This window comes from Microcebus murinus, chromosome 26 (genome assembly GCF_040939455.1).
Source record: "Microcebus murinus isolate Inina chromosome 26, M.murinus_Inina_mat1.0, whole genome shotgun sequence".
In the NCBI taxonomy this organism is placed as follows: domain Eukaryota; kingdom Metazoa; phylum Chordata; class Mammalia; order Primates; family Cheirogaleidae; genus Microcebus; species Microcebus murinus.
In genome coordinates, this window is record NC_134129.1 from 15,705,686 (window position 1) to 15,777,774 (window position 72,089).

At 38.2% G+C, this 72,089-nt stretch overlaps 1 protein-coding gene across 2 annotated transcripts; it reads left to right on the forward strand.

The window, feature by feature from the left end:
* The first annotated feature begins 14,533 nt into the window (after positions 1-14,533).
* Positions 14,534-53,349, forward strand: CHIC2 (cysteine rich hydrophobic domain 2). Of its 2 annotated transcripts, XR_012915077.1 has the most exons (7): positions 14,534-15,018; positions 29,144-29,198; positions 29,339-29,494; positions 43,815-43,871; positions 44,038-44,097; positions 47,959-52,597; positions 52,748-53,349. XR_012915077.1 is itself a non-coding variant. In XM_012761770.3 (6 exons), exons 1-6 carry the CDS (start codon positions 14,900-14,902, stop codon positions 48,007-48,009), a joined length of 498 nt encoding a protein of 165 aa, XP_012617224.1. In that variant the 5' UTR covers positions 14,534-14,899; the 3' UTR covers positions 48,010-53,349. The 2 variants fall into 2 exon arrangements, 1 of the variants encoding a protein (XP_012617224.1); XM_012761770.3 differs by having other exon boundaries at positions 47,959-53,349.
* Positions 53,350-72,089: the final 18,740 nt, after the last annotated feature.

Sequence of the window (72,089 nt, forward strand, 5' to 3'; positions counted from 1 at the left end):
ATACAGGGGTGTGTACTGAATACTGTAATTAATTGGCCTCTTTTGGGTTACAGGAACACATGGATGCTGAATTACCTTTAGAAGATTGAGTACTTTGGGTAATGATACACAGGTGATCCCCAACTTACAGTGGTTTGACTTAACAATTTTTCAACTTTACATAGGTTTACCAAGGCACTGAAATGCATTTTCAACTTATGATGGGTTTATCAGGACGTTCCCCCATCATCTTAAGTCAAGGAGTATCTGCGTGGGGAAGTAAAGGAAAGTTGCTGGATCTGCCTCAGCAACTGCAAAGCCAGGCCTCAGGAAGAGCTGGGGCAATTGCTCCTCCGCATGCCCATTTTCCCAGAAGGGGCCTGCACAGTGTCTTAAGGATCCTCCCTCCCTTTGAGAACAAAGCTTGCTAATGTTCAGGTCAAGGCCCTTCATTAGAAAATAGTTCTTCCATGAATTCTTTTTTTTTTTTGAGACAGAGTCTCACTTTGTTGCCCAGGCTAGAGTGAGTGCCGTGGCGTCAGCCTAGCTCACAGCAACCTCCAACTCCTGGGCTCAAGCAATCCTCCTGCCTCAGCCTCCCAAGTAGCTGGGACTACAGGCATGCGCCACCATGCTTGGCTCATTTTTTCTATATATATTAGTTGGCCAATTAATTTCTTTCTATTTATCGTAGAGACGGGGTCTCGCTCTTGCTCAGGCTGGTTTTGAACTCCTGACCTTGAGCAATCCGCCCGCCTCGGCCTCTCAGTGTGCTAGGATTACAGGCGTGAGCCACCATGCCTGGCCCTTCTTCCATGAATTCAACAAAGATTTATTGAATGCTTTCCCTGTGTCAAGCCTACTTCAAGGTGCTAGGGAAAAGTAGTGAACAAAACAACGTTTTCTCCCAGTGGGCTTATGCTCTAACTATTCTTTATGTTAAGTTTTATTAATAATAAATGTAACTGGGCTGGTGTAAGAATAATGCTTATTCTCCAGATTTGAAACATCTGTTGTTTTTTTTTTAATTTTTAATATATCTTTAATTTTGTATTTTTCTTTTACATTGTGAACAAATGAAGCATCTGTTAATGCTTCAATTGCATACATAGTTTTTTGGGATTTTAAAAAAAGAAACAAGGTCTCACTTTGTTGCCCAGGCTGGTCTTGAACTCCTGGCCTCAAGCAATCCTCCCACCTTAGCCTCCCAATTAGCCGGGGCTGCAGGTGCATGCCACCTTGCCCAGCAACACTCAGTTTTTCATGCTATTTTCATGAAATTGACACTGTCTCTGGCGCCAAAGAAGAACATGTGATCTAGGATAAGCCAATCATTGCATGTTATCCCTTCCACAGTGATTGCCTCAGAAAAGGGTCTGTAACCTGAGAAGTTTCAATAAGAGAATATCTCAGACGTTTTGGGGGTGTGTTTCAAGAGCATTGATCCTCTCTTGAGCTCCAAAGAGTGTGGTGTGTCAGTGTGAGGGCTGGATGGTCTGCAGCCATTTTGCAGAGAAGAGGGAAGAATCCAACACAGATATAAATAGGGCCTTGTGGCTTGCAAAGAAACGGAGCAGGAGGCCTGCTCATATCGCCCCTTGCCTGCCCCACTTCTGGGTTTCAGCCGTCAGCGAAGCCAGTAAATGCCCTTATTTATTGAGACACTTTCAGTTGAGTTTTATTAATTGCAACTTAAAGCATAGTAATTGTAACTTTAAAAAACTTACCCTTCCCCCTTTTTTTTCTAGAAGCATTTTACAGGATTAGATTTTCTCAGAATAAATTCAATTAGGAAATAGTGATTTTGACGGTTGATGACTGTTAACCAGTGTCCCAGGGAGGATAAAATATGCATCAAGATCTGTCCTGTTTTTAAGAAATATATGTGTGTATATATATATATATATATATATTTTTTTTTTTTTTTTTTGAGACAGAGTGTCACTTTGTTGTCTGGATTAGAGTGCTGTAATGTCAGCCTCGCTCACAGCAACTTCAAACTCCTGGGCTCAAGGGATCCTCCTGCCTCAGCCTCCTGAGTGGCAGGGACTACAGGTGCTCACCACCATGCCCAGCTAATTTTTTGTTTCTATTTTTAGTTGCTTGGCTAATTTTTTCTATGTTTAGTAGAGATGGGATCTTACTCTTGTTCAGGCTGGTCTGGAACTCCTCCTGACTTCAAGTGATCCTCCTGCCTCAGCCTCCTAGAGTGCTAGGATTACGGGCAAGAGCCATTGTGCCAGGCCAAGAAATATTTTTGTATCTACTGTTACACAATCTAAGTGCAAAGAAGTTTTCTTAAATTTTAATCTTCAAAAATGGTATATGGTTTAAATTCTTGTTACAGTTTTTCGGTGAGCAATTAAAACACCTTTGAGATACTAGTAAAGAAAAAACAGGGAAAAAAGTTCACTATGATAATGGTTAAAGGAAAGAAATGATATATCTCAGGAGAAAGAAAATATAGAAAAGATTAAAAAAAACAAAAGGTAAGGATAAAAGTCAATTTTCTGGAAGGGGAAGTTTTAACACTAACCTGGAAAAAAGTATACAGTAAAATTTCTAAGATTGCGTAATTTAATGTCATGTAGGAAAATATAAGGATAATAGTTAATAACTCACAAGAGAGCTTTTGAGATTGAGTGGCAGAAAAAAATGAAAGGTAGGCTCAATACAAATATAATTCAAACTATATTAATAAGGTGGTTCCTATATTATTTTAACTATCCAGAAACAAAAGAGGAATTAAAAAGGATCGTAGAACTATTCCCTAAAGGCATGAGCCTGTTATAGCGACATGAAATCTGACTGGACTGCTCTGCTGAACACAGTGATCAAAATGTTGTTTTTGATTATCCTTGCCATGAGAACAGAAAATAATATCTGACCCTTTTGCAATGGGATTTATCAAAATAACATCTTATGTAGATATGATGGGCTATCTAAAGTTTGTAAACTCATTTCAGCAATCTGAAAAAAAAAAAAAAACCCTCTATTGGTGAGTGTTAATTACAGCATCATCAACATGTGAGAGACATTACCTCCATGGGTTGATTGGTATTACTCTTTGTTGATCTGAGTTTATCATCCCAAAAGGTTTTGATTTAGGATTCCATTGCCCAGTTACATCATTCCTAAAGCATCTCAAACCAGGCAGGACAGAATAGAACCACACGCTGATGGCACAGGGTGTAGACGGCTCCGGATGGTTTAGTAGCAGTCATGCTCCAATCATGAATAGTCAGCTGCTCAGAGATACTAACAGGACTGGTCACCTGCTCCCATGACATGCCCTTGAACTTCAGGTCCTCATTGTTGGCATGAGGGCTGCCATGGAAGCGAAGTTATAGGCACCTACCAGGACAACAGACAGAGTAGGATCTTCGGGTCAAGGAGGGGTCAATTCCAAGGTGAACGGCAGTCGCGACAGTCTTGCAATTGTATGTTGAGGAAGCATCGGTTTGTGAGGAAACCTCTCATAGGCTAATGACGTGCCAGTCCTCAGCAAAATAATCTGTCCATTCCCTAGATGACACATGCATTGTCATCTCAGTGGCCCTCTCTCATAGACAATGTGAGTTGTTCATTTGAATCTCAGAACACAATAAAGTTAAGTTGGCTCTTCTTTCCAGCTCAACGTTGAAATCTTCCATAGCCAGGCAACCCTGCCGCTCTGAATGAATGACTGCTCACATACCCCTTGCACTGCCCCAGGGCGTGGCTTTGCTCAGAATGGCAAGGAGAAAGACTGGAAGAGAGAAATGGTTGCAGGATCTTCTTGTATTTTTCCAAGGCTTTGTAGGTGCTCAGAACATGATCCCTGACGGTGAATTTTTTTCTGTGAAGAAGGCAGCTAGAAAGGAATATTGTCTTCATTCTCTAGATTAAGAGAATTGGAGAAAGATAATTTATAGTTGGTTGATTACAATGCAGCATAAAAACTCAAGTCTCCTATTTATCTAGAATTCTAGCCACCCTGATTAAAATAACAACTGACATTCATTGAGCACTTATTCTTTTCTTTTCTTTTTTTTTTTTTTTTTTTTGAGACAGAGTCTCACTTTGTTGCCCGGGCTAGAGCGAGTGCCGTGGCATCAGCCTAGCTCACAGCAACCTCAAACTCCTGGGCTCAAGCGATCCTCCTGCCTCAGCCTCCCAAGTAGCTGGGACTACAGGCATGTGCCACCATGCCGGCTAATTTTTTCTATACATATTTTGAGTTGGACAATTAATTTCTTTCTATTTTTAGTAGAGACGGGGTCTTGCTCTTGCTCAGGCTGGTTTCAAACTCCTGACCTTGAGCGATCCTCCCGCCTCGGCCTCCCAGAGAGCTAGGATTACAGGCATGAGCCACCATGCCAGGCCAGTACTTATCATTCTTTATATATGTTATCTCATTTAATCCTCCCAACAACTCAATGAATGAATGAGTGCTATAATTAGTTCTATTGCACAAACGAGGATAACAAGTGTTGTGTCAACCCAGTTTCCCCAGTTTCTTTTTTTAAAACTCATTAATTGTTTATTTACCAACAGAAACTATTCCGTAGCCTACTTGTTCATGTTTCATAGTTCACGAACACAGGGCAGTGACAAACTTCTATGGAACTCAATCCAAAGAAATTCTCTACATTCTGAAGTCACTTTGCACTCTGAAAGGCACCAGCCTTCTTCAACGCCTCAAAATATTTCATGGAATCATAATATGCCTTCTGCATATGCCTTCTTTCTTGGTTTAGCCAAAGCAAACCTATACAGAGCTTTGACCCCCAGGTATGATACAAGTACTTCAAAAATATGAAAATCACAGCTACCTGGCCAGAAAGCCGTCTGAGCTGCCATCAAAGCCATGGTGGTTATTGTCTTTAACACCAACATCTTTCCTGGCCAGTGGAGAAACGCCCAGTTGCTTAAATATCGTCCTGTGATTATTAAATGTTTGGGGAGACATACAAGCTTTTTCATAATCACTCAGCAAGTGCTCATTATGCTGAGTATAAATGATTAGCTTCATTTTCTAATTAAGTTTATATTGTCTGCTTTTTCTTTCTTATTTTTCTTCTTTTCCTTGTAGTGCAGACTGGTACCCACAAAAAGTCTTAGGTCTTATTTGTATCTCAGCCTTTTAGGAGCCCTTAGAGCTTGAACAAATCATTTCACTTCAGTTTCTTCTGCAGTTTATAGAGTGGGAACACTGGGTCATTGTGAGGGTCAGAGTGATGGTGCAGATGAATGTGTTTGGTGAAATGGCAAGCACTATGTAAACACTAATATAAACATTATTTCTACTTTTTTTCTTTGCTTCATTTTCCCTTCTTTTTCTTTTTTCTTCTTCTTCTTCTTCTTTTTTTTTTTTTTTGAGACAGAGTCTCGCTTTGTTGCTCCTTTATTTTTCTGAATAAAGAAATTGCATTCCCTTACAGGTTCATATCCAAACATCTTCTAAACTGTGTGATTACAACAACAAAAAAAGATAATAGTAAGATTTCTGAAGAATTTCACTTAAAACTGTTCGTTCCTCCAAGTTCAAGTTATTCTCCCAGCAACTAAGGTGCAGTTAATTTTCTGAACCTCTACATTACCTGTTACAGCTTCAGAGAACACATTGGGATCTTTAAATATATCAAGTGCAGCGTTACTAGATGGTCTCAAAGCCTAAAATTATTCATGCATCTCCTTGTGTGCTTAACGTCACTGGGAGCGACATGACACCTTGGAGATTGAAGCCCTAAAGTTAACTGACTTGACAAAATTTGCTTTTAAAAATTTTAATTCTTATTTATTTATTTATTTTTTTGAGACAGAGTTTCACTTTGTTGCCCGGGCTAGAGTGAGTGCCATGGCGTCAGCCTAGCTCACAGCAACCTCAAATTCCTGGGCTCAAGCAATCCTCCTGCCTCAGCCTCCTGAGTAGCTGGGACTACAGGCATGCGCCACCATGCCCGGCTAATTTTTTCTATATATATTAGTTGGCCAATTAATTTCTTTCTATTTATAGTAGAGACGGGGATCTTGCTCTTGCTCAGGCTGGTTTCGAACTCCTGACCTCGAGCAATCTGCCCGCCTTGGCCTCCCAGAGTGCTAGGATTACAGGCGTGAGCCACCGCGCCCGGGCCAGATGATGTATTGAATGACTCTCAGATTCCAGGCAACAGTCAAGGACTTGGAACAAAAATAGCTGAAACATAGTCCTAGATCTTAAAGAATCTATTAATAGTCTTTTATGTGGAAGAAAATAATAAAGTCTTTTTGTATACGTTCAACATGCTATAGACATTTTTTTTTTTTTTTTTGAGACAGAGTCTCGCTTTCTTGCCCAGGCTAGAGTGAGTGCCGTGGCGTCAGCCTAGCTCACAGCAACCTCAAACTCCTGGGCTCAAGCGATCTTCCTGCCTCAGCCTCCCGAGTAGCTGGGACTACAGGCATGCGCCACCATGCCTGGCTAATTTTTTCTATATATATTAGTTGGCCAATTAATTTCTTTCTATTTATAGTAGAGTAGATGGGGTCTCGCTCTTGCTCAGGCTGGTTTCGAACTCCTGACCTCTAGCAATCTGCCTGCCTCAGCCTCCCAGAGTGCTAGGATTACAAGGCGTGAGCCACTGTGCCCGGCCTGCTATAGACATTTAGTATACTTATTGGAGGTGTTCAATTAGAAATGAAAGCACCACATGGTGTAGACTAACGGATGCATTTGAAGGCCAGTGTGGACAGGGCTTCATTCTGGTTTTACAAGGCTATGATTCCAGGAGTAGTTTCTAGACCTTCATGAACTTAAAAGATGGTGATGAGAAGAACCCGCTACAACTTGTATTTCATATTTATAGTGTTCATTTAAATTAGATATTAATATTTAGATGTTAGAATTAAATATTATTAAGATGTAGATACTCTAGGGGAATCTAAGAGAATCCACAAGGATTTAATAGATTTATTATAAAAATAGTTGGGGACAGACTTTGAACTAGATATGTATATACCGTGTGAAATGAGCTGGAAAAAAATGAAAGCAGGATGACTTCGTACATGTAGCCATCTATTTAATATTCATTAAGCACTAATTATATGCCAGGCGTTGTTGTAGGCGTTAGGAAGATAGAAGTAAGGAGCTCAATATTTCTGTACTGGTATTGAATACCAGCATTGAGCATAGTGGTAAGATCATGGGGTAATGAAATGTACTGTTTAGGTTCAAGTCCTTGTTCCACTACCTCCTAGATTTGTGGCCTTGGGCTCAGTTCCCTGACTTCCTCATGCCTCAGTTTGCATAAAGTGTACAACAGAGATAAAAATGGTACCTCTATTATAGAGATGCTTATAAGGCTAAGTGGGTTTATATACACAAAGTGCTTATAACAGTGCCTGAAATACTCTATGTACTATACAGGTTGACTATCCCTAACACAAAACACCAAAATCCAAAATGCTCCAAAATCTGAATTTTTTTAAGCAATGACATGATGCTCCTTGGAACATCTTGGGTTTGGGATTTTCGGATTATGGATACTCAACCTGTATACGCATTTAGTTTTTTCTCCAAACATAATGGGTTCTGCCCTCAGGAATCTTCCAGTTTAGTTTAGATCAGGGATCCTCAAACTTCTTAAACAGGGGGCCAGTTCACTGTCCCTCAGACCGCTGGAGGGCCAGACTATAGTTTAAAAAAAAAACTATGAACAAATTCCTATGCATACTGCACATATCTTATTTTGAAGTAAAGAAACTAACAGGCAAAAATGCCCGCATGTGGCCCATGGGCCATAGTTTGAGGACGCCTGGTGTACACATTTCCTTAATGCTAGGGTACTAGAACAACAGTGCTATTTTCCATTACTTATACTCTGAGTACCCAAAACTCTAAGGTTGGGGCATATTCTGCAAATTTGAGGTCACATTGCCACTCTTGCATATTGGGGGTATGGTCAGCTTAACCCAATCACTGATACTGAGGATGGGGGGAATATTATTTATTAGGCCGGGCGTGGTGGCTCACCCCTGTAATCCTAGCTCTCTGGGAGGCCGAGGCGGGCAGATTGCTCGAGGTCAGGAGTTCGAAACCAGCCTGAGCAAGAGTGAGACCCAGTCTCTACTATAAATAGAAACAAATAATTGGCCAACTAATATATATATGTAAAATTAGCCGGGCATGGTGGCACATGCCTGTAGTCCCAGCTACTCAGGAGGCTGAGGCAGGAGGATCGCTTGAGCCCAGGAGTCTGAGGTTGCTATGAGCTAGGCTGACCCCATGGCTCTCACTCTAGCCTGGGCAACAAGCGAGACTCTGTCTCAAAAAAAAAAAAAAAAAAATCCATGGGTGGTGTTACAGAATGTGTGCAGTTTGCAGAAGGGGTGGAGGGGTAATGCATGCAGGGTAAGCTGGATCATTGACCTCCCAAGTTTCAAACACACATCTGATAGTGTCCCTGCCTGGCTTCACCTCCTTGTGTCCTTCACTTTTCTTTTTTTTTTTTTTTTTTTGAGACAGAGTCTCGCTTTGCTGCCCAGGCTAGAGTGAGAGCCATGGGGTCAGCCTAGCTCACAGCAACCTCCAACTCCTGGGCTCAAGCGATCCTCCTGCCTCAGCCTCCCGAGTAGCTGGGACTACAGGCATGCGCCACCATGCCCGGCTCATTTTTTCTATATATATCAGTTGGCCAATTAATTTCTTTCTATTTATCGTAGAGACGGGGTCTCGTTGTTGCTCAGGCTGGTTTCGAACTCCTGACCTCGAGTGATCCTCCCGCCTCGGCCTCCCAGAGTGCTAGGATTACAGGCATGAGCCACCATGCCCGGCCTGTCCTTCACTTTTTGCATGAATTTCAGACTCCGTGTGAAGTGCCATCAGGTTTCCACCAACCTCTTCCACCCCATCTCAAGTCCAGTGCTGCCTTCCTCACTATGATCCAGCCACACTGGCTTTGGTTTGGACCTTATTTGGGCCGTGCTATTTTCTACTTCAAGGTCTTTAAACATGCTATTCCCATTGTCTGGAGCTTTTTCCTCTCTTCTTTCTACTTCCCTACCATACCTTTGCTTAGCTCATTAGCTTACATATCATTTTCCCAAAGAAGAAATCCTGATTTCTCAGAGTGAGTTAGGTCTGCTTAGTACTCGCATGGACCCTGGTACACAGGACTAATCACAATACTTTTTTTTTTTTTTTTAAACAGAATCTCACTCTGTTGCCCGAGCTAGAGTGCCATGGCGTCAGACTAGCTCACAGCAACCTCAAACTCCTGGGCTCAAGCGATCCTCCTGCCTCAGCCTCCCGAGTAGCTGGGACTACAGACATGCGCCACCATGCCTGGCTAATTTCTATGTATATATTTTTTGTAGTTGTCCAGCTAAGTTCTTTCTATTTTTAGTAGAGACGTGGTCTCGCTCTTGCTCAGGCTGGTTTCGAACTCCTGACCTTGAGTGATCCTCCCGCCTTGGTCTCCCAGAGTGCTGGGATTACAGGTATGAGCCACCGCACCTGACCCATGATTCTAATAGTTATTTACTTTTATAATTATCTGTCCGTCTTCCCCAGTGGACTTTATGCTCGTGAAGGCAGGGACTGTGTTTTGTTTACTGTATGACTGCTACATCTCTGGTCCTGGCACGTGTGGTGCACGGGAATGATTCAGTGCACATTTGTTTTGTGAATGAATACGTGAGTAAGTGAGAGTTTATACAGTTTATACGCTGTCTTAGCTTGGGCTGCCGTATGATATACCATAGACTGTGTTGTAGTCTATTCATGCTGTTCTAACAAAATCTCATGAACTGTGTGGCTTATAAACAACGAACATTTATTTCTTACGGTTTTGGAAACTAGGAAGTTCAAGATCAAGGGGCTGGCAGATTTGGTGTCTGGGGAGAGCCGATTTCCTTATTCATAGGTGGCTGTTTTCTTGCTGTGTACTGACATAGTTAAAGGGGCAAACAAGCTTTCTGGAGCCTCTTTAATAAGGGCACTAACTCAATACGTGGGGATTCAGCCCTCATGACCTAATCACTTCTCAAAGGCCTCACCTCCTAATACCATCACCTGGGTGGTTAGGATTGCAACATACAAACTTTGTGGGGGCATAAACATTCAGTCCATTGTAAACTGGGTGGCTTAAACCCTAGAAATTTATTTCTCATAGTCCTAGAGACTAGGAAGTCCAAGATCAAGGTGTTGGCTGATTTGGTGTCTCGTGAGGGCCCTCTTTCTGGCTTACAGATGGCCGTCTTATTGCTCTATCCTTATGTGGGGGAAAGAGAGGCCGGGCGCGGTGGCTCACGCCTGTAATCCTAGCACTCTGGGAGGCTGAGGTGGGCGGATTGCTCGAGGTCAGGAGTTTGAAACCAGCCTGAGCAAGAGCGAGACCCCGTCTCTACTAACAATAGAAAGAAATTAATTGGCCAACTAATATATATAGAAAAAAATTAGCCGGCATGGTGGTGCATGCCTGTAGTCCCAGCTACTCGGGAGGCTGAGGTAGGAGGATTGCTTGAGTCCAGGAGTTGGAGGTTGCTGTGAGCTAGGCTGACCCCATGGCACTCACAGTAGCCTGGGAAACAAAGCAAAATTCTGTCTCAAAAAAAAAAAAAGAGAGAGAACCAGCTTTGTGGTAGCTCTTCTCATAAGGGCACTAATTCTGCCGTGAGGGCCACAGCCTCTTGACCTCATCTCAGACTAATCACCTCCCAATGGCTCCTTCTCCAAATACCATCACACTGAGGTTCATATGCATTTGGCAGGGGTTGGAGGGAGAGCATGAATCTGTCCATTGCACATGCATTATCTCATATGATCCTCGATAACCCCACCTAGTCCCAGGTAGCTGGGACTACAGGCATGCACCACCATACCTGGATATTTTCTATGTATATATATATATATTTGTAGTTGTCCAGCTAATTTCTTTCTATTTTTAGTAGAGACGGGGTCTCACTCTTGCTCAGGCTGGTTTCGAACTCCTGACCTCCAGTGATCCTCCCACCTCGGCCTCCCAGAATTGGTTCCATTTTAGGATGAAGAAAAGGAAGCTTAGGAAGTTGAACCTGCCTAAGGCCACTCAGCTAGGCAGTGACGAAACTTGGAGGCTTTTGATTCTAGGAATATTTGTGTTAAAAGCAACAGAAGACCTGCCACCTCCTGAGGCCCTGAGGCTTGATCCCGTTTGGTTTTGAGCCATTTGGTCTGCCAGTGAGCATGAAAGTGTAAAGGGGACGCAGATGGAACGGGGTCTATGGAGGGGGGGTGCAAGGGCACTGTGCAGGGTGTCGGGGAGCCCCTGAACACCAGGGAAGAAGATACTGAAAAGCGTGGGTCTCCCCCAGGGAGGAGCTTGGGGGAAGAGTTTGACAGAAACTAGACCCTGAAAGGTCGGGGTGGAGTTTGGAATTATGATGTCAACTGTCATAAGGGAAATATTTAACTCATCTTCCCTCATCCTCTTGGCCTTGTTCCCAGGTCCCACACCCTTTGGCTGGCTCTGACAGGTTTTTCAGAACAGGAAAAAAAAAAAAAAAAAAAGCAGCCCCCACCTGACACTCAGGCGGTGGGAGTTACAAAGGTGTCTCTGTTAAACAGATGTTAGAATAAGAACATTGCTCCCACAGAACCAGTGTGAAGGTAAGGGTGAGGTTCTCGCTGTCCTCCGGAGCCTAATTAACTCATGATGTTCTGGAGCCTAATTAACTCATGATGTTCTGGAAATAGCGCTAGTAACAAAATATCTCAATTCGGATAACATGTATGGAGCTCCTTCTCTGAAGCCAGAACTGTGTGGAAGGTGCTGGAGACTTGAGGAGCCGTGCGTGGCTTCCTCTGCCCTTGGGAAGTTGTCAGCTAAGTGATACCGTAGACACTTCGGTGCACCGGCCCTTTGTCTTGGCCACCGTTTCTGCATAAAAGTGAATTCTCAGCCAGGTGTGGGGACAAGCCCGGGACATGCTGACCTTCCTTTCTCTTGTTCCCTTTCCTGTCTTCCCGTTTGCAGAGAGTCCTTGAGCTGAGCCGAGTGCAGCCACTGGCCTCCTGGTTCCTGCCGAGAAGGAAATCCAGGAGCTTTGGCCACCCCGTGCCCTGAGTTAGAAGCATTCAGTAGTCATGTGGCCATGAGAAAGCTACATAGCATCTCTGAAACTAAGGAATAAAGTATGGCGGGGCGCGGTGGCTCACGCCTGTCATCCTAGCACTCTGGGAGGCCGAGGCAGGCAAATCGCTCAAGGTCAGGAGTTGAAACCAGCCTGAGCAAGAGCGAGACCCCGTCTCTACTATAAAATAGGAATTTATTGGCCAACTAAAAACATATATAGAAAAAATTAGCCAGGCATGGTGGCGCATGCCTGTAGTCCCAGCTACTTGGGAGGCTGAGGCAGGAGGATCGCTTGAGCCCAGGAGTTTGAGGTTGCTGTGAGCTAGGCTGACACCACGGCACTCACTCTAGCCTGGGCAACAAAGTGAGACTCTGTCTCAAAAAAAAAAAAAAGGGAATAAAATATACCCTCCTTGCTTAACTCACAGGCTCTTGGGTCAACATTAAATAATATATTATGCACGTGCTTCAAAAACCGTAAACCATTACATAATGCAAAAAATTATAGCGATCCTCATAGAGGTCATGAGCTGGATGGATAGAGGTCATGAGCTGGATGGATCGCCTACTATCACTCCATATTTTTGTGTGCCGGGCCCATTCTAAGCACTTTGAAGACGCTGATCTGTTTAATCTGCTGAGCAGCCCAGTGGGGTAGGTACTATTATCATCCTCCTTGTGCACACGAGGAACAGAGGCGAAGTCTCTTGTCCAAGGTATTTGCATAGCAGGTGGCAGGGCCGAGATTCAAAGCCAGGCAGTGAGGTTCCAGAACCCACTGTTGACCACCAGACCAAACCACCTCCTGTGTGCCCTGTTAGCACCGTCTGTATACCCCCATGTGAGCACCTGGCAGGGAGTTACAATCGCTTGCTTTGATGATCGATACGCTGTTGGGAGGCAGGGACTGTACCTCATTCTCTCTCTCTGTGTCCCTCTCTCTCTCACATGCACACACACACGTGCCCAGTGCCTGCCTCATAGTTGGGGCTCAGTGAATATTTGTTGAATGAGTAAAGGTCCTCTGGGGAAGTGTGTAGTAAATCTTAAACATCTGCTGTGTTTTCCTTCATCTTTCCTTGGTTAACCACGCTCCTTCCCCTCCACTAATTCCGGCGGGGCCTTGTTTGGCATGTCTCACCGTCCCCACTGGCCTCCTTTGCACTCTCTCCACCCCAGCAACGACCCAGCTGACGTGAACTGCGCGGACGTGAGCACTGGACTTGGAGGACGGTCTGGCTGGCCCTGGGTCCAGCAGGACTGTCCCACTTCCCCCTACAGGACTCGCCTCAGGACCCCATCCCTGTCCCTGTACCGTTCGTAGGCCTGGGTACCGTTTTGACTATGAAACCCAAAGTGACCCCAAGTGACCTTTAGGCCTTTACTAGGTAGGTAAGCAGAATTTATTAGCCTTTTCCCTTCCTTCCCTTCCATTTCCTTCCCTCCCTCCCTTCCTTTATTTCTTCCTTCCTTTTCTTTGTGGGAGGAACATAGTAAGAAAGGAAAAGGGGCCGGGTGCGGTGGCTCACGCCTGTCATCCTAGCACTCTGGGAGGCCGAGGCAGGCGGACTGCTCGAGGTCAGGAGTTCGAGACCAGCCTGAGCAAGAGCGAGACCCCATCTCTACTATAAATAGAAACAAATTAATTGGCCAACTAATATATATAGAAAAAATTAGCTGGGCATGGTGGTGCATGCCTGTAGTCCCAGCTACTCGGGAGGCTGAGGCAGGAGGATCGCTTGAGCCCAGGAGTCTGAGGTTGCTGTGAGCCAGGCTGACGCCACGGCACTCACTCTAGCCTGGGCGACAAAGCGAGACTCTGTCTCAAAACAAAAAGAAAGGAAAAGGGACACCTAAGGTTTTAAGGGAAGAAAAGAGACTCCGTTTGGTGGGCAATATGGAATCCAGAGAATTTATCAGTTTTGTTTCCATAGCAGGACTACAGTGAGATTTCTTGTAAGCAAAAAAATAAAAATAAAAATAAAAATAAAAAGCCCGGGCCGCTGGCGTCACACGGAGGACTGTCCTCAGGGGCGGAGGGACTCGGTGGTGACCGAGACGGCGCCCCGCAGCCAGGCCGCGCGGCCCCGCGTCTCCTCACGCGTCAGGCCGGCGAGAGGCCAGATTCCCATGTCCGATAGACCGGCATCACGCGCACCGGCGACTTTCCGTCCCCACCAGGGGTTCTGTTTTCAGTGGCTTGTTCCGGTCAGAGACGACTTCTGGGGAACTAACCGGACGTCCCCGCTGGGCGCCCCGAGTCCCGCTCTCGGCGTCGGGGTCACGACCCCTCAGCGCGCCGAGCCGAGCCGAGCCGCGCGCGCTGGAGGGCGGGAGCGCGCGCCGCCGGCCGGTGGGGAGCGGAGGAGCGACGGCCGCCCGGGAGCGCGCGAGGCCGCACGTGCGCGTGCCCGCCCGCCCGCTCGCTCTCTCGCTCCCCCAGCCCGCGCGCCCGCGCGCCCACGCGCCCACGCTCGCGCCCGCGCGCACTCCTGGGAAGTCTCGCGAGGCCGCGGCCGGCTGCTCCCGCTGCGGGTGGCTCCGGCTGTTGCTGTGGTTGCCGGAGTTGCCGCGGCGGCGGGCGGCGGCGGCGGCGCTGGCGGAGGTGTCGGCCCCCGGGCGGATGTTGACATTGTGTTGTTGTTACTGCTGGTGGTAATGGCGGCGGCGGCGGCGGCCCCCCGGACCCCGTCGCGTCTGTAGCCGGGGCGGAGGCAGCCGCGAGCGGACTCGGCGGCCTCGGAGCCGGCGGCGCCGCGACTCCCTCAGCCCCGCCGCCCCGCCGGCCCGGCCCCGCGCCGGCCCGCAGCCAGGCCCGTGTGCGCACGGGGAGCCGGGGCCGCAGGATGGCGGACTTCGACGAGATCTACGAGGAGGAGGAGGACGAGGAGCGGGCCCTGGAGGAGCAGCTGCTCAAGTACTCGCCGGACCCGGTGGTGGTCCGCGGCTCCGGGCACGTCACCGTGTAAGGCCCGGCCGAGGGCGGGCGCGGGCGCGGGGGCGCGGGGGCGCGGGGCTGGCTCCTCGGGGGTCCGCGGTCCCTGGCGGCTGCCTGGCGTCGGGGGCCTCGGGGAAGAGTGGGCGACCAGGAAGTGCGAACTTGCGTTATTTTCGTTTGTTTAGGTCCCCGAGGTGGGGGCAGACCCTGCCCTTCCTCCTCCACACGCCCCTTTTGGCAGGCCCTGCAGGCCCGGGCGAGGGGACGGGTCCCCGCGGGGCAGGCTTCCCTTGGGGTCCGCTCTCCGGGCCACCGCCCCTTCAGCTTCGGGGTGGAAGTGCGTGCATTTCTGAGGGGCCCCCCTCTTGTTTTGTCGCCCGGTTATACCCTTGTGGTTCTCTGTGCTTTTGAGCCTGGTGACATATGGCCCAGAGGCCAGATCTGGGCCCGGTGAGACCCCAGTGACAGTCGATCCTGAGGTTCACTGTCGTGTGTGTGTGTGTGTGTGTGTGTGTGTGTGTGTGTGTGTGTTATGTCACCCGGACCCACAGGTCTTCTCACTTTTTGAACAGAGTTAATTTCCGTGGGACTAATGCAAGTTCCTGTAATTGTCTATGATAAAAAAAACATGCAGATGGACATTCATTTGAGATATGCAAAAGATATGTGTACAACTTTTTTTTTTTTTTAAATCAACGTGAGGGACACAAACTCTGCTCAGGTTGCTGTAGACCTAAGTTCTTCCTTGGGGCATGGACTCTAGGATGGCCTCTTGATTTGGTAAGGGTTCCAGTAAGTCTGGCTGGCAACATTAAAGGTCCAATATTATTCAAACAACAAGCAACGAGAGCTTTTCTGAAAGGTCATGACTAATAAAGGAATGCGAAGACTTGAACCAAATTGTGAGCTGTCCGGAAGCAGGAAGTTTTGTAATGTTTCTCTGAGAAGTCCAGAGTTTTGATACTGTTTCAGTTTAGATCGGCTGTTCAAGTCACAGATTAAACTTCCAGACTTGTCGAATATCTTTGCACTTTTCAGTAAAATAAAAGCAAGTCCGAGTATCTGGAACAATTTGCATTATGTTTTGGTATAGGGTGAGTGGGCTGTGCTGTGAATAACTTAGTGAAACTGTAAGACTTCTTATTATAAGATTGTCAGCAGAATCCTTTCATTTTTCAGTACATAATATGACCAGACGTGTTGTTGTTTGGGTATGCTTATGTAATACTTTGATTTCTTTAGCACCTGTTAGTTTATATTCAGGTGACTTAAACAGGGTAAAAACACTGCATCATTGCCACCACAGCACCATGCCAAGACAATGGAATTTATCACCACAATGAGAGTTTCTAAATGTTTTATCATCATTAGTTTCATGAAGAAATATAACTGAATATCAGATATTAAATTTTTAACACATATCACAGAACTTTTTTAGTCTCATAACCCACCATTCAATTTTTAGTTTGACTTTCCATTGTTTTAAGCCTAAGAAGTATGTGGGTGCTTAGAGAAGGGATTTCCAAACTTTTTCAGTGCTATCTACCTTTCCCACTACTTTCCTCATGTCAAAAAAAAAGCTGGCAACATTTTGTTATTTAAAAAGGTGCAGCTATAGTTGTAATGTTTATTCGGTTTACAGAGAAGAAAAGCTAAGCATTTGGTTGGGTAAACAGAAAATATAATAGGCAAAGTGCACAGAACCAAATAGGTGATCAGTGAATTTGATTGTAGTTGGCTACTTAGAGTGGGAAAGAATTATTAGTGGTTTTCTATCATAGGTGCCTATTAGAATCACCTGGGGAGCTTTTTAAAAAAAAAAATACCCCGTGACCCTGCCCACTCGAGGCCTAAGTGAAGGTCAAGCACTGAGTGATAGCCAAGGTCAAGTATCCAGGCATAGATAGATTTAAAAAACAACAAAACAAAACCTGCAGGTGATTCTAATATGTAGCGAGGGTTGAAAACCACTCTATTCCAGGAGATAAAAAAGGGACTATCTGCCACTAGTAAATAGTATTCATGTCTGGGCTGGAAGTTAATATTTCTGTGATCTTCCTCCACAACTTCTCTTTCCTTCCAGGAGAGATTATCTATCTCAGCCACTTCTTGGATAAATTATTTATCTATGCCCCTTCAGTTCAGATGGGGATAGTTATTATCCCTACCTTTTGAGATTATTAAGGATTAAATGAGATAATAAATACAAAGAATTCATCACAGTTTGTGGCAGTGTGCTTAATACATATTAGGCTTTATTAATTGTTCTCCTCAGATACAGTTTTCCACTTTAAGGAACATAGGTGTAAAATATAGTACTAAGAAATCAAAACTGCCATTTTCAAACCTAACAATGATGCACTTCAGTCTTATTTTTCCATTTCTAGACAACTTGTATGTGTTTAAGTTACTATGTGAAGTATTTTGATGAGAATAAGGATCTTTCTGTATTAAACACTTTGGCCTGTTTTGTGGTGACATAGGTAATGACAGGTGACATAGGTGACACAGTAATACAAAACTTTATTTTACATGACTCTGTCATGCAAAATTCTTAGGCATAGTATGCCCATGGATAGCCCAGTTAACACCTGTAAAGGTTTTTGGACTCAGTACTTATGTGTTACTATAAGTGTTCAGTTTTTCCTGCCTTTAAATGAGAAGAACTATTAAAACAATTGTAGTAAGTAAGACTGGCTAAACTTATCACTTCCCCCTTCCTTTTTTTTTTTTGACTAAGAAATTGATCAAAGTAGTCTTCCCTTACAATTTGCCAGTAAATGATAGTATAAACTGAATCATTTATAATCCAGATCAGTCTATCTGATATAGACTATCTATAGTCTATCAGTCTATAGATCTATCCATAGGTTTTTCACAGATTTAACCTTTGAGTAGGCCTTTGCAGTTGAAGATTTCTGCTCTTTTTTTTCTACCTTAATACGTTACAGTATTACTCCTACTTTTTTTGAGAAAAAAATCATTCTCAAGTGCCATGATTGGCATATCCTTGTGATGTGAGAAAGTAAGTTACCTCAATATTTTCTAGGTTAATTTTGTGGCATAGTCAGATTTTGGAGACATAGCATGCAAAATGCTTAATTTCCCTAAATCAAGTCTGCATTAATGTGGTCTTTAACACAAACATTTTTATATTAACCTCAGATCAGACTTACACTTTGTACTTTTCTCATGGTCAGTATTCTTTCTTGACATTCTTCTGGCTAAGTATTAATATTCTCTTTCATTGTTAGATTTGCATGTAGCAATATGGAGAAATCTTGTACAGAAGCATATTTTGAGGAAAGTGGTATTGGAAGGAAGGGAGGGAAGTGACAAATTTATATTATTGCATAATATTTATATACACGTAACTTAAAAGGCTTGAGCTTACAATTCAGTTAAAAGTGGATTTCCTTTTTTTGGTGGTGACTTCGCATATAATGAAGATGAGGAAAAAAGTGACTAATTAGGTAGTGTCAGCCAGATTTGTTAATATTTTTAAATTATGGCATTCTTTCTCCCTTAGAATAAATTTGTGCGAGTTGGTTTAGGCCAGTATTTCCTACCTAATCTGTCATTATAACTGACATTATTTGTTCCCATCTTACTTAATGTCCCTCCTATATCAGAATCAAACTTGGAGCTTTGCTATAGTATGCATAATCTTGACTTCTAATTTAAGTCCTGTCATAGAGCCAAGTTATTTTGCTGAGGTTTGTTTCTAATGTTATTCTTTTCTAATTTCTAATTTTCTAAATTACTGTCTCTTCATGTACTGTTTCCTGAGGTGTAATTTTTTTTTACTATCTCCACAAATAATTCCTCATCCTTTAACACAAGTTTTTATCAGTGGCTGTGGGACACCAATCTCTGCTTGTTTTTTTTTTTTTCTGCTTGTTTTTTATCTGAGATACGCTGTAGAAAATTGAAGAGTTAGAAATGTGAAACTTGAAAAAGCTTGGAAATTACTTTGGGGTACAATATAATTTTTGCCTAGGAGACATCATAAGAACACCTTAATTTTTATTGACTTTTCAAATGGTAGAGTTAATAAAAATTTGTCTGTCTTGAAATAATGTATCTCAAGATTGCTACTGGATTCTATGGTTAGCAGTAAGACCCAAACTTGATTTATCCAAATTACAGAATCCCTTCAATTAAGCAAGTTTTTTTTTTTTTTTTTTTTTTGAGACAGAGTCTCGCTTTGTTGTCCAGGCTAGAGTGAGTGCCGTGGCTTCAGCCTAGCTCACAGCAACCTCCAACTCCTGGGCTTGAGTGATCCTTCTGCCTCAGCCTCCCGAGTAGCTGGGACTACAGGCATGCGCCACCATGCCCGGCTAATTTTTTATATATATATCAGTTGGCCAATTAATTTCTTTCTATTTATAGTAGAGACGGGGTCTCGCTCTTGCTCAGGCTGGTTTTGAACTCCTGACCTTGAGCAATCCGCCCGCCTCGGCCTCCCAAGAGCTAGGATTACAGGCGTGAGCCACAGCGCCCGGCCAATTAAGCAAGTTTTTAAAACTCCATAATTCCTACCTCTTTTCCCCACCCAGCATAATATGTAAGAAATATTCCATTTTTAGAGATTTAACCTTTTTTTTTTTTTTTTTTTGAGACAAAGTCTCACTCTGTTGCTTGGGCTAGAGTGCTGTGGCATCAGCCTAGCTCACAGCAACCTCCAACTCCTGGGCTCAAGTGATCATCCTGCCTCAGCCTCCCGAGTAGCTGGGACTACAGGCATGCACCACGATGCCTGGCTCATTTTTTCTATATATTTTTAGGTGGCCAATGAATTTCTTACTTTTTTTTTTAAGTAGAAATGGGGTCTCACTCTTGCTCAGGCTGGTTTCGAACTCCTGACCTTGAGTGATGCACCCACCTCAGCCTCCCAGAGTGCTAGGGTTACAGGCGTGAACCACCGCGCCCGGCCGGAATCTTTTAAATCTCTTTCCTAGCTATGTCTGACTGCTATAAAGTTGTTAGCATTTCATTCTCAATAACATTAAGTTTTAAATGTAACATGTAGTAACAAATGCTCTTAAGTATCCTTACTCTAGTATCTTTTGTGTAAGATTTTTTGGTAATTTTTGACCCCACCAGAAGCTTTAGGAGAAGAGTCTAGGAATTTTTAGTTTTAACAAGAGCTTACTTGATTTTCATATCAGATATATTTGCAAAGTAATGGATGATAAACGTGGGAAAAGTGTGGTCTTGATGTTAAACAGATTGGTTTCAATTCTCAGATACTTCCTGATTGTAACCGTAAGCAAATTAACCTTTCTGGACTTCAGTTTTTTCATCTGCAAATCTGATAATATCTACCATAGAGGTTAGGTGTAAAATCAGAAACAATTTAATGACCTGGACCCTTAATTGGCATTCAACAAATTATTATTTATCTCATATTTTAATGTTTATCCCTGCATGCACATTATTTGGTTAATCTTTAGAAATCAATCTAAAATGTGATATACACTTTTCAGCTTTAAGACAAGATCCTGAGCATTAATCAGAATTATCTAACTGACTAGATCAATCATTTAATCAAAAGCAGATATTACCAGGTTGGTACATAGTGATGTCTTAGAGACCTTTGGTATGTTGGGTTTGAGAACTTCTCTACAATATACTTCTTTGAATTTCACATGTGTGGGCTGTTACTTTCTGTTGACCTTTTTCTCTCATTGTAGTTGATCAGCTATATTTGGAAATGAAACAACCAACCTTATTAGAACTATGTATAAAGTAAGGGAAGTTCATTCTGTGTTGAATGGAGTTGATTGAATTTTATTGTTTGCTCAGAATACTTTTTGCTTAATCTTTGACTATCAGCTGTCTTATTGAGGTTTACTGGATTTACTTGATAAGTAAATTAGCAAGTATTTATTAAATGCTCATTTTATACCAGATATTATGCAAGTCTCTGGGTATTATAGAGTTGTGAATGAAAAACATGTAGTTCTTGCCTTTGTAGAGTTTACAACTAATAGAAAAATTATATCTGAGAAAATTTTGGTGAAGGAGACTGATAGGGTGCTGTGATTAAAAGTAATGTGATTATGGATAACCTCTGTGAGGAAGGCAATGTTTAGGAAGGCTGAAGAGCACCCCAGATCTGGAGAACAGCAGACTCTTACCAAGATTTGGCTTGCCTAAGGAACTGAAAGGATGCTTGCTGTGTATTATGGCTGGAATGTAGTGAATAAAGGGGATGGTGCCTTGAAATGGGGTTGGAGGGCTCAGTAGGGGCCAGAAAGGATTGTAAAGGGGTTAGAGTGAAATTGAGGAGGTGATCAAAGCAGTCTAGGTAAGACCTGATAGGGTGTTGGTCTTTAGATAAAAGAGTTATTACAGTTCTGGATGTAAACCATCAAATTTCACAACTTTTCCTATGAGATATGGAACAACAGAGCAATGGCCCCTTTTGCTATCTGGTTCCCCAGTTGTTGTGTTTGTATGCTTTTTTGTTTCGGCTTGGTGGAGGGTGAGGTCAGATAGCTGTGATTGCCCTTACTGTTGACTAGGGACCATCTTGATGACATACTTGCACTTTCTGTTTTGCTATTAGAGGGCAGCTAGTTTGCCAAGACAGCAACATGTGTCAGAAGTGGAGAGGGCTTTCTAAAACAAGATCTTAGATTTTGAAGACCTTCTTCAGAAAGTGACACCCTTTAGCTACAATATATGTGGTGTTTGACAGCCCTCGTTAGATGGTTCATTAGATTTGAGGAAAATCTAATGTGCATTTAAAACTGAATTGGATCCACGAGAGCCAAAATGTTCTCACAAGGTCCCTGAAATATAGTATTTTTTTTCTTAAGCTTTTTTTCTGTTCTGCCATCTAGTAAATGAAGGTTACTTTTGGTAGAGTTGGTTGGACTTTGGGGTAACCAAGCTTTGTCTTTTTGATTGATAATAAGTGAGTATACTGTATATGTACCAGAGCTTCCTGCAAGAGCTCCTTGTTTTGTTCTCTTTGATCTTGCATTGCAGGTGTGATGGAACCCTTGGTTAGTTCAGTGGAGGAGTTCTGTGTACCCAGCCTTCTTTCTCTGCCTTTTCTAAACTATTCAATTACACATCTTACTTCAAATTGATATTTATTGGTAGTCTATATTATACACCAACTCAACCATATATTTTTCTTAAATGAACAGTATTTAGCATCATTGTGTTGCTCATAAGCTTTATATAAGTGTGAAGAATATTGTATTAATAAAATATGAATAAATTAGATATGTGCAAATCATTTTTCTCCTTAGGCTGGTACAGATAATTTAAAGTAGTTGAGTTAGATCAGTTGAATCCCTGTATCATTAAAAGTTAGTTAATACAGCTAGTAGCAGTGGCATGTGTCTATGGTCCCAGCTACTTGGGAGGCTGAGGTGGCAGGATGGCTTGAGCCCAGGAGTTTGAGGCTGCAGTATGTTAGGACCTTGCAAACTGCAGTCCAGCCCGGGTGATAGAGTGAGACCCTGTCTCTAAAAAATAAAAATAAATAAATTTTAGTTACTATCATGAATTTAGTAAGTATACATTTATATAACTTTCACTGGTTAATAACACATGTAATTGTTAATAATTAAAGATTGGTAAAATGCTAGTGTTAGACTATTAGAAGACTATGTATAGGGGTGAGGTTTATGATAAGAGGGGATTTTATACATGATTTAAACAATTAAGTCTTTGATTTCACTAGTTTCATGAAGGAGATTATACTTTCACAGAGCTATATGAACTCTAACATTGTTCAGAATGTGGTCACAGAATTAACAGTTTTAGACTTATTCGGGGACACATATATATGTCTCCAGCTCCACGGATTCTGTATCTTGTGGGTAGACGGAGTATACTTTGAGCTACATTTATATTCAGACATATATTGAGGCAACCAGATAAATTTAAAGCATGATTTACATACATAAAGTCTGTTAATTTCTTCCATAATTATGACTACATCTCCAAAAATAGCTAAAAATCTGATTCCATTGAGCTCAGAGTTCAGCATTAGGAAGTAAGTACTGTCTTCATTTGCCATCTGCATAATCCATGTGTTCAGTTTGAGTCTGAAAATTCTAGTTCATATGTTCATGGGTCTTGTCATATCTATAGGGAAATAAAATTTTCTGAATCTGGATTTATACAGGTTGAGTATCTCGGAATCCAAAATATCCAAAACGTAATTCATAATCTTTCTCTCAAATCAGTGTCTGCCGCAGCCTTCCCATTCTCAGTTGATGGCAGATCCAGCATCCTAATTGTTTAGCGCAAACATTTTTGGTGCATCCTTGATTTCCCTCTTTCTCTTTCACTGCATCCATTCTGTCAAGAAATCCATTGGCTCTATCTTTGAGATCTGACCACTTTTTGCTACCTCCACTACTAGTGTGAATTGCCGGTCTTCTTTCTGCATTACACTTAATACTGTTCTCTGTTTCCCCTTTGCCTCTCCCCCTTTACGGTCTCTTGGTGCATCTGCCATAATGATCCTTTTAAAACATAAATCAGATCGTGTCTGTTTTCTGTATTAAGCCTCCCAAAGGCGGGATCCCCATCTTCTTCAGCATCCTTGTAATGGCCTAGAAGACCCTCCCTGATCAGGCCCATGGTTACTTGTTTGATGATCTCTCATAGTTTCTGCTTCCTATTAGGTTGCTTCAGCTTATTCTTGACTTCCAATTATTTATGGTTTCACTATATCTAGGCTTCAATTTAAGCCCTTTCTCTGTCTTTCAGCTCTTATCCATGTCTCCAATTAGTGTTTTATATTGAGATACCTCAAGAGAGATCTGATTGAGTTACTGTTGTCTAAGTTGGGCAGGACTATTGGGCTCTGCCATCCCATATGCTGCCAGCCCAGGGATTAGCCATTCTTAAAGCAGATGTCTGTTTGTGGTTTAATTAGCCAGGGTGTAGGGAGCTCATAGTTAGGCATTCAGAGTAACAGGCTACTCTCTCTAGTATACATGGTTTTGAGCTGTGTCGCATCTTTTCAGATTATGTATTATAATTAATTGAATATAATTATAAGATATTTCTATTTTAAAAGTTTTGCTGCTAAAAACAGCACTGCTACTCAGAAGTTATGAAAGTAAACATTGAATAAATTTTTGGGCTAAGGGTAAAACAAGTTGAAATAGCCAGATTTTTGCAGTTCTGTATTTATAAGGCAATATTCACCATGAGTTCAAAACATATTTTAATTCAAATTGACAGTGCAGTAGTGAATTCTAAGAGATGTTAATATGGAGAGATACAAGGAACATAGAAGAGTTAAAAGTTGAAGTAAAAAGGACTTGGGGTTATATGGTGTTGAGCCATGGAAAAGATCGAAATGCATTCAAGAAAACTGTTGGTTAGTGAATCTAAACCTCTCTTTTTACCTACAATAAAATACCTAGTTAAAACCAAATAAAAGATTCAAATAGAAAAAAATTATGATTGTATTGTATATCATAGAATGCTTTTAAAGTATTTACTTAGCAACAACTATACATTACTGAAAAATAGTCCTATTTTAAAAAACAAATGAAATAAAATGTCTTTAATATGTCTTGTCCAAAGTAATGCTGAAGAATACTTGATTTCATTAACATATCTGTGCCAGTGTAACTATTTCCTTCTGATGAATTTTTAGAAGTAGAATTGCTGGGTCAAAGGGTAGGAAAAAATTTTAAGACTCCTTTTATATACTATATGAATGTACTCTTGAAGATTCTATCAATTTATAAGATTTTTTTCTTTGCAGTTGAGACCATGGTATAAGTACAGTTTTGAATTTTCTTTTTTACTTAGCAATATACATACTTTCCATGTTATTAATTTTTAATAGTTGTCTAATATTCTATATTGAGATATCATAATTTATTTAACCATTCCTAGTCTGTTGTGAATAAGTATTTATTTTTGTGAATAAAGTTTCGGTGAACTTATTTGGGCACAAATTTTTATCCATATTACAGGTTATTTTTTAGGTTGCATTACATTTCTAAAAGAAAAATCACTGTGACAAAGGAATAATTTTTTTTTTTTTTTTTTTGAGACAGTCTCACTTTGTTGTCCAGGCTAGAGTGAGTGCTGTGGCATCAGCCTAGCTCACAGCAACCTCCAACTCCTGGGCACAAGCAATCCTGCTACCTCAGCCTCCCAAGTAGCTGGGACTACAGGCACGCACCACCATGCCAGGCTAACTTTTTCTATATATATATTACTTGGCCAATTAATTTCTTTCTATTTATAGTAGAGACAGGGTCTCACTCTTGCTCAGGCTGTTTTTGAACTCCTGACCTTGAGCGATCCTCCAGCCTCGGCCTCCCAGAGTGCTAGGATTACAGGCGTGAGCCACCGCGCCCGGCCAGGTATAAATATTTTTAATGCTAAATTGATTTCTGGAATGATTGTAACAGTTTATAGTTCCACTGACAGCACATGATATTTTTCATTTTAAGACTTTATTGTTAATGTAAAATATTTTTAAAATATAATTTTATTTATTAGTCTTGATAGATTACTGAATTAAGATGCCACCCACCTTGAATCACACATCTTTTAAAATTATTAGGTGCTACTTCCAGCTTTTTGGATGAGTAGAATGTTTGGTTATTAGAGTCCGAGGGAGTTCAGCTTCCTATCCAATGCAGGAATCTTTGCAATTCTTTCAAGCACATCAAATTATTTTATGGGATGAAATTTGGCCTTTGTACTTTGTCTTAGAATAAAGTAAATTATTTTTGCTGTATTTGAAAACTTTTGTATAAACTTGTTAGGTGCATAATAGATGAAATGAATAATTATAATTCTGTCAATTTAAACTAAAACATATCCCATTTTTATTCTAACAGTCCATGTGTCCCACCAAATTTTAAAAAAATTAAAAAGCCAGAACTAAGGTAGTATCAAAACTTAGCAGTTTACATCAAATCAAAATCATTAAAAGTAATTATTTTGCAGTTATATTAACAAACATGAAATGTGGCTTTTCTTACCTAGTTAATAAAATAAAATGGTCTTGCTAAAACTTTACTGGTTGGATTGCTTTGGTTGGCTTAGATTTAAAAAGAAAAAGGGCTTTGGCAGGGTTGAAAGATGTAGCAAAGGAGGTATTTGCTGTGGCCTGTGCCAAGTAAGACATGCTGATGTTCAAGCTCTTTGCTAAGAGAATGCTGTGTGAAAGAGGACTTCCTGAAAAGAGCTGTTATCCACTACTCTTTTGAGAGCAGTCTCATCAGTAAAGAAGTGTGGATATAAGCGCCTGGATTGTGATAGTCTGGATAATGAATGGGAGGTAAGGTAAAGATAGTGAATGTAAAGAACTCTTTCAGGACGTTGGTTGAGGAAGGAAAAGAGATAGATACTATGATACATTGAGGGAGAAGAAGGATTCTCAGGCTGGATAGACTTGTGAAGGGTTGTAGGCTGTGTGAAAGGAGCCTAGACAGAGGGAGGAATGCGGTAGATTGCAGAGGAGACTAGGAAGATGGAATCAGGAGCAAATGGTTAGCTTTGGCAGCTTTCCCCATTGAGAAAGATGATAAAGATACTGAAGACATAAGTAAATCTTTAAAAAGGGTGGGAGGGTAAAGCAGCTTATAGTCAATGATATTTTTTTCTCTTGTTGGAGTTACTGTGGTTATCTGCAAAATGAGAGTGGTGAGGACAAAGTTGAGCACGTAAAGAGAGGAGCAACAACTACTGAGCACAGAAGAAGGGAACTGATTAGGAATGAATAAAGATTGCTATAAGAATATTTACTGAAGTAAGAAGTAATATATTTATAATAGTTGTGTGATATTTCTCCAGTATCTCTAGGCAATGTGAAGAAGGTGAGGAAAGTAAACAGTTTAATTGAGCCTGAGCTGACAAGGAACACTCTAGAGATGATAAAGGGCGTGTGTTGGAGTACGGTCAAAATAATTGACTAGGTAGTTCTGGCAGTTAAAGAAGGAAATGGAAGGAGTTGCAAAGGGGTGGGAAGCAGTAAGTTATAACCAGAGAACCACCACCACCACCAAAAAAAAGTTTGGTAAGGATGGGAGAAATGCAATGTTTGATGGTAGTGGTAGGAGGAGAATTTTACAGTTCAAAATTTCAGAGAGAATACAGTGATGACAATATCCAGTGTATATCACATTGAATGGGTTGCTAAATTAGATGGAGGTGAAGTTCCTCAGAATATATAAGGTCAGGAATGAGCTAGAGTTGAGGATTTCTAGGAAAGAGTGGCATTGCAACAGGGTTTTGGTTAAAGTAAAGATATTTACAGTTATGTGATGCTTAACCAAGGTTCTGAGAAATGCACCCTTAGGTGATTTCCTCGTTTTGCGTACATCAAAGAGTGCACTTACACAAAACTATACACCTACTGCACACCTAGGCTACAGACCTGCACAGCATGTTACTATACTGAATACTGGAGACAGTGGTAAATATTTGTGTATCTGTACATATCTAAACATGAAAAGGTATAGTAAAAACAGAGTAGTATAATCTTATTAGATCATTGTCACTGTTGTTGACCAAAATGTCAATATATGGCACATATGTTTATTGTTTTTTTTTTTAAAGAGAAGATATAAAGAGGTTTACTGGTAGTAGCAGCTACAAATTAGGAGTTCCAAAGGAAGGTTTGGAAAGGGAAGGAACTATCAGGAAAGGGAAAGTCTGGTTTGAATTGGGTGAAGATAAGAATGCAGAGTAATAGATTGGAGTGGTTTACTCTTTGAGTTATGGCTATAGATTGTAGCAGTGGGGAGCTACGGAAATGGAAATATGTGGGATATGAGTAAAACAAGCCTATTTTATTTCAAGATTCTGCTCAGATTTAGGTATAAAGTTGGAGTTCCTTCTTCAGAGCTTTACCCAGTATTACATGAACTTTCAAAATTATCCTAAATTAGGCCAGGCGCAGTGGCTCACGCCTTTAATCCTAGCACTCTGGGAGGCAGACAGATTGCTCAAGGTCAGGAGTTCGAAACCAGCCTGAGCAAGAGTGAGACCCCTGTCTCTACTAAATATAGAAAGAAATTAATTGCCCAACTGAAAATATAGAAAAAATTGTCTTCGCATGGTGGCGCATGCCTGTGGTCCCAGCTACTCGGGAGGCTGAGGCAGGAGGATCGCTTGAGCCCAGGAGTTTGAGGTTGCTGTAAGCTAGGCTGACGCCATGGCACTCTAGTCCTGGCAACCGAATGAGACCCTGTCTCAAAAAAAAAAAAAATTATCTTAAATTATATAAAAGCAAAATTGATCATGAACATGATTTCTTTTAAAAAAAGAAAAGCTGTAAAAGCTTGCTTATTGTTGGATCTCCTGAAGTGTTATATAGAAGGTACACAATGTTTGCAATTTGAATGAATTCTCTTTTCTCCAAATACTAGTAGACTTCTAATAGGTAAGAACAAAATAGGTTCTTAAGTTTATTATGTCTTAAGTTTATTATGTCTTTTTATCTTCTTGTCATATTTGCCAATCTTTGAAAATAGTTTAAATCTTTTATCAGTTCTTAAGCTAAGGAATATTTTAACCATGATTCAAGAAAAGGTCTTTTAGGTAATAGGAATAGAAGTAGATATAGCAGATGTCTACATTTTCTTCTCATACCATCTAACGCACTGACAATGAAGTAGCTATTGAGTGAAACCTAGGACAGTTTTGGTAGCACTTTGTCAATCTCCACTTTCCACTCTTCCTTTCTCTCTTTCTCCTTCATCTTTACTTCTCATTGCTTGTGTATATACCAAGATCACCTGCTGAAATTCACAGCCATTGCATATCTTCACCAGTAACATTCAAAGCTAGAAAAAATTACTAGACTGTCTATTAAAATAATATACTTTAAAGTTTTTAATGTATAAGTCATAGTTCAAATTAAGTGAACCATTTATTCTTTTGTTTATATATTGCTGGTTAATCAACATTTAGCCTCTTATTATACAAAAGTTTTGATTTAACTGCTGTAATAATTGCTTGCTACCTTTCATAAATTTGCTTATTATAATGATTTTGTGTCTCAGACTTTATATGTCTCGAAATTGCTCTCTTTATGAATCTTCATGCTGTTCATATTTATTTGACCTTTAAGTTAAATGGTCTAAACATTTTATAGCAATGACATGTCATAACATTCTTATTTTTTTTTTTTTAATAGATTTGGGCTGAGCAACAAATTCGAATCAGAATTCCCTTCTTCATTAACTGGAAAAGTGAGTGAATTATTTATATACTGTTTATATGTCTCAAAACTAAAGTTTTTTCCTAGTAAATTAGAAAAAAAAATGTATGCTAACTGAGACATGTTTATTGACATTAATATTGCAATCTTATTATTAAAATTTTTCTTTAGGTAGCACCTGAAGAATTTAAAGCCAGCATCAACAGAGTTAATAGTTGTCTTAAGAAGAACCTTCCTGTCAACGTGCGTTGGCTACTTTGTGGCTGCCTTTGTTGTTGCTGCACACTGGGTTGCAGTATGTGGCCGGTCATTTGCCTCAGTAAAAGAGTAAGTTGACTGATATATTTTAATTTAAATTTAGAAGTAGACAAGCAAGTCTTGCATTTATCTAATTTTTATTTTTTTATATTGAATAAATCATACTACCCTGAATACTTATATAAAAAAATAAAATGATCCAGTAGAGGAGCGATTAAGTAAAATTGTTGTATATCCAAATGCTGTTATATTAAATAGCCATCTAAAATTGTATTTATAATTTTAGGAGCAGAGAGTAGAATACAGCATGGTCTATATGTTGCAGTGACAGTGACATAGTATAATGGTCAAAGATGCTGGGTTCAGCTCTACCACCTATCTTTGTGACCTTAGACATGTTTCCTAACCTCCTTAAACCCTCATTGAAACAACTGTAAAATATTCATCTACACTTGAATAGGATTGTTGTAAGGATAAAATGAAATAGTGCTTGGAAAGCTCTAAGCTGAATAGCTCAAAGGAAGTGGTTAATATGAATTGATTAGTGGCACTATTACTAATAAGTAAGATAGTACCCATAGAAGAAATAAAGTAGTTTCAATGATTATTTCTAGTTGGTAAAGATTATGGGGAATTCTGTTTTTCTTTGTCTTTTGTATTTTGTAAGTTCTTTGTAATGAGTAATGATTCTTTAATCAGAAGAAAAACTAAAGACTCAATTTTGACTGCTTATAGTAAAAAATTCCCAAGATGTTGGTAGAGATGGCAAATTATTAGTATAGATTGCATTATATTTGTGTTAAAGTTTTTAAAAGATGGCATTCATATGTATAAAAATGATAAACTGTTAAGTCGAAATTGAATGAATGGTTTCCTATGGCTATATAATTCATTTTGTCACCAAATAATGGTAAGAAATATGGGAAAGCAAATTCTACAGCTTGTGCCTTGATATCTGCAGCTCAGTGTTTAAATCTTCTTGATATTTTTCACTGATTTGGATAACTAGATTTCTGCTTTGCTTTTGAAACCCACCCCCAGTTTAGTACCCTCTTTCTATGACCTGATCTTGTTCCTGCAACCTTGTTTTTAATTATCCTGTTATCCCTGTTTTTTTAGAACTTCCAGATTGCCTTTCCCTTTTTTAAACTGCCTTATTTTTGAAAATTAATATGCATCGAAATTCATTTTTTAGTGTGTAGTTCTATGATTTTTAATAAATGCATAGTTATATGTATAACCACCACCTCAGTCAAGATATATAACAGTTTTCTCCAAAAATTTTTTTGTCTGGTCCCTTTGTAATCAAATCCTCTTCAACTCTTAAACCCTGGCAACCACTGATCTGTTGTCTATCCCTACAATTTTGTCTTTTCTAGGACATTATATTAATGGAATTATACAGCATATATAGCCTTTTGAGTCTGGAATCTTCCATTTAGCGTAGTGCATTTGAGGTTCATCAATTTTCCTCATGTATTAATAGTTTATTCCTTTTTATGCTAAGTAGTTAAGTAGTATTCTGTTGTATGAATGTATCACAGTTTATCCATTTACCAGTTGGAGGACATTGGGTTGTTTCCAGTTTTGGTGATATTGAATAAAGCTTGCTATAAACATTTATATACATATTTTTGGGTAAACATATGTTTTCATTTAGAGGTGGGATTGCTGGGTTATATGGTAAGTATATGCTTAATTTTATAAGAAACTTCCAAACTGTTCTCCAATGTGGGCAAACCATTTTGCATTCCAACCAGTAATGCAAGAGAGGGCCCAGGATTTGGTATTATTAGTTTAGAAATTTTAGTCATTCTAATAGTTATGTAGTAGCATTTCATTGTGGTTTTAATTTGTATTACCCTTTTGACTAATGATATTGAGCATCTTTTCATGTGCTTATTTGCCATTGCACATCTTTTTTGTTAAAAGTGTTGGTTGAGTATTTTGCCCATTTAAAAATAATCTCTTGTTGAGTTTTGAGGATTATTTACATAATTCTTAGTATAAGTCCCCTGTTAGATATGTGCAAATATATTTTTCCAGTCTGTAGTTTGTCTTTTCATTTTCTCACCGATATCTAGTTGGCAGAGCAAAAAGATTTTGCTTCTGATGAAATTTAATTTATCACTTTTATAAAAACTGGATTGTGCTTTTAGTGTATTTAAGAATTTGCCTAAACCAGGGTCACAAAGATTTTTTCTTACCATCTCTTCTGCATTTTACTTTTAGGTCTATGCTCTATTTTGAGTTAATTGTTGTATAGGTGTGAGGTATAGGTCAAAGTTTTGTTCTTGTTGGTTTGTCTTTTGTATATGACTTTCCAGGTTTTCCAGCACCATTTGTTGAAAAAACTATCCTTTCTCCATTGAATTACTGTTACATTGACATTTATTGTCAAAAATCAGTTGACAGTATTTGGGTGGGTCTGTTTCTGTACTCTTCTGTTGATCTGTATGTCTGTCTTGATCTTAATATCACAACATCTTGTTTACTATAGCTTTATAGTAGGTCTTGAAATCAGGTGGAGTGAGTCTTCCAAATTTATTCTTCTTTTTCAAGATTGTTTTGGCTATTTTAATTCCTTTGCCTTTATATATAAATAATTTCAGAATCAGCTTGTCAATATCTACAAAAATGCTGGGCTTTTGATTGGGATTGCATTCGATTTATAGATCAGTTTGGGAAGAGTTGACATTTTAACAATATTAAGTCTTCCAAACCATAAACATGACATACCTCTCATTTATTTAGGTCTATGTTTTTTTAATTAGTATTCTGTACTTTTCTATGTAGCATATAGATTCCGATCATATTCTGTTAGCTTTATACATAAGTATTTCTTTGTGTTTGGTGTTACTGTAAATCGTATTGTTTTTAAAATTTTGATTTTCAAGTGTTCATTCTAGTACATAAAAATGCAGTTGATTTTTTTTGTGCATTATGTCCTTTGACCTTGCCAAACACTTACTAAATTCCAGAATTTTTTGTAGATACCATGGCTTTTGTTTTTACATAGATAACTATGTTATCTGAAAATAGTGACAGTTTTACTTTCAATTTGTATACTTTTTGTTTCTTTTTCACTGGGTAGGACTTCCAGTAAAATGTTGAATAGAAGTGGTAAGAGTGGATTCCTTGCTTTATTCTTGATTTTCTCTATTTTTCTGTTTTCACTTTCATTGATTTTTTTTTTTATAAACTCGTAGTGGAAAAGTAGAAAATATATATAGTTTAATCAACCTGGTGGAAGCTAGCAAAGAAGAAAAAAGTAGTGGATAAGCTATATATAAATAAACAATACAATGTCAGATACTTTCATTGATTTTTATTATTTCTTTTTCTTGCTTTGGATTTAATTGACTCTTCCTTTTTAGTTTCTTAAAGTGAAAGCCATTGATTTGACCTTTTATTCCTGGTATAAGCATTTAATGCTAACCATTTCCCTCTAAAGCACTGCTTTGACTGCATCCTTTCTACAAATTTTATATAGTATTGGAGGGTTTTTTGTTTTTTTAAGACAGGGTCTTGCTCTGTTGCCCACTCAGGCTAGAGTGCAGTGGTGTCATCACAGCTCACTGCAACCTTGGACTCCTGGGCTCAAGCGATCCTCCCTAGTAGCTGGGACTATAGGTGTGTACCACCAAGCCCAGCTAATTTTTCTATTTTTGTAGAGACGGACGGGGTCTCACTCTTGCTCTGGTTGGTCTTGAACTCCTGAGCTCAAGCAGTCCTCCTGCCTTAGCCTCCCAGAGTGCTGTTTATATGCCAACTACTTAACCTTTTTAGTTTGCCTCCTTTTTAAAAGCGCTTTATGCTCTCGTATAAGATGACCAGAATTGTGTGGCTTTCTAAAAGTGCTTTCTATATGGATCTGTTGTAAATATGTTTCTGTTTCCTTTGTGCATTTATTTATATTTAGTCCTATGTCAGGGAATCATTCACTTAGGAATAGGGAAGCAGCCTGCAACATGTGGAGGCTAGGACTTGCAGTTTGGTGCTGGAACCAACTGGTCTGTAATGTGACGTGTCACACTACTCTTTAAACCTTTCCTTGTACTGTTGTTTTAAGAATTAGAGTAAGTTCATGTAGAGTACTTAATATAGTGTTTTGCCTATAGAAGGTGCTTAGTAAAGGCTGTTGCTATTATTATTATTTCGGTGTTGTTATTCTCAGTGACTGTCTTGTTAACTACTGTATCCCTGGTGCCTCTCACAGGGCCTACCATCTGTTAAACACTTGGTGTTCAATAAATATTTGTTGAAGTAATGTATTCTTCAGGTCTTTAAAATTCTTGAGTTAGTAAGATCGTAACACTTCAGAAGATACAGTCCTTACTAGTCAAAACAAGATTCCTTGGTAAACAGAAGCATCTTGCCGTTTACAGTACGACATTTTTCTGTAGGAGCAGTGTGATAAAATGTAAAGGACAGTGAAAACCAGTGTTTGAAGCTGGGTGATCTTGAGAGTCACCTAAAACCTCTCTGCACCTGAGGGGTTTCCCCTCCTTCCCTTTCCTTTTCTTTTAATCTGAGAAAAGGACTGGCTACTCTTCTCTCAGGTACTTTTTCCAGCTTTAAAAAAACTATAATTTTTGAAAATTGAGCTCTGTAGGTCTACAAGTTATCTCTGTTTCCAAGCTTTAAAAATAAATTCTCAGTGTTGACTTTTATTTCAAATATAAAGAATTTAACATTTTGGTAAATATTTTCACATAGATTTCTTAGGTTTTTTTCTTTCTCTGCATTTTTTAAGATAATTGCTATTTAGTTTTTGAAACTTTAGCTAAAAGGACCTATATTTTTCTTTTTAAAAGTGTTTTGTATGCATACAAATAAATAGTAATTCAGTTTTACTATATTTCTTTTACTTGAAGTTCTAGTTTACTTGAGTTTACTTCTGAATATCTTTTGTCTCAACTTCAAGTTGTGTTACCCAGTAATTATGAGTTACTCCAGTTAGAGTGCAGTAGGGGTTGAGAATCTAAATGGGAGAGGGAAATAGTAGAGTTTTGTTTCGTTCTTTTTTAAATGAGAATGCATCCTTGAAAGACTTAAATTCAAGGGAAGGTGAACCTGGGGAAATCATAAACAAAAAGCTAAAAATACTTGTATTTGAGAGGAATTTGGATTATACTTATACTGATAATATTAAAAGTTACCAGAACTTTCAGAACTGATTGACTCTGTGTTTGGGATTTGAGCATGTGTAATCAGTAATTCTGAATCATAAAATGAAAGGCGTTGAACATCTAGTTGAAGAATTAGATAAAAATACCTCTAACATATTGCAGATAATAAAACAAAACAAATTTGAAAGCATATTGAAATTTTAGTGAAGGTGGAATCCTGAAAAGTTCCTAGTGAACAGGGGATGATGAACGAGATATATTCTTATTACTGCTATTATGATTGATTGAAGATGTAGAAAATCAATGCTAATTTTTTTTAGAATGTTATCCAGTTTGCTTTGTTTTGGTAAATATAAGGGCTTTCATATGGTTAATAATGATCTTAATCTTCATTACCCTTTTTTCTTCACTTTCATATGCTCTTATTATAGAAGTTTTTCAGGAACATGATGTTTGTTGTGGGGGAAATGTTTATACTGCTTTAATATATAGTGATAGACTTCTAATACAAAATACCATTTACGGATTTCTGTCAGGTAAACCTAGAGAAACAAATGTGAATTTTATATTTTTGTATTTAAATCAGAAAAATCTTAGTTTTTATATTTAAGAAAACCTTTCATATCATATTAGATGACTTTTAGACCTACTTCAATGTAATTTAGGATAGTAACAGTTTATAATACCAGTTTACTCCAGATTGCTAAATTCCTGATATTTACATAACTTAAAATATTTTGCTAGAAAATATAACATCTGTATTGATATGCAATGAAATAACAGTCTATAAGGAACAGATGAAGAGAAAGATAATAATTACTGTATACCTGCTATATTAGCAAGGCTTATTATATACATTCTCTTTTAATTCAGTCTTCATAATAATCCTATTTAGTAAATATCATGGTAACATCTCATAATTATTGAGTGCTTAATATGTACCAGGAATTGAATTAATGAATTTATTTGTACTATGTACTTCCCCAAATTCCAGTAGTAGATATTCAAATTATTCCTATTTTAAGGATGAGGAAACTGTAACTCTGAAGTCAAGTAATGTGTTTGAGGTCTCCCACTTTACAAAACTAAGCCATAACTAGAATCCCAATCTCACAGCTTCAAATCTCATGCCTTCCCCACTAATTCTATAGAGATATAGAATCAAGCTATTTTTTGTTATCATAATTTGATTTTACACCTAGCAGGAGGGGATGCTAGAGCTTTGGAAGGAACTTAAAATATTTCACAAGTTAGGAAATTCAGGGCCACAAGAGGTTATAATTTACTTAAATGTATCCAGTTTATTTGGTAAATTTAACAATATCCAGGCATTGTTCTATCCACTTTTGCGATGCTTTCTTTAGTTTTTCAGTAGATTTATCTTTATAAATATTTTTCAGTCTAATATTTGAATAAATTTGTATTTCTTGAAGATACAAACTCACAGTAAAGAGACTGTAAAGCAGGTAAAGTGGGTGCAGGAGGAAAGTACATTTTAATTAGATTTTATACAAAGTTACAGTTGGATGACTAGGAGTTGATGTATTGCTGTTGCCTCTGTTCTACTTTATAAAAACAAATGAAAATCAACATACTTGTCTTCAAAAAATTATTAGGTTCCCACTCCCTGGCAAATAAATGCACACGATTTCTGATACAGTTCTTTTTTTCTAATATTATATCCTTCCTTGAAACTTGTATATTTATACTTAGATTAGAATGTCATATAATGAGCTGATGCAATGTAGGCAGGACAGGAATTCTTTTTTTTTGAGACAGAGTCTCACTCTGTTGCCCAGGCTAGAGTGGCGTGGTGTCAGCCTAGCTCACAGCAACCTCAAACTCCTGGGCTCAAGCGATCCTCCTGCCTCAGCCTCCCCAGTAGCTGGGACTACGGCATGCACCACCATGCCCGACTAATTTTTTTTTTTAGTAGTTCAGCTAATTTCTATTTTTTTTAGTGGAGACGGGATCTCACTCTTGCTCAGGGTGGTCTCGAACTCCTGAGCTCAAACGATCCACCTGGAGCCACCTGCCTCAGCCTCCCAGAGTGTTAGGTAGGATACAGGCATGAGCCACCGCACCTGGCCAAGGAATTCTGACTAAAAGAAAAATTGTGTTTTCTGAATCTAACCGTAGTTGTTCAGTTTGTTGTTTCTTGTTCCCTTTTAACTATCTCTCCTGTTATAAAATGTAGGCTAAAGAAATATATTCAATTTTTTGAAATCTTTAGTTGCTTTGCAAAAGGGATCTCATATAAAAGAATTTTTTGTAACTGAAAGAACACATTTACTGCTTGTTCATTTTAAAGAATGCTTTGGTTTTGAAACTTGGAAAACAGATTCTTATATATAAATTACCACCATTGGTGTGAATATTGCTGCCAATTTGTTTTTAATTAGAATAAAAATATATTACTAGATTTTCATTATAAGAATCCTTAAAATGTATAGGTTTTTTTTTTTTTTTTGGAGACGGGATACTTATGTCTCTCAAGCTAGAGTGTAGTGGCATCATAGTTCACTACAACCTCAAACCTCCTGGGGTCAAGCTGTCCTTCTGCCTCATACTTCTGAGTAGCTGGGACTACAGGGACATACCACCAAGCTCAGCTAATTAAAAAAAATTTTTTTTGTAAAAATGGAATCTTGCCTGTTGCTCAGGCTGGTCTCAAACTCCTGGCCTCCAGTGATCCTCCCATGCTGGCCTCCCAAAGTGCTGGGAGTATAGGCATGAGCTACCTTTCTTGGAACAGAACATAGTATTATTGATGTGGTGATTTGTAGAATGATTTGCATATCATCTTCTGTGATCTGAGTTTTTAATACCAGACATTATATCTTTCAATTCTAGGTTGTCCATGTGATGGTTTTGTAGATTACAGTTCTCTTTTAAACTCTGTCTTTTCATCCACCTTTTTACTCTATTTTGAACTTGCCTAGTTGGTTAATCACGGTTTGCTGGCCTGGTTAGGGCTTAGATAATTTGAATGTCATAGATATGTTATTCATCTCAAGATAATGTCCATAAAATACCTGTAAAATAGTTCTTATTTACAAAAATTCTTTTTTACAAAATCATGAATGGTCTTGAAATTAAGGACAAATATATATAAAATATAATTGAAATGAAAACATTAAAAGATTTTAAAGAAGGGAGAAAGGTAGATTCAGTTATACAGCTGTATTAGATAAGAGCAAGGCATAAAAGTAAAAAAGAGAAGTAGACAGATTCAAAAATATTTAAAAGGCAAACAAAAACTATCAGAATTTGGTGTGCTAGGATATAAAAAAGGTGGGGGGGGCGGAGGAGGTGTATAAAAAATTATTACTCTCAGTTTCTTGGCCATGTATAGTAGGCCATTCCTTATTTGTCTCAAGATCATATCTGTAAAATATTTGTAAAGTATCTGTAAAAAGTTTTTTACAAAAATTCTTTACAATTTTATGCTATGTAATAGGATGGAAAGAACTTGAGGTTAAAGGCCTGATTTCAAATCTTAGCCCCACCACTTCCTAGTGTAGCTTTAAGTTTCTTGACCTCTGTTAGCCTTCATTTTCATATGCAAAATGGAAGTAATACAGCTGCCTTTTAGGCTTGTTGTGCAGACTTTCTATGCTGGTAACAAAAGGAAGACACCTTGCCTGGGGTTAGACCCAAAGTGAGAATCAACAAAATGCCTGTTCCTTATCCCTCCTTGTTTTGTCAATTATCTATTATAATTAGTCAGCAGGTGATTTTTTTTTTTTAACCTCCTTTTTATCAGTTGGTCCTGAGCACTGATTTTTCCCTTTGTAATTATGTAATTATAAAAAACCCCAAATAGTAGTACCTTTTATTTTAGTGAAATTCATTTGTCTCATGAACAGTTTTTCTAATTTTCTGTTGTCAATTGAAACTCAGTTTTAGTTTTTAGAGATGTTATCAGTATTTTATCAAATATTATCCAAGGTTAGTATGTAATAACATCCTTTAAATTGTGTGCAACATTTTATATATTTGAATGTATCTTTCTTTTTTCCTGGAGAGAGAGAATCCATAGCTTTCATTATTCATAGTTAGTGTAACCTACACAAGTTAACAACCACTCACTAGCCTAGATCATAAACATAAATTCTGTTTAAGATTAGCACTTAAAAGTCACTGCTCAGTACTAAGATGATAATTTTTGATACACAAAATGTTAGCAGTTGTTTAGCTTATCTCCTCTAAAAATATTACTTTTAACAATTAGTACATGATACATCAGTGGATGTTTTAGTATATTATTTAAAAGTTAATTTTCACATAAAAATTTTAAAAGGAGCTTTAACATATAGAAAGGGAATTTGTTTAAAAATCCTTTTGAGGAATCATATTCTTATTTGTCTTTTTGGTAAATCCAGGTTTTTCATGTATGTATCATAGTATTGAGATATGGTCATTTAATTTTCTGCACGTCACTGGAATATAATATTTAATATTAATGCAGAAAAAACAAAGTGTTTTCCTCTTAAGTTTTTCCTGTGGTAAAATAATTCATTTAAAATTATATATGGCTTTCATCTAATAATGTAACTAAAAACATTGTTTCACTTATTTTAATAATTTCAATTTGCACAAATGTCTAAAAATATATATTCTTATTTGAAAATTACTTAAGATTATGAATACATTCAAAATGTTATTCTAGTTAAAGCTTTATGCCTTATAAATTTAGGAGTTTAAAATTAAAAATTTGTTTTAAATAAATTGAACATTGGAGATTTTACTTTGAACATTCTGTGATACGAATAAATCCAAATTTTAATTGTAGGCTTAAATAACTGAACTTTTATAAATAGTTATTAGTGAGATAATCTACTTACACATTTGGTACCATGTCTTAGCGTCTTTGTGTTCTAAAGACTAAAAAAAAATAGTACTGTTTGGGAAAAATTCAGAGAAATTTTGTTATAGTTTCCACATTTAATATTTTTTATTTGGCTATAAGTACTCTAAAAGTCATCAGATTTCCATTGGTTTCATTAGTGACATCTAGAATACCACTTCTTTGACAAACTACTTTTTTCAAACTATTGATTGTGAATAAATGAGTCATTGGTAATGAGTATACTATTAAGTAATAGTGGTAACAAAGTAGGAGAGTAATACATTCAAGATTTTCTAAATGGTTCCTTGCTGCTCTAAATGACTTAATTCTGTCTAATGGCACATAATTTGTTTATAGGGAATAATAATTTCTTTCTTAGGAAGTTATGGAATTTAAGAAAGATTACAAAAATAATAATCCAAATTTGAATTGTCAGGAAATCCTAATTTTATATTATAGTAATAGAAATAGGAGCCAAAATTTCTATGGTTATGTTACTGCTGCTTATGTTAAACTTGTCTATTTTTTATTTAGTAATTGAAATATTTTTTGAATCTCTTATTAATTTCGACTTTAACATAGCTGAATGGCTGTGTTAGAACTACTTCACCAAACTAATATAACTACCAAGGTGTTGAAATGAAGAAATGTGGGGTTTTTTTTGTTTTTGTTTTTTAAAAGTCATTTAAAGTGAGCTCTGAGAGGGACATGGGTGGGAGTCCAGATGCTTGGAGCTGTCTGCTTCCACACCAGGTTAGTGACATGACATCATTCTCACAAAAAAGTTGTTTTTCTTGCATGGTGTGAGTTGATGGTCTTGGTCCTTTTAATTAAAGATAAGAATCCATGATAAAATTAAGTTTCTTGTTGACCATCGTAAGCAGGAGGACTGAGGATTCGTTGGTAAAGAACCACTAACCTGTCCTGTCACCCCCAGGGCGTGAGCAGTGAAAGGATTAAGGCCCACTGTAGGGAAACTTATACTGGAGCCCGCACTGCCCTTTCCCCTGTTCTTTCAGCTAAACAGAAGATTTCTAGTTCCCATGACTGTCAATCTGGTGCTTTTCACAAGCACTAAATTCTTTTAAGAAAATTAAGATGACTTATTTTTAGAAACTGACTTAGAATACTGAAAGATGATGTTTTGTTGGGACTGTGTTTCATGTTGACAGATCCTATACATACCATGTTTTTCTGATGCGTATTCATTTGCTTTAAGTTATTTTAAATTTGGAGGTCAATATAAATATTTAAAAATCAAGAACAGGTTTTTGTGTGATTAGGTTTGCTTGTCCAGTTAGTAAGTATAGAGTTTGGCAGTATTGAGCCTTTTATTTCATTAGTAATAGCTACCTGACAGCCTTGTGGACATAAGCTCTTATTTCTTGATGACTGCGGTTATAAGATGCCTTATTTTCATGTTTAAAAGCTTTTGAAGAGCTTTTGTAAATGCTGGAGTGTCATATATTTTTTCAGTATCTGTCAAATTGGTATTGTGTTTAATCTTGAAAATATATTTTGATTTTGTAACTAAAAATAATTGCAGAGTATTAAACTTTCTTACTAGTCAAAGCTTTTTTTCCTATTTGAGCTTTTGTTGTTACTAACAAATAATTTGTGGCACAGTTTCTTTTCTTTCCTTTTTTTTTTTTTAAAGTGACTGTTAGAATCTATATACTTGTCACCTTACTGTGCTAGAAATGTTCCACTCAAATCAAGGGTTCCTTTCTGGTTTTGTATGTTCTCACCTGCTCCTCACTGTAAATCATTGAGATGTCAAGTGCAATGATTAATTAAGCTGCACGTGCAAGTGCTTTTTTTTTTTTCACCTGTCAAGCAGGAAAGCAGTCTTATAGCAAGATTAGATGGTGCTAATTCACAGCTTTTACTTCAGACTGCCAAGTGTGTAGAAATATTTTATATTTAGATGCTTATTGAGAATATGACATACCAGAATTTGTCTGGTTTAGAATTCTTAAATATTGTAAGATACAATTATTATTCCAAACACTATCATTAAACTTCTAATTAGAGGCAAAGAATAAATTCAGAAATTCCTACATAAATATTTTGGAATTTAAGGTTCATATTTTGTAATTATCTTTTATTCAAATACTGGTAGTTGATTTCAGTTACTTTAAGTAGTTTTAAGTTTTTAAATTGATTGTGTATATATATGCATGTGTTGTATATATATCATAATGAAATCTATTCTTATAGCACTGGTTTAGATTTCTGATGAGATGATAGTGGCAACTACATTATTTTCTTTGAGTAATATTTGTAGAATGTAGTGTTGAGCTTTTGGGTACTATTTTTATACATTAATATAAAACTACAGACTTGGAAAGCTTGTTCCCCACCCCCCAGTTCTTTCATCGTCCCTCTCCCCCTTAAACCATCAGTAAAAGTAAAACCTCAAATTGTATAGTAATCTTAATCTATTATTAAAAGGTCCTAGAAAGGAAGATTACAAGGTAGATTCAGGTTTTGAATCGGTTTTGCCATTGGTTTAGCAGCGGGTGGGCAGGCAGATGCCTGCTCAGAGTAGAACCTATTGCCATTTTTCACCATTGATAGAGTAGCCTTTCAGAGTCAATGAGCTCTGTCAATGTGAGCTTGTCAAGGCTACAACTTCATAGACCTGAGAGGCGGTTTGAGAGGTCAGCCCTTTTCAGGTTCGCTGTGATGCAAATGAACTTTAATGCTTAAACAACTATTGGAATTTTTATGTCTGCTCCTTGTTCTTTTTTCTTCACAAAGTCATTGACGAGACATTCAGTGCTTTTTAAATTGGAAGTTGCATTGTGCTAAAGACCTAGTACAGATTTACGGAGGGCTGAAAGCAGTTAGATCATGTTCTTTTCATGGTGCGATTAGAATCAAATCGATTTCCCTGCAGCCTTCAGCATTCAGATGGCAATTTTAACAAAGCTTGGGGGCTAGACAAGGGACAAAACGACTGAACTGAATGTTAATTACACTCTGCAGCCTTATTTTCTTTTGATTTGGGGCTGACTGGCAACTAAATTAACAAAAAGTGTGACCATAACTGCTGCCCTATTTTCATTTAAAAGGAGAGCTGCCTCTAAAAGGCTATCTTTACAAAGAAACAAGTGAGGTCTGCTGATCATTGTTAACAAGGGCACTTTTTTTCTTTAAAATTCTTGCCAAAAAGACTGTTCAAAAAAAGTAATGTAATAAATTAGTCATTGGCGTATTATTGCCCAGAGAAGTAGTTGATTTTCTGATTTTTATGACATAGCTTGGAAAATGTAAGACAATAGTGGTGATTCATTGGTGTTATGAATTATATCTGGCACTTATGTAACTGCTGTGTGTTTTTAGCATGTTCAACATGCTAAAAGGTAACTAGCTTACAATAGATACTGTAAATATTAACATTTTATTATGTAACATTAAACTATTCAAAACCAGCTTGATCCTAACAATTTTTCACCTAGTTTATTCTTGCTTGACATGCACATTTTCATATATTTGATTATTAATACTCATAGTTTTGCCACATTAATAGCAGTAGATGCTTTTTTCCTTTCCTCTCAAGAAAAGTGCAGCTGCACCAAGTTGCAGTTGATCCTCGTGGCCACACTGTCATTTTTGCACCTGCAGCTGTGTCAGTCTCATCCTAACACCTGGCATCATGAATTATCCTCTCCTTTATTCATACTCCCAAACATGGAGCATTTCATGCTGCATAGCGTATCTTGCACCAGTCAAGTGAAGTAAATTTCTCAGTTGATTCCTGAAACAGTAGTATTAAGAGTTTGATTTTACTGTCAGATGGTACTTTTATGTTGGTTTAAATAAAGTTTTGGCTCTGTTTGGAAAACCTATCTGTGCAGTAATCAATAAGCTGGCTCTTAAATGTGGCCATTATTTGTAAGTATGATGTGAAAATTTGATTTTTTTTTAACTCATTGGTTTTTTTTTTCCTTTTATTAACTTTCAATTATTTTATTTTGAATTAACCTAAAGGCCATTTGCATTTTGTTAAACTAATATTTAAATTACTTTTGTTTTAAAATATGCATTAAGGAACTATCATTACTATTTAAGTGTTACAAAGATATTTTTGAAGGAAGTAGGGATTTAAATTTGTATCATGTGGTAGATGACATTAGCCTTTTCAGAGTTTGATAGTTATGTGTCAGAGGCTAGTAAAAAAAAGATACATGTACTAAAAAACGAAGCCATATCTTTATTAAAAAAGAGTACTACTTCTGTTCAGGTTACTGTTCAATGCTTAGAACATTGATAATGATTCAGACTGTCCTACACTCAGTCACTGTCTTATACCTCTCCTCTCTTCACACAAAAAGCAGCTGCAAAACAAAGTTTTTGTAAAACCAGTCAAGAGTAAACTTTTTTCTCATTTGTCTTCCAGACACGAAGATCGATTGAGAAGTTATTAGAATGGGAAAACAATAGGTTATACCACAAGGTGAGTACCACAGGGAGCAGCTTCGTACTGTTGGGGTCTGAATTGCACAGTATGGAAACAGATGCTTTTGTTGAGCTAAAAATATGAAAGGTGGACAAATGGGTTAGTCTGTGTGCTGCAGTAAAATAGAGCTCATTTTTCTTCTTTGACTCTCCTGCTTGTCTAGCTGTGCTTGCACTGGAGGCTGAGCAAAAGGAAATGTGAAACGAATAACATGATGGAATATGTAAGTTAAAGGGCTGTTTTGTGAGTTTCTCTATTAAATGATCATTTATTTTGCTTCTGATCTTATTCTTTCCATGATTATTAATCAGCAAAGGTGTCAGGAGCTTAATCTCCTGAGTGCAAGGATTTTCTACGGTTCACAGATGCATGGTTTCATGTGCAAGACTGATTTATAAAGTTATGAATGACTTGAAAACAAGGCTTCACTGTGTTCTGAAAAATAATAAATTAATTGCCAAGATAAAATAGCCTGAACATGTGTTGATGGAGTGTGAAATTTTAGATGCTGTATGAAGAATAACCACAACTTTGGTTACGCAGCAAGTTAGATATGGCTTTTTTATATAATGCTAATCAAGTTTCCAAGTATGGAAGAAAACCTTTCAGCCAAGCCATTGGAGCTTAAGAAACCTTTAGCCTTTATAGATTTTAACTGCCCATACCTCAGTGGCCTTTAAAGAATCTTTTAAAGTGTTATTAGAATATTGCTTTGTAAAAATTATCTTAAATGTAAGCTGGAGATGAGATATTCATTATCCTGTGTTTATTCATTAAAGGATATCTAATTTGGCATGTATATACAAGGAATTTTAGAACGTATTCAGTGTGGGATTTAATTTACTGACTCCCTGATTTACTTTAACAATTTTTCTCCTTTTGAAAAGTTTAGAATACTATAGAAAATTACGAACTTTTATTTATTCTCCCTTGAACTTGGTTGTTTTATTTTAAATATGGAAAGGTTATTACATTAAAAGGAAAAGATCTAAGGAAGAGTTAATTGTTAAAGATTAAATTCAGAGCCTTTGTGAAGTACCTGGTATAACTTTTGTCTATTCTTTGAAACAATATAGCCATCATAGATTGTGTGTATGGATGCATATAAAAGATTGATTAAAACAGTGTTTAAATAGTTGGAAATTATCATAAAATCATTTTTCTCTGTTAGCATTTTCCTGTTCTTTGATTATCATACAGTCAAATCCCATTTTTAGCCTTGAACATAAAAGATATTTTTAAAATGTCTTTTTTTTCTTAGACTAGCTCTGTTTAATGAACTGAATAATGTAGATTTTATCTTTCTCTATTATATCAAACATGTTAATTTATGGTGATGAGAAAGATACTTGATACTTCTTTATAATCATAAAAAAAGCACATTCAAGTAACTTTTTTGGGGGTTAACTTATAAAAATGCTTATTTGTATTCTCATCATAGTAAGAGTTTATACATTTTGGGGAGAGGGATGCATATTTAGGAGATTTAAAGGATTTTGTGAAAAAATATTTGCTACATTTATAAAACATTAATCTTAAAACTGAGGCATTAATTTTCTGTGTGCATTTCTAGATTTACTTTGAAGAAGAAAACATAAAAGTTATTCCCAATGTTGTGATTTCCAGATAAAGCTATATGAATATCATTTATGTCTAAACTGTACTTCTTATATTCATTTTTATGGCATTCTCTTGTTAACTAAAATAATTTAATAACCCTTTAAAACATTCTGAACTATGTACTTCGTTTATAAAATACTTTCCTTGAATTTTTAGATAATTAAGCATTTCTACTGAACCCATTATATTTTTTACACCATCATAGAAGATATCTAGAAGAGTAGTAAAAACAAAAAATATTTTTGAATTGCTGGGTAAAAGCTGGGCATAGTGGCACATGCCTGTAGTCCCAGCTACTTAGGAGACTAAGATGGTAGGATTGCTTGAGCCTGGAAATTCAAGGACAGTGAGATCCTGTGTTTTAAAAAAAAGATTTTGCGGGGGGGGGGGATGTTTTTCTAGATTTTCTCAAAGTATGTATATTTGTGATTATTGAAAGTGAGAACCTAGTTTCAGAAACTCCATAAAAAATAATTTTAATAAGTTAAACTAGCAAATCTAGTAAGAAGAGAGTACTTTATTTATTTGGTGAATTTGGGCCTTTTAACCACATATACCTCTTTGTCCTCAAATTTTCTCTAACTTATAGAAATTCTGTTTGTTAAAGGAAAATAATTCTCCATGGTTGTAATGTGAATATTGGAGATAATCAGAAAAAATATCAATTTGATGCTAATTTTTCTCTGTTCAGATGTGGTAGAGATGTATGATTTAGAAAAAAAGGAGACAGGTGGCCACTTTCTGTGTGTGGCTTCTGAAGGAAAAAAGTTTGTAGGATATGTTCTTTACAAACTAACTCAACTATAGTTAAAGGTAGTCCTTATGTTACTTGGTGTACACTGCAAAATGTGGTGCCCACACCCGGGGACTGAAATTGTAAAGACCACTTGTTGAGGACAAGTTTAAAACACAGCAGTATTTATTGAGTGCTAACCCTTAAGCAGTTTAAACATTTAAACATTGAATTTTAGAGCTGCAGAGAATCTTGTCTTCTAGTGTAATCCCTTTATTTTACAGATGAGGAACCTGAGAAATAGCAAAATCTAGCTCAGATGAAGATGTTAGGTGGGAAAAAGTATTTTAACAGGGAGCTAGGCAAATAGCAGGTCAGGAGGAGTGGCAAATGTGGCACCTGAGGCTTCGTGTGGAATGGGCTAGAATAGGACAGGAACGTATTTGAGCCACATATAGAAGCACCTTCTTTAATGAGGCAGATCAAAAGCTAGGAGAACTAAGGAGTGAGAGTGAAGATCCCTGGCCTAGACAGCTGGCTAACTTGTAGAACTAACCAAACCTGGAGGTCACGTAAAGACGCAGTTCCTGAAAAAGAATGAGGAGTTCACAGACTTGGAAACTGTTCAAATCAAATAATTTTTTAGTAAGCATCTATTCCATACAGAATTGGAGCATGGGAAAGAGTTGATTATAATTTAAGTCAGTCTTTAAGTTTGGACTAAAAATTAACTCTGGTCAATTTGTGTATTTCTGTGTTACTGTTTTGTTTTTGTTGGTTTTCTTTTAGTTTTCTATTAAAAGGTCTTTTGGAACAAATTTTAACTTTTAATTTTGCTAAGCTAAGAAGAGAAGACTTAAAAAAAATTAAGAGATAAAGGACCAGTCTTTATCTAGAGATTATATATCCTGGTACCTTAAACTGAAAGCAACCCTAGAACTTAGAGAAGACCCATGAATTGTGTTTATAAAAGGGAGGAAGCCTGAAGAAAAAAATATTGTATCAGCTACAGTCACACAGTGCAATTAGAAAGGGCAAGGCTTTGGAGTTAAGACAATCTTTTTGTTGTTGTTGAAGATATATAAAGGTAAAAACTGTTTATTTTATCCTCTTGAAGGACAGAGAAAATGAGAGAGACAAAGAAGACAGAGCAGAGAGATGGCGTGGCTTCTCAAAGAAAGCGAAGGGAGGGCCAGCCTAGTTAAGAGAGTCTTCTGCTCAAATACTGACCTGACAGTGGTGATACCATTTCTTAGAACATCAGTTTTCTCACCTGTAAAATGGGGAGGATAATACTCGCGGAATAGAAACGTCCTTGGGGTTAAATAGCCCCACATAGCGTGGAGCGCTGGCGTGCAGCTAGCCCTCAGTAAATGCCAGCCTGTGTTCTAGCGCGCGAGCGCACGCTCCCCCGCTAGTGCGTCGGGCGCCGTCTGCACCTCCGTCTGCACTTGCCTCCTCAGACTTCGGCTATTTTACTTACTTATTTATCTTCCTTTTCATAGAGCCGAGGTAATTTGTGTATTTGGTAAAGATCCAGAAATAAAGAGAAAAATTCCCAGTGACGGAGCTCTGGGTTATCAGATAAATGTCTGTTCTAATAATGCAAAGTTGCAATTTTAAAATGTCAAATGGATTTTCAAAAAATTTTAAAGTGATAGAATATAACTGAAGTTTTAAGATAAAAATCTGTTTAAATCTTTTTAAAACCTTTTTCTTCTCCTTTTGCAGGTCATCCTCATAGAATTTTTACCAAAGACACCAATTTTTCGACCAGATTAGCATTTGCTTTATTTATAGAGACTTTCCAAGTATGTTGTCTTTCCAATGGTGCCTTGCTTGGTGCTCTCCTGGTGGTGACATAACATTGGTTCTACAGAATCGTGTGGTGTTTTTTTCTTTTTGTTTTTGTTTTTTGTTTTTTGTTTTTAAATAACCGCATGTTCTAAGTGTGCATTTTTGTCAAACTTTGCAACAGTTATTTCATACAGATGTTTAATACTTAAGTTATTGTGCTCTTTTCTGTTATGTATTCTGATTTTCAAAGATTACTTTTTTGTATTATCAAAAAAATACATTTGAACTTAGCATAAAAAGTGGCCAGCCTTTTTTATTTTATCACCAAGGTACACACAATCCTTTACTTATAAATTCCTTAACATAGAAAAACACCTTTGTAAGGCTCTAATTGTAGCAAATTGTACTGTTTATATTATTTTTTCTTCCTTTTAAAATTTAATATAGTCATTATTTTAAAATAGTAAGTTTTCTTTATAGCCTTTTGGAACCTAACATAACCTTTGTCATACAACTCCTTATGCTGTTTACAGCAGATATATCTGTAACATTATGAAGACCTATCAAAAAAATTTTTTAAGTATTTCTGTCTTCAAAGGTAGTAAGACAGGATTAAATTATTTTTATTAGAATAGACAAGTCAATGAATGATATGCATGCATCTAATGGTTACTAGAGCTCAGGATCACAAAATATAGTAACATCACAATCTCTGTATATTTTTGATCAAGATGTTATTAATAATGGCCTTACTTGGGTTATTTTTATTGTTTATCAAATCTTACATATAAAAGAATGGAAGTATTCCTCTTAAAAAATTTCTAAGGAAAATATTTCTCCCAGTCTCATACAATCATAGAATGGATATATGTTTCTGAAAAGTTTTTGAAAGAAAGCAAGAGTTCTAGAATTAAAAGAAGCTGGTGTTTAATACCCCATGATATTTAGAACACATTGTTACTAAGAAATGGAGGATATATTTAGTACTATTTTTATCCACTAGTTTACTTTCAGTCCTTTTTTTTGAGAAGGTGACATATAAGTTTAAATCAGATTAGCTTATTTCTTTTAAATATACACATAAACACATACCTATGTTTTTCCTGCTTTTGGTTGTACATATCTCCATGCATTTAAAAACTTTAGATTTGTGAATGACCTATGTGTAAATTTTTGTTTTTATAAGCCTGAAATTATACAAGTTTTAATGTGTGTCAAGAACTTGTTCCATACAACTGTGGTATCGAGCAATAATGTGAATAACTTTTGAAATTATATAAACTATGCTTAATAATTTGTATTAAGAATTGGTACCACTATACAATACTTTTTTTCCTTGTATTAAATCTTTTAAATACCAGTTTCATTAATTTATATACCTGTATTTTTTTAAAGTATTTCTTTGTACTTCAAAGTACTGTAATCCTATATAAATTTGAATAGTTAAATGCCATTATCTCATGTCCTATATCCTATATTGGATATTAGGAACTATCTTAAAAACTAGGATTTAAAAAAATTTTTTTTTGTTTGACAATTGTTTCTGTTGCCCCCCAAATAACAACTTGAATTTATAGAACACCTTTCTTGTGAAGAGCTCAAAGTACAAAGATTTCAAATACTTCTCACTTTATTTAACTTGTGTCTAGGGTGTGTCCTACCACCTTGAAGTAGTGCAATTAATTAAAAATAATGCTATCCAAGAACTCAAGTATTCCTCTGTGGCTTCAGAATGAAAAATACTATATTCCCATAAAATTCTAAATCTGCCTCATGATTCAGAAAGAGCAGAAAAATACAATGACTGTGTAGACTATGCAGCACAGTGTTCCCTGTGTAAAAAGTGTGTAAATCCATAGAGCACCATATTGATCAGCTTTATGAGAAGAACTTGCCTATTTAGATATCATTTTTATCCTATTACTAGGCTTCTGTCAATTATTTTTAAATTATTGTATTTCTGCGAGAATATTTTAACAGTAAGATAATTTTCACAACTGATAATATTAAGCATAGAATTTTAAAAAGGTTTTCTGACTTTATTAAGAGATGTGCCATTTGCCTAAAGATTCCCCATAAATGTGCATTTCTAGTATATATATATAGAAAAGAACCTTAAAAGAATGCTTAATACGTGGCATTACCATAAGCCAGTTATGCCTTGAGCAGTTAGATTTTCATGCTCGGTAGCCTACAGTATAATTCTCCAGCTGATCCTTTCTTAAATCATGAATTTAAGTGCCCATGTTACAGGAAATCAGAAATGTTGGAGATGCCTATGTTATGTTAACATCAGTCCAAGGAAATATTTAAAATGACGATTGTTGTTAAGCTTCTGTTTTCTGACTTAAAGTTTGTAGGACATGAACCATAGTGCTTTTTAAACTGACCAAGGAAAAATATTATTGGCAGAAAATCTAATGTGTAGATTTTGCACAGGCTAAGTGAATAACTTAACAATCTTTTTTATATGTTACTGGCATTTTACAATCAGTCACCATTTTTGTGCAGAAACATTCTTTTCTCAAATAATGTACTTGGCAAACCTTATTATATTTTAATACATAACTTTGGTTATCTGGGTTAAATTGATACTCCAAAACCTAATGACTGTAGTAAAACTGATGTGACACATTTAGCTTCTAAGGTAGACAGTGCCTCTCCCTCACAAGGGAGTCAACTTACTTATCTAAAATGATCATCAGATGTCTTATTAAGACTCTTCAATGACTAGGTTTCATTTATTTAGAATATAAACATGTAATTTTGGCCTAAAATCAACAAAATAAATGCAACAAATCCTTGAATGATTTCCTCTTCTTAGAAAAACTAGTTTTATATATTGAATAATTTTAAATCAGGAAGAATCACAACCTTCCCCATGGTTGTGTCTTCAGTGTTATTTATAGAGAGCTTCTGATTGTTTCTTTATATTAGTAGACACAGGCCAGCCATATAAAACTTTGACAACATTCCATCTCACTCTTTGGTTGTAAAAGAATGATATTAAATAGTAATATGTGCAGTTGGATCCACAGTTGCATAAGTTCAAACGACATAGTTTTATATAACATTGTGTACATAGTAATACTGTTTCAACTTTTATGGTATTTAACTTCACAATTATAACCTTTAGCTGCATGCCTGATGTTTCACTGTAAATATTTGCTTTGACTTGCTGTTTCAATACTTACTAAATCAAATGTGCAGTGTGTTTAAAATAGTCTTTGATGGAACTCCAGCATCTAGTCCTGGACTCTCTTTCCTTCCATTTTTCTGGGCACAGTGTATCCTTTTGCTGTTGTCTTGATGTCCAGAATCTTCACCCAAGCCTGGACATAGTTCAGAGTTGCCTTTTTATCTTTCTCCAAGCTCCCAGTAAGAACGTTAATTCTTTTGCATTCTTAGCTAGGTGTTTAGAAGACCAATTAAAGCGAAGTCACATTAAGTAGTGATGAATGGCTGACATCCTCAATTCTGCAAAGGTGGTATTTACATCTTAAAAAGGGAGTTTTTTAATTGGTGCAGTGATGCAATTGATGTTTTTCTTCTCAACAAACCCTATTGGCCCAGATTTTCTAGAGAGGGAGGAAGGAAAAGGATAATTGGGCATAGGGCTGCTTCTCAAACCAGTTTTCGAAGGAAGCTGATTTATAATTAGTTTTGGGGAGGAAAGAATAGGCCAATCCTAAACCAAATTATTATCCCACGGTAGTTTGTGTTTAAATATTTGCTTTGTTAAATGGAATAAAGAAGCTCTTAATTTTTCCTTGATATTATAACCAACTTTATGTTGTTTTTAGGAACATATCTTTTATGTAATTTGAGATTTGAAGAATGTCTTTAAATCTTGAGTTATCTTGTTCTGCGCTTTTACAAAGATCTTTAGATGGTAATTAAGAGAAGCCTAAATATAGTTTATATTATTAGTCATAATTCTGTTTACTTGTTTCTAGGGATCAATATTCTTCCCACTTCCAATGCAAATTGAACCAACACAGGTTGTTTATAACCCTGGATAGATAACACCCAAAACAGAAATTCTGGATGGCGATCCTGATTTTGACATTTCTGATCTTTTATTAAGGTTATTAAACGTGAAATGTCCGATTTCCTTAAGTACTAAGTTTGACAGTTGGTATCTTTGACATTTCATTTTGACATTTCTTGTTTTTTATTGTGAAGGTGCATCCTCAGTCTTTCAAATGCATGTTTTGGCTTGTGATTATCTTTCAGAATTTTTTTAGAGTAATTTTTGTGAAACCATGGATAAGTCAAAAATTCGTGTTCTTTTCAAATATGAGTTCTGTCGTGGAACCAGTACAGTGCAGACAGCTTGAAATATCAACAAAGTGTTTGGGAAGGATGGGGCTAATGAACGTCTATGGTTTGAGAAGTGTCGTTCTGGTGATTTTCATCTTGCAAATGCGCCACATGGCAACCTGAGACCAAGGTGGATAATGATGAACTGAAAGCTGTAGTGGAAGCGAATCCATCTCAACCACACGTGAATGGCAGCCAGGCTTGACGTTACTCTCTGAACAATATTGGACCATTTGAACAAATGGGCAAGGTAAAGAAGCTCGATAAATGGGTACCAGGTGAATTAAGCATCACAAGAGAAATCCTCTAAAGCTTGCCATTCTTTGCTGTCACAACATAAAGGTGAACCATTTCTACACCACATTGTTACATGTGATGAAAAATGTATTCTTCTTCACAGTTGCAAGTGTTCGACACAATGGTTGGATCAAGATGAAGTGCCGAATGCAGTCCAAAACTGAATATTGATCAAAAAAAAAAAAAAAAAAAAAGCTAATGGTGTCTGGTAGTCCAGCACTGGTGTTGTCCACCACAGCTTCATAAAACCTGGCCAGTGAAATCACAGTGGATGTCTACCGCAACCAACTGGATGAAGTGATGAGCATATTTGCAATTAAGCAGCCAAGATTGGTCAGTAGAGACAGGCCAATCCTCTTGCAAGACAGTGCTCAACCACATGTCACACAGTGCTGCTCAGACTACAGCAGCTGGACTCGGAAACTGTGTCATTGACCGTATTCACCAGACTTTACACCAACTGACTACTACTTCTTGCGGACTTTGGACCACTACTTGCACTGAAAAATACTCAGTTCTCAACAAGCTGTGGAAAATGCCTTTCGAAGTTTCATTGCCACTTGCTCTTCAGGCTTCTTCAGTGCTAGCATAAACAAGCTACCTACCGTTAAGATGGCAGAACTGTGTCTATAGTTTAGGCTCATACTTTGATTAATTGTACTGCTTCTTGTTTGAGATATAATAAACTACACTTTTGATTTGAAATCGGACATTTCATATTTAATGATCTAATACATGATCATCAAGTTACTTGGACTCTCTTATTTCCAAAACAAGAAGATACTATGACTACCTCATGATATTGTGAAACAATACTTTTTCAATCATTTCTTTTCCTGTTATTAAGCCCTATAGAAATGTAAGAAGCTAGATATTTAATAGCAATGATTGAATGGCTTTTTTGACTTACAGTATCAGCACAAACTTAAGTTATTGTTGTTTTACATTTAAAACTAAAGAGATTGAGTGTTCCCTATATGTACTTATGACAGCGCTCTGTTTAGAAAGCAAGGGAAAACATATAGTTACATCTGAAGATACTTGAGCAAACTCATGCCTTATTTTGTTTTTCTTTTACATACCCTCTACTTCATAAACATGGTGCTCTGATTTGAGAGTTAACTGCTTTTTTTCTCTTCATGTAAAATAGTATATTGCTTCTCTAGCTCTTTTTTTTTTTTTTTTTTAAGACAGTCTCGCTTGTTGCCCAGGCTAGAGTGAGTGCCGTGGCGTCAGCCTAGCTCACAGCAACCTCCAACTCCTGGGCTCGAGCAATCCTCCTGCCTCAGCCTCCCGAGTAGCTGGGACTACAGGCATGCGCCACCATGCCCGGCTAATTTTATATATATATATTAGTTGGCCAATTAATTTCTTTCTATTTATAGTAGAGACGGGGTCTCGCTCTTGCTCAGGCTGGTTTCGAACTCCTGACCTCGAGCAATCCGCCCGCCTCGGCCTCCCAGAGTGCTAGGATTACAGGTGTGAGCCACCGCGCCCGGCCTGCTTCTCTAGCTCTTTATCTCAAAAATATTTCAGTGAAGTGACCATATCAGACATTCTTAATTTGGGCACATAAGCTATCTCTTGCTTTGTTGTTGTTTTTTATTTAAAGAAACAGTGTCAGCCAGCCTTCGGGATAAGAAAAGTGATGAGTCAGCGTTTTGTCGACTGCCCTTTATTGAGACATACTGCACCCTCAGAGTGTGGGGTTTCTATCTGTTATATTTCCTACTGGTTCTTAATTTAGAACTAGTTTCAATTCTTTCTATTGGCATAAATGCTATATAGACTTAAAATGTTCTAGAGGGGAAGAATCTTTTATTCTCTTAAGGATCATTCTGCACTAATTAAAGACCTCCTTTCTAGTAGCAGCTTATTTAATTAGGTATTACAGCAATCTCATTATATTGCCATGAAGTCTTTGTAAACAGGAGTTTGTTTTAACTCAAATATCAAAGCCCTTTTAAATTCTCGATTTTTATTATTTGTTGAAGCTGTTAGCATTATGCCCTCTCAGAAGAGTTAAGTATTGTGAAGTTAGTAGTGGCAGTAGAACCAAGGTAGACATGATTGGAAGGCTGGTTGCTGAAATCTACTGGCTAAGAGAAATAACTATATTTTCATCCTACACTTTGGTTCACATGGGTGAAAGTTATACAATGGTCAGGAATTGTACGCAGCTTTACGCTTGCTCTTATACATTATGTATTAGATGGGGGGCGGTATTTAAAAAAAAACATTATTCTAGATAGGAGTTTTCTATCATGTCCTTTGAGAAGATAGATAGCTCCAAGGGAGGCTAGCTTTCAAAAATATATTTCTGTTTATCTTTTATAATTTAACAACAGCATTTTATTAAACTCACTAAATAAAGGATTCTAGGAATTTGTTGGTATATCTTTAAATGAGCATGGAATAGTTTTCAAGTAAAATAGAACTTTCTGATGAGTGAGTGAGTAGAACCAAGAGCAGGATCCCTAAAACTATGCTTTCAGGTAGTCACAGTACCATTCAGATAAGTCTAGTAACATTAAAAAACTGAAGATAAGTTTGGTGAGATAAAGTTAAATTTTAAAGGTGCATAATATGTTTTTGCTTTCATTATTAAGCAATTAAGGCCATTGACAAACAAGCATGGTCTGTTTTTCCTAAGAGAATTTTTGGTTAGATAAAAATTTGTTGGCCTTCATAATTGTGAAGAAATATGCAGATGGATTCTGTTTAAAGTAGCTTGGCTTTTGGTCCCATGCTGGTCGCAGTATATTTAGTCTTGTAAAATTAAGTTGTTATTGGCTTTGCTTTTCTAGTGAACAAGTGGAGACCTAATTTGAGTTAGGGTTTTTGTTTTGTTTCTTTTGTTTTGACGTGACTTTTGCTTGCTTTGGTTAGTTGAGTTTTGTTGCTTTTAAGTGAGTTTATTGCAGCATATGATTTTAATGTATAATCCATGCTCAAAACTAAAATATGACTGATAGCATTTGATCTTTAAAGAATATATAAAATAAAATTTTAGGCCAGTATAGATGGAATGCTAAAGGGAGTCTAGAACTTAGAGATTAAATCACTTTTAAGGAAATTAATCAAACTAATAATGTCTTTTGATAAGACCATATGAATGAACAAGTATACACACACACACACACACACACACACACACACTTCTTCCTTAGACATGACCTGTGCAAATGTTTATGAATAAAACAAGTTGACATTATTATGAATAATGTTATAAGTGTAGGAACACGAGTGTAGGAACATTCATACTATGAATGTGAGTATAGGAATGTACAATGACTTTAGAGAAAATTTATGTTTTCACGAACTTACATCATTGTTGGGAAAAAGAATAGAAAAAAATGCAACTTATGTTTTACCCTTTTTTCTCCAACAATCTTATTGTCTTCCCCCCAATTTTAAAATCAGTGCAGCTTTTAAATAATCATCCTATTTGAGTTTTTAAGCTTTCAGAAAAAGGCAGAAATAATTCTAATCCCTAGTCCTGTAAAAATGCATAATTAGCAGTATTTAAAGCTTACATTGCATTCTATCAATGACTATCACACACACTTTTATTCTTTTAATTTTTCTTAATTGACCCATATTCTAATGCAAATCTTTACAAAAATAGATCCATATATGGAAAATATACATGCACACATACACATGTGTATGTACATATATTCACATACATAGAGATACAATCCTAAGATAAATTAAGTGTGATTCAATTCACTAAAACATCTCTTTGCAGTAGGCAGTAAACATACCTCCATCACCAGGATTGTTTTGGTTTAAATACAAAATAACAGTTGATTCTACATGAAATGTTTAAATACTAAGAGAAATTTTGTTTGTAGATTATTTTTGTTTCCTTGAATCATCTCAATATTATAGTTTATAAAGAATTGATAACTTATTTTCTGAATTTTCTTTTTTTTTTTATCCTGACCCCCTCCCAAAAATTTGAACGTTCTCAGAATTGTGTCAAGTTTCTTTTTGCACAAACGGAGACCCAAGCTTAAATGCCATTACTGCCTGCAGTAGTTACTATCTTAGACTCTATCACAGAAAGCCCAACCTTTTGTACCTACAGTCTTAGATATTGTTAGGTACCCATTCAATTTTCTTTGCATTGTGTGTGAGATGAATATTTCTTGAGACGTTTTTTGTTTGCTTTACTAAAGAAATCAACCAAGGGAAAAAAAACCCAAAAAACAAAACAAACAAAAAACACCCTGTAACTCATGTGAAGCATGCAGGGCGTTGTAATTTCAGTTTGCAAAGCGGTGTGATACAATGTCGCTGGGCCAAAAGCACACGATAGATTTAATGTAGCCAATTGTGTACTTTTGAAAAAAAGAGTAACTGTTCCCTGTGAGTTAATTTTGGATTTTTTCAAAATCTCTCTTTTAGGCTTTGTGCTGGATTCTTCCAGACAAATGCGTATTCCATGTGGGCCACTGTTCTGCTAAATGCTCTCAGTTCTCCTTTTGCAATCAAGATTATGTTGCTAAGGAGATTTTGCTTTTATTGGTGCCATTGATTTGTGTTAATACGTTTTGAATACCTCTCCGTATTCTTCCGTAGACAAGGCCAAAAGAAAAACTTCCCCGAGTTTCCCGATTTACATCACAAATGGAGCGGTGGTGTAATGAAGCCGATATAAAGTGGGCAGTTGAAAGGGAACTAAAGAAGGGCACTCAAGTGAGAAATGAAGAAATGTGCCGAGTGCAGTCTGTGGCTGCCCCTGGTCCAGCTGCGGGAACTCGCTCCGGCCAGAGGCAGAGAGAGCGAGCGCCTCCCTCTGCAAAGACCACCCACTTCTGGAGCCTGGGTTGGCACACCGTAGATCGCCTCATTGATTGATATAGGGGCATTAAAAAATGAGAGACTTTTGAGGCGGCAAGAGGTGCTTGTCTCTCATTCCTTAATCTCTTTTTTTGTTCTTCCCAGAGCATCACTGAGCCCAGACTTCCATACTTTATATGACCTTAAGTTGTGTTATAAAGGAAGTCCTATGGATGGACCAGTTGTTTGGGTTCTGGGGACTAGCATATTTCAAATACTGTTGGTGGAGGTGACAAGGATGTTAACTAGATTGAATTGGTTTTAGTTATATGCTCCCTACTTTGTATCATATCAACGCTCCAGAGATTCTCTTTACTGTAAACCTCAAATATTCTGTCTGTTGAGTGGAAGGAGAGGCCAACTAGACCTGTCTTTAACCAGCCAACTGGTTTGCTTAGGTTGCAATACGGGAAGGTGTTGGAGAATATCATTGTAGTACAATCATACCCCTTTAGTGGCTTACATTGTTCAAACGGCATGGTGTTAACAGTTTTTTTTAAAAAAAAAATCTTAAGCACAAATGCACCTATATAAATTAAGTAATTTTTAAATATTTTAAATTAGAAACACCAAAAATAATATAGAAACCATGAAGAAAAATTGCTATAGAAATTGGAGGAAATTAAAAATTGGTCACAAGGGAAGCTTGTCAAGTGTTCCCTGTATTATTTGGAGATGAGAAATGACTGTAAATATCGAAACAATTAGTTAATTAGCAAAATGGAAGTCTAAACTGTCCTTTAATGTTAGGTGATCCGGGCAAGACACATAGATTGTGGAGACATTCTGCTGTCACTGGGAAGTACGAAACCTATAAAAACATCTGAAAAAGGAAATCTTAAATTCCTATACTTAACACACTGTCTTTTTAAGTAGATTTTCCCCGAAAGGTGCTTGTCAGTCACTGCTTTAAATGGGTAAAATTCCAATTTCGAGGCCTTATGTGCTAATAATTTTTGTCATATCACACAATCTTGATTTACTTGTACTTATGGGTTTTTGTTTTCCTGCTATAATATTTTTAAAGTTTTAAAAATTACCTCCAGCTTAAAGACTAAAATAAAATATAAGGACAAATTTATATTTTCAACCTAGAAGTTCTGACTGTGTTTGTCAACGGTTTCTGTGTTAAGTTACCATTCTTCAATTACCTAAACCTAAAGTTAAGATTTCTAAGAATGAGAAAAATAGCTATGAATTAATTATAGGTAAAAGGTAGTGAGAAAGATATTTCTATACTATATATTGATAACTTTGTAATTTTTTAAGGTGGAATTAGTGCATTAAAACTGACTTTTTATTTTAGCATATTATGGGGGTACAAAGGTTTAGGTTACATGTGTTGCCCCCCCCCAGAGCTTCAAGCATGTCCATCCCCCAGACGGTGCGCATCGCACTCGTTATGTATGTATGCACCCATCCCCTCCTCCCCCTCCATCTGCCCGTCGCCGGATAAATGTTATTCCTATATGTCCACTTAGGTTAAAACTGACTTTTAAACTACTTTAAACTTTAAAATTCTTATGCTAGGAAGCCTGACTTATAGAGGCAGACAAACTTGTTTGTGTACATAAAAGGTGAGCAGTGTGATTTTACAGTCTTCTGTGTGTAACATACTAATACCTGCTGGGTGGTGATTTTATAAAAGAACACAGGAGTAAAAAATCAGCCACTCTGTCCTGAGTCTGACCAGCGTTTGTTGCTTCTAATGTTGCTTAGAGCGAAGATGAGTGAGGTCATCTGTAAATAAGTGAGCTGCATGTTTTTAAATCTATCAAAACCGTAAACAATTAGGTTGTTCCAGGAAAGAGAGCTTTGAACAAAGTGTGTGTGTGTGGGGGAAGCCATTACCTTTTCTGATTCTGTGAGCATCGGGTCTTGCTCTTCAGCCGTAGCCCACATCCATTTAAAAGAAGGTGGAAGCTGGGCGTGGTGGCATGCCCCTCTGTTCCCAGCTACTAGGTGGCTTGCTTGAGCGGCGTGTTTGAATCCAGCCTAGGCAACAGTGAGACACCCCCCACCCCACCCCTTCTCTAAAAAAATAAAAGGTGGAGTCCCGGAGCTGGAAGAAACTCCAGAGATGTCTGGTTGGAATGTTCATTAGAATCAGCTGGGAAGTGTTCTTTCTGCTCTTGGTTTTTTTAAAAATATATTTGGCTCTACCTCCCCCTCTCTCATTAGAATTGGGAGGAAAAGGAGAGAGATCCTGTATATTTTGAATATTTCTCTCAATTATGATAAGACATCTCCCCTTCCAGTGCAAATCTAATTTTATAATGACAAACTAAGACCCAGGAAGTTTGTCATTTATCTAAGGTCACAGATTGTTAGTGACAGTGCCAGAACTAACCCCCCAGGCATATGACCTCTTGTTTACAAATGTGGGGTCTTTTCTGCAGTAAATACTATAAATAGAATCTTCCTTTTTGAAAGCTTAGCAACTGAAAAAAATTCTAAAAGTGACCATTTGGAATCCACGTAAGAAAACATCACAACTGGTTTTCTGTAACAGAAAGAACATCACCTATGCCTAGAGCAGCTAGAGAGGTTGGACCACACCCCTATGAAAATTGTTTCTCTGTTTCCATAAGTGAAGAAATTCTAGTTCTATCTACTGCCCAATCTGAGAACTGTGACTTAGACATCTAATTATTTATTGATCAGCCGTGTGAAAACATTTAGGATGGCTGGCAGCCTACCAGACCCTGAGTTAAACATTCTGCAGCCTGACTAGGCTGCTGGGTAGCCAACTTCACATCAGATTAAACACATTCTCCTCATGGTGAATAGCTTGGAACCTAAAAACTTGATTTCATTGCAAAAAATGCAAGGGGTGGGTTGTTTTCTAAATTAAAATTATTTTATGTTTTACTGCCACCATCCTGATTGTGGTTGTCAAATGTATTTTCTTTGGTGGTGGTGAGATGGAAGGGAAAGAGACAATGAGGGACTTTTGGGTCTAATAAAATTTAAAAAAGGACTCCTACAAGGTTGGGCACAATGCAGCCTAGGGATGAACATTCATGAATTTTGTATTGAAAAAATTTACATTTCATTACCATTTTAAATTACAAAGGCAGGTCTACAAATACTGATTTGTGCTTGTGTGTTCTCATTGCATTTTCCAAGCAAACAAGTGAATCATGTAGTGCTAACTATATCCTGTGTTTCTTTACCATTGATTTCCCTTTTTATTTTAAAGTGTAAGCTAACTGTAATGTGTAGTAACATTAATTTCATTGAAGCCTACTTCATATTATCTGTACATCCATGCAACATAAACTCCATGCCACGTTCCTGTATATAATAAATACTTTGGGGTAATGAAGGGTGCTTTGGGCATCATTGCTTAGCGGTGTGGCAAACCGGCTCTCCACAGGCTTGCTATTCTAGTTTTGCTTCCACGTGGATAGAAATTAACCTTCTTGAAAATGCAATATTTGATGATTAACATTCACTAGCAATTAGGACAGAATCATTCACCTCCAGTTTGCCATTCCTTCAAACAGGCTTTATTTGGGGAAGTTCTGTGAAGTTATAAACAGAACTTGAAAGTGCGGTGGAGGAAAATAGGGGCTGACTAACGTAACGAACTGAAACGTTGGAACCAGAAGTCTGTGCTCCCGGGAGCTAGATGTCTAGCAGGCGGCCAGTGGAGTGTACTTGACAAGCAGGTGCCTGTGAAATGACAGGAAACTCCCTACTTTTAGTTATTGGCATCAGTAATCATGACATTACGGCTTTAGACCATGATTGAGGAAGGTATTTTCTGAGAGTGAAATTGTGTATCTTATAAATTTGAAGTGTGTTAACTATTCGATGGCAGAAAGTTACAACGTCTAACATTTTTACTGGCAGTGCCTTTTGATCAGAAACCCCCCATTTAAGAACTTGTTCTTGAGCAGTTTTGAAAAGTTAGCAAGTTAAAAAAAATTAGTTTTAGGTATGTTTTTGATAAAAGAAAACTATAAAATATATACTTTAAAAATTATGGTTTCTGAGTGTGCTTTTTCTTTTATTGAATGCCTGGAGCTCTCTTGAAAACTTACATAGCTTTGGAGTTGTTTTCTTGAAGAAAAAGCCATCAGTGAAGAATACTGCAAGATTACTGAACTCTGACAGTCATCTTTCTGATACTGTCTTCTTCCAGCACTATGGTGTCCCTATAATTACGCCTGAAATATGCTATCATTCTCGAGTGCCACGTTTTCAAATATGAATGAGCAAACATGAACAATATTTTGATTATTTCTTTTGTTTCCCTTATAAACTACTTTTTAGTAAGTCCATGTTAAAACTCTAATTTACTCAATAAAATCACATTTTTAGAATGAATTTGTATGAGGTCACAAGTGAAATTAAATCATTTAAAATCAAACAAGGAATGGTTTTAATTAATTAAATAGGGCGATGAAGCAAAGGAGCTGACCATGTTGAAATGGATACTTTAACAGTATGTTAAAATTTATTTATAAAGTGTGCTATTAGGTGATACATAAAATCTTGGGATAATTATTTAAATAGCCTAAAACGGAAAGAATAAAAAAGACAGTTTTTGTTTTTAAATAATCACAAGCATTGGCCAGAGATAGCAAGTCAATTACTAAACTTGCCTTGGAATAACATTTAGATTTCAGAATTTGAGTTATATTTTTGTTTGTTTTGACAAAATGCTTCTTTTGCTTTCTTCAAGAAGATACAGTTTAAGGCTTTTTAAAACTGCTTCATTTTAATTGTTAAGGTTTCGAAAACAAACCCTATAGAAATAAGATAATGTCAGATAAAATTCAAATAAGATAGAATTTACTGTTACAGCAAATTTGCTCACAAAATTGCCTTACAATTTTACCTGTCTCAAAAACAAAAATGGAAACAAATTTTTAAAACTTACTGACATTTTAATGCCACTTTAAGTATGTATTTTATTCTTAACAGTTTTGAAATACATGATTAATTCTTTTTCCTGAAACAAGAAAGGAATCCAGCTCACTGTTAAAAATCTACTTTTAAAAGCTACAATTTTAATACATTTTTCTTCATAGAATTGTTGCCTCTTAATTATCTCACACTAGCTACTGTTACTCCCAACAGCTACATTTTTAGCTTTAAAGAATATTGTTATTGATTTTTGTGCATCAATTCTAAATTTAGAAGATGAAAAATAGAGTAATCGCTAGTTTCCATTGTCTTCATTTTGGTTCCCCAAAGTAATCGTTCTATTGCAAGGTGTTTTGGTATTAGCATTTACTTTTGTTATTACTAGTTATCTAGAAGATTCATTATTAAATCATGTCTCCAAGTCATGTATAACCAATGGCCTGGAATAGCAGATGAAGACTTCTAAAAAAAAAAAAAATATATATATATATATATGTATATATATATATATAGTTCACTTCAAGGCATGACACTGTTAGAATCTAAAGATCTGTTGAATTTATGTTCCTGAGTGAGAAATTTTAAAAAATCTATTATCTTCCAATCCACAGTAGATTTTAGGAAAACAATCCGAAAACCAATTGTCCACCCTCATAGCTAATGCGCAGTTTATTGAATAATCAACTTCTATATCTTGAGTGCCAGGGTAACAGGTAGAAGCATGATACTAATGAAATTGAAGACATTTGAGTTTTCCTCCTTCGTACTTTAAGTTGGTTTGGTGAAGAAAGGGCTCCAGGAATGTGTGTGAAGCTGGGCCCAATCACAGGCACGGTGCCAAACGCAAAGGATATCAAAGGGAATGAGACCTCTTAGTTCTGACCTCTTGCTTCTGAAGAGTTACGGCTGGAGGGGTAAGTGTGAACGTGGTGTGATGTGCCACATAATATAAGGAATGTACATGACATAGTGGGGCTACACAGGAGCAATCAACTTTGGGTGGAAAGGTCACCAGTTGTGGCTTAACACATCTTCAAAGACAGAGATACAAATATGCTGTGTTAAAAAACTGAAGGGTTCTTGCATGACTGGAAAATAGGAGGTGGTCTAGTACACAATAATCCATTAAATTAATGGTTTGTGGGGAAGTGTCAAAAGATAGGGCCAGAAAAGGAAGAAGGGACATGTGTATCAAGCTGAAATTTAAACTCTAACACGAAGCTATTGGAAGATACTGAGACGATAAGTGGATCTGATCAGATCCATCATTGATAAAGCTCATTCTGGCCCTGAAATAAACCAAAATTAGCAAGCCGAAATGTTAACCTATTTTACAAAGCTAACAAGTCAAAATTCCTTAATTAAAAAAACTTCTATTTAGCAATAAGGGCAAACAACAGATAAGATGGAAGGAATGGAGATGTAGAAAAACTGTTTTGCACTTCATTAAACTGAAACACTAGCCCACTAACAATTCTAATTATCTGGGGCAGGGGTCCTCAAACTTTGTAAACAGGGGGCCAGGTCACTGTCCCTCAGACCGTTGGAGAGTGGGGCGCACATTCCACACATGCGCACTGTGGGCTCGGGACGAGTCGGCTGCTAAGCAGGACAGGCAGCGGTGGCCAAAACATCGCACGGGCCAGATAAATGTCCTCGGGCGGCATGTGGCCCTCGGGCCATAATTTGAGGACACCGGATCTGGGGCATTATCAGGAAATCTCTCTAGCGGCAAACCTGGAGTCTAATTCTGGCTGCTCTACTACCTGTGACCTTGGAAATGTTAATTAAAAAAAAAAAAACCAGCTCTGTGCTTCCATTTCCTCATTGTAAAATGGATTTGTTAATAACGCCTGTCTCAAGAAACAGCTGTGAGGATTACCATAGTGCATAGACTCCACTGGCAAAATGCCACCCAATGAAAGACCACCAGGAAGACACAAGAAGTTGAACAAAGTTGGGCTCTTTGTTTGTTGAAACCAGAGCACACCATGCATGGGAAATCATGAGTGCTGGGAAGTACTTCTTTTAGGATTGGGGCTTAGGTTAGGTGATTTGGGAAGGGCTCAAGCAAGAGTTTGCGTTGGATTTGGATTCTCTCAGGAGGTGGGGCAATTTTATCATTGGGTTTCTTAACGGATCTCGTTTAGGAGGAGGGAGAAATGAGGCGAAGTTAAAGCTGGAATTGGTAAAGAAGCTGCCGTCACTTTAAGTGCTAGAAGGGGATGTTTAGTATTTTGTGCTTTGTGTTGTGACTTTGTTTTTTTGTCTGTACTTAGACAAGATATGAAGAGGTCTTTTCTATTTATCTCATTTCATCATGGCCACAGAGTGACCTTGCCTGACCTTGGTGCTCTGTGACATTGTTTATGTTCCACAGGAGGACACCAAGGCCTAGCTGACAATGACAAGCCAACCCCTGGATGTCAGGGCCTGCTTTTCTCTTTCCCATCACTTAGCACAATGTCTGGGATAAAGTTAAAGCTTAAGAAATATTTCCTGGCCGCGCCTGGTGCCCGACACCTGTAACCCAGCACTCTGGGAGGTAGAGGCAGAAGGATTGCTTGAGCTCAGAAGTTCGAGACTACCAAGACTACTGTGAGCAAAAGTGAGACTCCATCTATACCAAAAAGACAAGGAGAAAAAAACAAACCCAGCCTGGCGTGGTGGCGCATGCCTGTAGTCCCAGCTACTGGGGAGGCTGAGGCAGGAGGATCGCTTAGAGCCCAGGAGCCAACTCCTTAGGAATTGAGCCCAGTTCCTTACGAATCGAACCTAACTCTCACATGCATTCTGACCCTACCATAAATGGCCAGTTTGGTCCACTTTTTGTGGTTAATATAACAGTTTTGTTTCAACTTTATTGGTCAGCTCCTTCTAACGTCCTTTTCTTTGTGAATAAATTTGTCTGGTTTTAGATTTTTACTATGAGTTACTATTTTTCACACCTAAAAAAAGATAAATCAGAATGTTAAACATCTAACAACAGATTCTTTGAACATTTTTACAAAAGTTTTAAAAAAAATCTATTCTTTCCAACATCTTTTTTATATTAAATATCACACTGGTCAACCTTCATGGAGTTTTTCACAACTGAACTTAAATATTTATTAAGTGTAGTTATTTGTCAAATGTCTGTTTTCCCTGCTATACTATGGAAGCAGGTTCATGTCAGCCTGGCTATTTAATCTCTGGTACCTAATATAGTACTAACACAGACTAAATGTTACAGAAGTGAATGTTCCGTCACTGTATGAGGAAAAGAAAATAAATTGTGCTTGGGAAAAGGAGTGGAAACTAACGCATATTAAGTGGATATTCAATGCCATGTCCTATTTTAGGCACTATTCGGAAGTTATAATTAAATTTTTAAAGGAAAGGACTTAAGGGGTAGTATCACTGTTCTGCAAAGAAAGCTCTGACTTAAGTGAAGTTCAGTAACTTGCCCTTCTAGGAAGTGATAAAGCCTGATTTTAGATGTGGTGTCATCAATCAAACATTTAATAAACATGTCTTGTATTGGGAATTCAATTTAACGTGGGCTGTCATTAGCAGTTGCTTCTTTGTAATCACATCAACTCCTTCATCTACTCGCCCTCTGTCCTTGTCGTATGGGAGTCCCAACTTCTATCTTTTTTTATTATTATTATTATTATTTTTGAGACAGAGTCTTGCTCCATTGCCCAGGCTAGAGCGAGTGCCGTGGCTTCAGCCTAGCTCACAGCAACCTCCAACTCCTGGGCTCAAGCGATCCTCCTGCCTCAGCCTCCCAAGTGGCTGGGACTACAGACATGCGTCACTATGCCCGGCTAATTTTTTCTATTTTTAGTAGAGACGGGGGTCTCACTCTTGCTCAGGCTGGTCTCGAACTCCTAACCTTGAGCGATCCTCTTGCCTCGGCCTCCCAGAGTGCCAGGATGACAGCTGTGAACCACCACACCTGGCCTCAAGTTCTTTTACACACAGCTATCTTTGCTTGCACCTACCAACCGAATGGGGCTGGAGGAAAACCTAAAACCAGCTCTTGGAATGAACTTCATTTCATTTTCACTTCATTACCACAAATGTCAAATAGGTCCCAGCCAAAGATTTTACAGTGCTTCATAGATAGGTTTGTTTGTTCTATTAATCCTCCACGATGGCTTTGTCTTAACTTCAATTGCCTCTTCAACTTCGCAGCACCAGCCTTCTCTTACTGTTCACCTTCTCTTTTGCCTTCCATTTTTATAACAAAGGCCTCCCTTGACCTCACACCCCCTTCCGCTACTTCTCCCACAGCTTCACAGAAAGTTTCTTAAAAGCTTCCTCACATTTCCGGCTCACTATACTGATCCTAACTAGGCCTTGGATCCTCCCACGCCCCTGAGGCTGCTCTCCTCGGGCCTACCAAACACCTTCACTTTGCCAAGACAGTATTCACGTCTGTCTGTCACTCTGCAGGCTTCGCCCGGTGGCATTGGCCATTCTATCCTGTTCAGACATCTTCTCCTCTTGGCTTCTCTGACTGTCTGCTCTCCCAGTATCTTTTTTTTTTTTTTGAGGCAGAGTCTCGCTTTGTTGCCCAGACTAGAGTGAGTGCCGTGGTGTCAGCCTAGCTCACAGCAACCTCCAACTCCTGGGCTCAAGCGATCCTCCTGCCTCAGCCTCCCGAGTAGCTGGGACTACAGGCACGCGCCACCATGCCCGGCTAATTTTTTCTATATATATATTAGTTGGCCAATTAATTTCTTTCTATTTATAGTAGAGATGGGGGTCTCGCTCTTGCTCAGGCTGGTCTCGAACTCCTGACATTGAGTGATCTGCCTGCTTTGGCCTCCCAGAGTGCTAGGATTACAGGCGTGAGCCACTGCGCCCCAACCGCATTTCTTTCCTTTTTTTTTTTGAGACAGAGTCTCACTCTGTTGCCCAGGCTAGAGTGCTGTGGCGTCAGCCTAGCTCACAGCAACCTCAAACTCCTGGGCTCAAGCGATCCTCCTGCCTCAGCCTCCCGAGTAGCTGGGACTACAGGCATGCGCCACCATGCCTGGCTAATTACATATATATATATATATATATATATATATATATATATATTTAGTTGGCCAATTAATTTCTTTTTTTTAGTTGGCCAATTAATTTCTTTCTTACAGTAATTTCTGTACTTTTTATAGTACAGATGGGGTCTTGCTCTTGCTCAGGCTGGTTTCGAACTCCTGACCTTGAGCAATCCACCTGCCTCGGCCTCCCAGAGAGCTAGGATTACAGGGGTGAGCCACGGCGCCCCGCCCATATTTGTTTTAATACAGAACTGTTTTTAACCCCTCAACTTTGACCCTAGGAAAATGTACCTTGTTTCTCCCATGACTCTAATTAAAGTGTCCATGGCTTCATTACCTCATTCCTTACTTTGAGAAGGTCTGTCCTTCTTTTCACTGACACCAGCCACTGCTAAAAATTAATAGTCTCCAAACCCTTCCAGAATGAAAAGGGAGACAGTCATGTCTTTGAACAAACATCAGTGCGGAAGCTCATCAGTACATGGTCAAGATAGGCCAAAACAAAAAACAGAGACACTGTCGTCTTATAAAAATCTCCTCCCACACGCTTGAGTATTTGGTTTGACCCTTGACTTAAATAAACAAGTGTACTTCCCTCATGTGGCTGATAAAAGGTAATACAGTATCATGTGATGTGAAGAGAAATGAGCCTTTTCAAAGGCTACTTTGAAAAGATGTAAATCTCTGATAGGTCATGATTTTAGACCACACACAGACTGTCCTAGGAGGGCGAACACAGGAAAGAAATGCAGCATAAACATTTCTATCCTTTCTGTGTTTGTCCAAAGCAGAGTTTAGAAGATGCCCCCAAGACTACAGTACTCTCTAACCACAGAATAATCTTTCTCTGTCTCCAAATTGTATAAGGTAGATTTCAAAAAATTGTTTTTCAGATTTTATTGAGACTTAGACTTATTAATTCAAATGTCTGAATGTGTATTTGCCAAGTAAAGAATTTACCAAGCATTTGGAAGTGGAAAGCAAAGTCTGATTACTACTCTTATTTATGTCACCTTTTCTTCCTTATTGCAAATTTGTTTTCAGATGGAAACTCTTCCATATGCTAAAGTAGTTGATGTCAGGAAACAGCTAGCTCACGGGCTAAACGAAAGTTTAGCAGTTTACAAATTAAAGGTTGTCTCAATCTAATCTGTTACACTCAATTTTGCTGCTGATTTTTCTAGGTCTTTGCTTCTTTACCTGTAGAAGGAGATAGTGATCAAGTCAGTATTGTTAGGTTATAAAACAATTCTAAGGGAGATGAGGAAAATTTTAAAAATTGGTCGTTTGCACTTGGTCTGCCTACTTGGTTGTTATCTGTAAACAAATGATGTTGAAATGATTTGGAATTTGACTACACATTCAAAACACTGTTTTTGCCAAATGGAGATGGGTCATTTCAGAAAAAGAAAAAAAAAAAAAAAGAAACATATTACCAATTAGTCATCAGATGTTAATTACAACAAAACTTTTTTTTCTTTAAATAAGATGGAAGGTAAAATAAACCTGTCTTCTTTTTTTTCCCAGTTATTTGCCCATTATTAATGAATTAGAATATACCAAAAATTAAAAATAATTCTGAGTGTCATTATTACTCATCAGTTTAGTTAAAGAATAGTGGAATTACCACTAGGCTGTAGATCAAACCCTACTTGCTAAATCATAACTTCAGATAATCAAAACTGGAAGGGACCTGTTTAGCCTGGGCTTTAGCCATCTCTGAGGATGCCAATTGCATAGTGTCATTATGTAAAGCTACCGTGTTTCCCTGAAAATAAGACAGGGTCTTATATTTGTTTTTCCTCAAGAAGACACCCTAGGGCTTATTTTCAGGGGATGTGCTATTTTTTTTAAGTGTGGCACAACCATCTCCATTTATTCAAATAGAGTGAAGTCGTCTTCTTCTGGAACATCATCCTCACTCTCCAAACCCCGAATCCCATCCTGAATGTCTTGCGACTCTGTTTCCTTTAGAACCACTGGCCCCGATCTCTCCTGTGGAGCACTAGAGCTCTCACGGGGCAGATGAGAAGGGCTGCTCGTGTTCTTTCCCGCTCCGCGATGACACGCATGGGTTGTGCAGATGCGCTGCGCAGCCACGCCCGTCACTAGGGCTGATTTTCATGGCCACGCCCACCACTAGGGCTTATTTTCATAGCCACGCCCACCACTGGGGGCTTATTATCATAGCCACGCCCATCCCCGGGGCTGATTTTCTTAGCCACGCCCATCAGTAGGACTTATTTTCATAGCCACGCCCATCACTAGGGCTGATTTTCGGGGTAGGGCTTATCTTCGAGGAAACACGGTAATTTGACAAGCTCTGGTCCTTTTTTTGACTCATTCCAATAAACCCAACCCCTCTGGGCCTTAACATTGCCATTGCAGTCAGTCTACGGTATTGACTGCCTTCGGGACTCTCTGCGGTGTGCCTTCTCCTCTGGTCACTCACTGGGAGAGACACCCAAGACAGAGGCCAACACCCTGGCCTCAGCATGGCCATTTGCAGCTCGGCTAAGGAGCCAATGGACTTGGGTTGATCGGACTGCATCCAAGAGGGAAGAATCAGGGAGGAGGCTTGGCCCAGAACAGAAGGCATTAAACATTCTCACCTTGAATTGGAATCACAGTGCCCTCCCCCAAGTATTAAGGCCTTCCCGCAAAGGGATATTGTCCCCTTAAAGGAAACACAGCTCTGAAGAATGAATTTCAAGGGTAAATGGAACTGTCCCGCCCTGCTTTTCCTAGTGCCCAGGTTGTCTGGGCATAGCTGGCTGTGAGGAGCAGGGGATGGGATGGAGCTGGTGCAGCTGGTGACTTATTTTTCTTCCTGGCACTGCCGTGACCACTGTTCCCCTTTTATTTATTTATTTATTTGAGACAGAGTCTCACTCTGTTGCTCAGGCTAGAGTGAGTGCCATGGCGTCAGCCTCGCTCACAGCAACCTCAAACTCCCGGGCTCAAGCAATCCTCCTGCCTCAGCCTCCTGAGTAGCTGGGACTACAGGCATGCGCCACCATGCCCAACTAATTTTTTCTATATACTTTTAGTTGGCCAATTAATTTCTTTCTATTTTTAGTAGAGACGGGGGTCTCGCTCTTGCTCAGGCTGGTTTCAAACTCCTGACCTCGAGCAATCTGCCCGCCTCGGCCTCCCAGGTGCTAGGATTACAGGGGTGACCACCACGCCCAGCCCCATTCTATCTGTTCTTTTTAAAAGAAGAGGCCGGGTGCGGTGGCTCATGCCTGTAATCCTAGCACTCTGGGAGGCCGAGGTGGGAGGATTGCTCAAGGTCAGGAGTTCAAAACCAGCCTGAGCAAGAGCGAGACCCCGTCTCTATTAAAAAAATATAAAGAAATTAATTGGCCCACTAAAAATATATAGAAAAAAATTAGCCAGACATGGTGGTGCATGCCTGTAGTCCCAGCTACTCGGGAGGCTGAGGCAGGAGGATCACTTGAGCCCAGGAGATTGAGGTTGCTGTGAGCGAGGCTGATGCCACGGCACTCACTCTAGCCTGGGCAACAGAGTGAGACTCTATCTCAAAAAAAAAAAGAGCAGATAGAATGGATCACAGGAGCCAGACTGAATATTTTTTTTTTTTTTTTGCAATGAGGCAGAGTATTCAGTATTAAAAAAAAAAAAAAACAGCCTGGAGTTCTGGAAAACGAGGGCACACAAACAAGGAAGACATAAAGTGAAAGTGGCACTGCGTATTTCTTCAGTGGAACGACACGGGGCACTCAGGATGGGACCTTTTCCTGGAAACGCGGCGGGGCGGGAGGCAGGCAGTGTGACTAAGAGCCCAGGAAGGAAATGCGAGGCACAGGTGGGTCACAGCCGAGCTCGGGAAGTGGAGGAAGCGGTGGAGCGTGTTTGTGAGCTGGGACATTTCTGCGCCAGGCTTTCCACCCAGCTTCTCTGCAAGACCCTCCCCACGTGTGACGAGAGAGCACGAGGGGAGGGGCGGGAGGGGACAGCCTTCCTTGAAGATCTGGTGGCAGTATTGTCCTCAGCCCCCCAAGAGAACTGTCTGAACAATGCGACTCCTATTGGAGTTGAGAACAAGGACCTATTGTTTAGGCTGGAGCAGCTCTAAGTGTTTCTTGGAGAGATAATTAATTTAATTAAAATGGACCCTGAAGCCAAACGGAGCTTCACAGTGAGCACGCCACACATTCCTTCCGGATTCCAGCACGCCACTGAGAACTGGCAAGCTCTGGCCACTGGGACACAGGCCCCGACCGGCTGTGACAGGAGGCTCTTCCAAAGCTGGGCGGAGTGGCCTAGTTCTGATGCAGTTAAAGGAAAGATCATGGCCTGTAATCCTAGCACGCTGGGAGGCCGAGGCGGGAGGATCTCTCGAGGCCAGGAGTTCGAGACCAGCCTGAGCAAGAGTGAGACCCCCCCACCCCCCATCTCTACTAAAAAAAAAAATAGAAAGGTATTAATTGGCCAACTAATATATATAGAAAAAATTAGCCGGGCATGGTGGCGCACGCCTGTAGTCCCAGCTACTCGGGAGGCTGAGGCAGGAGGATCGCTTGAGCCGAGGAGTCTGAGGTTGCTGTGAGCTAGGCTGACGCCACGGCACTCACTCTAGCCTGGGCAACAGAGTGAGACTCTGACTCAAAAAAAAAAAAGAAAAAAAGAAAAACATAAACATAACAAAATAAGTCAGTT

Bases quoted from the DNA above. Each gene is read 5' to 3' on its own strand.
- CHIC2 (XM_012761770.3), top strand. From the start codon at position 14,900: ATGGCGGACTTCGACGAGATCTACGAGGAGGAGGAGGACGAGGAGCGG. The intron at 29,495-43,814 runs GTAAGTTGACTG...TTTGTCTTCCAG, and splicing joins TCATTTGCCTCAGTAAAAGA to ACACGAAGATCGATTGAGAA. The intron at 44,098-47,958 runs GTAAGTTAAAGG...CTCCTTTTGCAG, and splicing joins CGAATAACATGATGGAATAT to GTCATCCTCATAGAATTTTT.